Consider the following 61,041-nt stretch of genomic DNA (forward strand, 5'->3'; position numbering starts at 1 on the left):
TGTCTTGGACCATAGAAATCTTACCAAAGCTCAAAGAGTTCTCTATGAACTTGATGCACATGCTTGTTGTTTTCTAACGAATGTATTGAGTTTTGATTTGATGAAACAAGTAAACTACAAGGGAACCGCTCGTGAGATGTGGGAATCGATCAAGCACACCTTCAGTGATTCCTCCACGTAGGATGATGGCAAATTCAATAAGGAGGATGATCACAAGGTGGAGGCACATGAGCGTGTTGAGCATGACCACAATTTGGTGATTGTGGAAGATTGCTCCACCTCATGGTCAAGTGATAATGATGATGATGCTACCACAAAATCAATTGACAAGATTGATCGTGATGCCTCAAGTGATGTACATGATGATCCTACCCCATGCACACTTGATGGTGATGATGGTTCATGCTCGGGCCATGATTGCGATGCTACTACATGCCCATCCACTACACCACATTGTTTCATGTCACAAGGTGACACCAAGGTATCAAATGCTAATGTGGTTGATCAATTTGATTCATATGATGAGCTTGTTAGTAGACTTGCTAGCATGACCATGTCTTTAGAAAATGAGAAAGCTAAAATATTGAAATTGAAAAATGAAAACTCATTTCTAAAGAACTCTTGTGAAGAACATAAGAAATTACTTGATGTTCTTAAATCTTCACATTGTGAGCTAAAATTGAATCATGAGACACTAATTGCATCTCATGAAGAATTATTAGAACAACATGCTTCTATCATTAAAGTGTTTACAAAGAAACTTAAAAATAATGAGAGCTCATCACATGGATCAAATGATAAATTACAAAATGTTGCTAACCCTTGTGATGTAGGCAAGAAGCATGTATCCACCTCTTGTGATGATTTATTAGATATGCCATGCTCTTCACATATGGATGCTTGTTCTACTTCTATGTCTTGTGAGACTAACCTTTTGAAGGAGAACAATGAGCTCAAAAATGAAGTGAAGAATTTGAGCAGCAAGTTAGAGAGGTGCTACAACTCAAAAGTCACCTTTGAGCACATGTTAAAGACTCAAAGAAACTATGGTGACAAGTGTGGCCTTGGCTTCAAGAAGAAGATGACAAAGGGCGAAAGAAAGATAGAAAGAAAGATGAAGAAGCTACAACAAAGAAAGCTCTCTCATACCATGTGCTACCGGTGTCATGAAGCGGGACACCTTGCAAATGGTTGCCCTAACATTGAGAAGCTCAAGAAGATAAAAGAAGAAGAGAGGCTCAAGCATGTGAAGTGCTTCAAGTGCCGTACTTGGGGTCATCTTACCTCAATGTGCCCAACCAAGCAATTGGTGGAGCAACTAGAAGAGCCTCAACCAAAGCCACAAGTTGAGCAAGAGAAGACACCCCAAGAGCAAGTCAAGATCTATCATGAAGATGGTGGTGACTTGATGACGAAGAGGAAGAAAACTAGAAGGGGTGGAAAGGCAAGGCATCCAATGCAAACTCAAGATGCCAAAATGATGAGCAAGACACAAGATGAGAAGAAAGTCTATGCTCGCATCAAGTGCTTCAAGTCTAGAAATATGGGACACTTTGACTCTAAGTGTCCTACCAAGCTTGAGAAGAAGGCTCAAGCAATCCATGAGAGGCAAGGCAATGGGAAGCACCACATGAGCAAGGAAGAGAAGGCTCAATCAAAGAGAAAGTGCTACTCATGCCGGAAAAGGGGACACATGGCACATTCATGTCCCCTAGGTAATACTCCTAAGCCTATTTCAATTAATAATGATTCTATGCTTAGGAAGGATGGTAATGGTACCTCTATGGTTGCTATTGTAAAATATCCTGCTACTCATACAAAGGCTATGCCTAAGTATGTTGCTTCTAACTTGAGAGGATCCAAACTAGTTTGGGTACCATCAAAAAGTGGATGATTGATTGTAGGTACCATTGGCATTGGAGACTTGATTCAATTGATTTCATATTGATCATCATATGTTGAGTCAAGATATGAAGCCTAGTGCACATCCAAACCTAATGCCAAGTGAAAATTGAGTGAAGTCCAAGTGCTATCAACATATAAGTGTCATATTCAAGTTGTGGTGATTTATTGAAATATTTGATGGCTTGCAAAATTATTTGAGTTGAAGCTTGCTAGTTGGATGATCATGAGCTAACCAAGGTATATCTCTTGTTGATCATTTCATTTGGGTGCATATGAGTTGATTGAAATTGGATAAATATGCAATGTTGTTTGCAATAAGATGTTTGAATGGATAAATTGATTAGTAGTCAAGTTTGGATTGATTTGTGTTGGATAAATTCATGAGATGACTTTTAGTGAGTGGTTGAATGGATTTATGTCCTATGAAATTATTCAAACAAGTTAGTTTCAAGTTTGATTCATACTTGATGAAGTATAGCTCTATAGTTGAAATCTGTCTCTATTGCAAAATCTGAGCTAGCTGTGATCTTAGCCATGTATGAGTGATCAAAACTTATTGGATTGGCATAAAAATTTGTGTACATACTCTAGACTTATGGTATAAGATTCTGTACAAATTTCATGAGAATTGTATAAGATATGCTTTGGTTTTGGAGTGGATCTTGTCAGCTATAGTGCAGCAGTTTTCAGCATGTAACAGTGGTGGAAGAATTGAAATTTGGTAGCAATCTAAAGATAAATTAAGCTCAAATTTTTACAGACGCTAGATAACTTAGTGATGCACATATCCACCAAATTTCGTGATATTTGGATTTGTACTTTGGGAGATATGCATTTTTCTTTGAAGAGTACAAAATCTGCCAGAAAAGTGACAAATGTTGGATTGATCTAGAGTCACTTTTATTGAAAGGTCCTCAAGTTGGAAACATGTTTATAAGTAATTGAGGCACCTAAGTTTGGTTTTAAGATGATCTAAAAGCATGACAAGCAAAGAATACAAGGCCATCTGATTGTGGAGTGTACTTTATACATATTTGGTACTTAAATTGGAAGATCAAGATCAAACTCAAGATGAAGATGAAGTTTAAGTTCTAGTGACTATTGGAAATCATTTGGTGGAAAGAAAAGGACTCAAACAAGTAGAAAGAAAAGGACTTAAAGAAGGAATCAAGGTTACTCATCAAGTTAAGTCCGTCACCTAGACCAATCAATCAAGTTATTTTAAGTGAGTGTCAAGAATGGTTCTTTGAAGAGAGGTCACTTCTCCCTAGTGTAGGGGCTTGCTGCCTATGTGTAGGTAAACTAAGTATGGTACTTAGAAGGTTAACATGGAAGTGGTGATCCGAGGGATATTTGAGATGCTTAGTTGAAGCAATCAAAAGGGTTGATCAAGAAAAGCAAGCAACACCCAAAAGAGAGCTAGTCATGATATTTCAAGTGATATTCGAAATAGTTCTGTCATGCAAGCATTGATCAAATGATGAAACAAGCTAACCACAACTAGATAGTGCACTTAATCATATTAGTGGTTCTTAAATCATATGAGTGAAGAATGGATTTCATTATTCATGATTGGTCTTCACCAAGCTTATAATTGGACTTCACATTGCTATTGGAGTAATGGATTGGAATCTATGTGACTATCCTCTACTCCAAGATAGCAAAGGTATCATTGTAATGTGCATGATCATTTCATCCCTTACTAGTATGCGATTAGTGCATATAGTACATGCCTCATAGGATCATGCATAACAAATGAAATGTTTAAATTCATAGCCTACCACTATTGCTTGAATGATTAGTTGATCTAGTGGTTGGTATATGAATTCGTTCATGAACTAGTGAACCCAAGTAATTTGGATTGCTAACAAGTGACAAGTACAATATTGGCAAGATAACCCTTGTAAGAGGTGTGAAGAAGCTTGCCATTGGTTCAAACCGGACTTGGAAGCTTAGGCAAATCAATTTAGTCAAGTCAAAATTAGAAGCTCATGATAGTGATAAGAGTACAAGCACAAGACAACAATGCAAATGGATATCTAGTTTGTTTGTTTCAAGTGGCATCTAGACTCAAGTATTTCATCAAGAATTCACAAGTGATGTCTAGATCAACTCACAAGTGATATCCTATAAGTAGTACTCATGAATATAGCAAAGGTTCAAGAAATGGTTTTTATTGATAAATCCAACAAGTGGTTCCATACTAGAAAATTCTTTCAAGTGGTATCACATCTACAAGTGGTATCAATATGCAAGACGATGGTTCCACAAGTGATCCTCAACTTTAAGTGATCATCAAATGAAGAATGCTTCCCTCACCTATAAGAGCTCAAGTTTATCAAATGGATGACCCATGCTATGACATAGGGGGAGGTTTCCCACATATTGGTATCAAGGTCAAAGATCCTATGTGTGGTATCTCAAGGACTACAAGTGGTGTTATTCCAACAATCAAGTGATGTCCATAAAACATGCAAGATTTAAGCCTCAACCATCTACCCCAAATGCAAACCTTTGCATCAATGAGAAGCACACCTTTTATAGAAATTGATGACAAAGGGGGAGAGATTGTACAAAGATATGAAAGCTTTGGGAGAGTTTGATACAAAGAAGTAGAGGTTGGACATGGACAAAGAGGGAGTAACATTGAAGAAAAGAGATGGATCATTCTTGGACAAGAGAAGCACAGAAATAGGGGGAGTAGGCTCATGAACTTTGATTGGTTGCATTTGTTATGTGCATAGTCATGTGCTTTCTTGCATTGCATAAGCTTTTAAATTCAATATGCATGCTTGTATGGTGTATGCTAGTTGAAGAATTTGATTGATGAAATGAAAACTAGCATGCATAGGATGATAGCTAGACACTTGGTATGCTTTTCAAGTAATGCTAGTGCCTTGCTTTTAATGTTGATCTCACAAGGTATCTAGTCATTTTATTTCGAAGTGATATCTAGCTAACCATGGTGCTAAGGATGAACTTAAAGGTGTAACTCCGATTGGTATCACGCTTCAAAGGTTTACTCTATACACCTTAGCATCATTTGGTAGTAATCAATCTCCCACAATTCCAATCTATGCATATGTGCGAGCTTCAAACCAAAACACTCTAGCACATATGTAGGGGGAGATAATACTACCATTTTGGGTTTGTGGTACTTGTTGAAAATCCTTTACACATAGTAAAATTGCTTGGGCAAGCAACATGAATCCAAAAGAGCTAAATTTCCATATCTTTGTAGAGTTGTCATCAATTACCAAAAAGGGAGAGATTAAAAGGTCCCTGTGTGGTTTTGGTAATTGAGTGACAACCTAGGTGGACTAATTGTGTTTATGCGAGATACACAGGCGATTAGTCCATAGGTACATGTGTGTGACCAACATATGCCATGAAGGTGGAAATGGCTCAGAGATGTTGCAAAGCTCACTCATGTGACGATGAAGGAGCTCATTGCACATGAGACATGACATTGAGTCATGTGATCAAGGTGGAGAAGATCAAGACAAGACTTGGCCTGATGGACCGGTTGCAAGAGTGAAGGGCAAGTCGGAGGCTTTGGAGAGATGGACCGTGTGGCGGTGAAGCTTAAGCAAGACTTGGCGCTGATGGACGAAGGCGACAGTGAAAAGCAAGTGAAGTCAAGATCGATGAACCAATATGGTAACATGATGATATGAAGTTGATCATATCATTTGGTGACTGGTTGGTGCATGTGTTGCGTCAAAATGAAGGAGATGGAATGGAATGCGCAAGGCAAAGGTATAACCTAGGGCATTTCATTTCACCGGTCATAGGTGTGTAGAGAAGTTGATGACCGGGTTTAGGATAGATGGCCGTACTATCAAGAGTGGCAAATTTGTTTGCATATTGGTCATCTAGTGCCACTCGAGTGATCTAACTTTGCATCATTGCTAGGATCGAGTGGCGCGACAAGTTGAGTGGTTAAATCCTTGAAAAATGTTTGTGAAAAGCTAACACACATGCACAAAGTGTTATACACTTGGTGGTGTTGGCACATTTGCAAAGGAGAAAGAAGTTGGAGTTAATGTGGATCAACTCGGTGTAGAAAAGGAGGCGAAACAGGTCACTGGAAGTGACCGGACTCTGCGCAGCTCAGCAACCGGACACTGGCTGGCGAGTCCGGTCATGTGTTCCTAAGAAGGCATGGTCGCAGTCAAGTGATCGGACGCTGGCCTCGGTAGGACCAGCGCGTTCGGTTAGTGGCAGCAGAGAGTGTGCAGGCGTCGGTCTTCGACCGGACGCTGCACGGTAAGAGTGACCAGATGCGCAGGGTCTGCGTCCGGTCGTGTGTGACATTTGATGATGTAGGCAGTGCTGGAGTTGGCACGTGGGCCCAGTGCTGATCGAACACTGGCCAACATCCGATCATGGTGGACCGGACGTGTCTGGTCGCAAAACAGAGGCTCAGGGAGCTCCCTAGAAATGACCGGACTCAGGCGTAGTAGCGTCCAGTCATCCTAGCAGTGCGTTCAGTTGTAACTTAACCGTTGAGATTAGGCGCTCAACATTTGAAGCTAGGGATGACATGGCATCCATCTATTGACCGGACGCTGGCAGGGTGCGTCCGGTCGGTCTGACCGACGCATCCGGTCAGCCCAAAAAATGCATAGTGAAGGGGTAACGGCTATTTTAACCTATGGGGCTATAAATAGAAGTGTTGGTCAGCCTTTGGTTGGTAGCTTGGTAGAGTTGAGCACATTAGAGCCTTGGTGGCTTATGTGGTAGTGCTTGGGAGTCCTCTAACTCACTCTAGCTTGATAGAGTTCATCCGATTGAGTGAGTTTTTCTAGTGCGATTGCATCATGAGGTTGCATCGAGTGGCACTAGGTGGTCGTCTTGCAAGCCAGTGGTGCTTGTTACTCTTGGAGGTTGCCACCTCCTAGATGGCTTGGTGGTGGTCTCCATCGAAGCCCGCAAGAAGCTTGTGCGGTGCTCCGATGAAGAGCTTTGTGAGGGGCATTGTGCTCGCCCCATAGGAGCCACAAAGAGCAACTCTAGTTAAGCGTGTCATTGAGCTACCCTCACTTTTAGGGTAGGTTCTTACGGTGCCCGACATGCGGGCTTGGTGAGTGATGCCAATTAGCCACCGAACCACCAAGTGAGCGGTTGACACAATAGGGACGTAGCGTGTTGGCAAGCATGTGAACCTCAGGAGAAAATCACCGTGTCAACATTGTTCTTCCCATTGGTTTGCAATCCCCTTACACAAGCTTGTAATTACTTTCATATACATTGTGCTTGTGTAGTTGCTCTTGTAATTAGTTAGCTTGTGTAGCTCACTAGTTACCTTCTTGCTTGTGTAGCATAGAAGTAGCTCCCTTGGGTGGCTAATTTGGTTTGTGTAACCTTATTAGTCACATTGCTTAGTTTGTGTAGCTAAGTATTTGCGCTCTCTAATTTGGCATTGGTTGCCTTGTTATTGAGCATTGCTAGTGAGCTTAGCAGCTTTGTGCTTTTGCTTACAAGAATTGTGTAGGAGCTCTCCGGTGTGTAAAATACTAGTGGCATAGGTTTGTGTGACCTTGCTCCTAGAATGGGATAGGTGAGCTCTCGCTTGCTCGACACCTTTGTTGCCTAATTAGGATATTTATAAGGTGCTTGTGAACTTCGATAGAGGGGTGTAGTTTGGCTTGACCAATTGTTTTAATTTTGCATTTGTTTTGGTTAGCCGACGCGATTAAATTTAGAAAGGACTATTCACCCCCTCGAGTCTGTCATCTCGACCTTATAGTATGGTGGGGTAGGGTCCTCGATATTGCGGTTGAGTTGAGCACCTTACCTTATTTGCTCTGCCTGCTCCTTAGGCCCACACTAAGCTGGCATCCCCGGTCGGTCGTTCCCAGTCATCTCCGACCGTGTTAGTCAAGAAAGAGCAATGAGCAGAGGTCTGACATATCCTTGGTTGGAGAAAGGGGTTGGGTGAGGCAGAGCCCGTGACCCAGAGGTCAGGCGAGGCGGGGCCTACCCCCAAAGGTTGGAGGTGCCGGTCGGGGATCAGATCATGGTCTTGGCCTGTTAGTGTGTATCTGGGCTGGCCCAGGCATGTGTTGTCATTGCGCCGCTTGTTGGGATGAGTTTTGTAGGGAAGCAGGTCCATTGGGGCCCCTAGATTTATGAACCCGATAGGAGCCTATGGGGGTATTAACCCCTATACCCTTACGGCTAAGCTTGGGTTGGCCTGGATTGATGGGTTCGGCCCATCCGAAAGACGACGTGCGGCCCAGTTAACCTGATCGGAGTCCCGCACAAGGAATCAAGACAGATTTGGCGAACAAGCAGGATCCTGGTCGATTAGAATAGGAATCCTTATCCGGCCAGATATGGCAATTGTAACTGACTAGGATTAGTTTCTAGATCTGTAACCCTGCCCCCTGGACTATATAAGGCGGGCAGGGGACCCCTCTAAAAAACATCTCTCATTGACATACAGCAATACAAATCAGACGTAGGACGTAGGTATTACGCCTTCTTAGCGGCCAAACCTGGATAAAACCTCGTGTCTGTCTTGCGTCACCATCTTGTTTGGGGCTTGCGTATCTATCTGTCGATAATCTACTACCTTGGGCATACCCCTAGGTAGACTGCCGACCATATTTCGTCGACAGTGGCGCGCCAGGTAGGGGGTGTGCGTACTGCTCTCCAGGCAAACAAGACGGTCATCATCTTCGGCTCCATGGCTACGCCCAACGGCCTCACGTTCACCGTCGGCCAGATCACCTGGACTACCGGCGCCGACGACTCCATCGCCAAGGCCACGGAGGAGGCGTGGATCCAACCTGCGCCGACGACTACTTCACCTGCATCGGTTATGGCTCCGACCACGGTGAACACGGCTCCGACCATGGTGAACGCGCCTCCGACCATGGTGAACACGGCTCCGACCACGATGAATCTGGCTCCGACCACGGAACATCTGGCTCCGACCACGCCTACAGCCACGCCGACAACCCGTCATCCGCTTCCCCGCTACAGAGGAAAGCAGATCGACAACACCGACCTGCTCGACTCCATCGATCGGGTCGGCATCAAACTCGCTGAAACCCTAGCTCTGGTAAGTACGGTTCAAAGCCAACCTAATAAGCAGGAAACAACTCCCCACAACAGATCTATCCGACCAGCTTGGACCAGTCGTCCTACGTGACTTGGAACAGATCTCGTGGTCATATCTACTCCTGAGGGCCGCTTCGCTCGTCGCCGGCCAGCCTTCGCGACGAATCTTCAACTCTGCGAGTACGAAGTCCCGATGGAGAACCACCAGGTCCAGCCCTACGGCCTGCAAAACGCTGCCTCCAGCTACGCGTACAATCTACGACACCGCTCGGATCTGTGTCCTGTACACCGATCTCAGCCGAAGCCATGCCACATCGTCAATATGGTCCGGATTGAAGATTATCAAGAAGGATCCGTCCACACGGTCCGAGAGGGCGACTCCAGCTCCTCATCCGACATCGCATCCAACGCATCAGTCCACACCGAGCTTCAGCGTCACGAAGATGAAGGCGTCAAATACGATCTGGACCTACCAGACCACGCCCCGGGTTTCCCCCAATTTCCGTCTTTCCCGCCAAGACGGGGGGATTTGATCCATGTTGTCAGCAATGATGAGCCGCCAGCAGTCGGCAAAACAGAACAAGAAAAGACTGCACGCGAAGCACGCAATATTGACCGGTTTAATCGCCGGCAAATTGAAGCTGAAGCAGACCAGGAGGCACGACGCATAAGGGTCCAACCACGTGACCTCAACAATGCTTTCGACAGGGTGGGGGACAAACAAGTCTTCAAGACCCCAAGCGCCAACGTAGCCGTCGCCATGGCGACAATGCAACGGCTGCCCAACACTCCCGAGACCCAAGCAGTCCGTGATGACATACAAGCTTATCTGACGGCTGCTATGGCTCAGACCGCAGAGATGAATCAAGCCCGGGCTCCATCCGTTTCAGTTGAATCAAGCCACAACCGCCAATACTCAAGTCGCTCACAGCCGCACAACCGATGCGGCTCGCATAACAACGACCCGTCGGACAACCGTCAAGGCGGAAACGGTGGTCATGATGGCGGTCGGGACGAAAACCGCCACCGGGAGGATAACCGCCACGACGTTCGAGGTGACAACCGCCGAGATAACCGCGACGATCGTCGTGATAACCACGATCACAGGGCTAATCCAGATGGCAATCGAGATCGCCACGATGGCAATAACGATCTCCACCATTACCTCGGTGGACGTGATCTGCGTGCTCGCATCAACCAGAGAGCCAACGATCGTGCATCCCATGAAAGCTATCGCCGTATGGAGTATGACACCGTCCACGGTCCGCCGGGTCTGAAGCAGTTCACTCCACACCTTCGCCAAGTCATATGGCCCAAGAATTTTAAGCTCGAGAAACTTCAGAAGTACGACGGCAAGGAAAACCCCGAATTATGGGTCATGCTCTACGAAACTGCGTGCCGATCAGCCATGGCTGACGAGCACGTCATGTCTAACTACTTCCCAGTCGCTGTTGGTCATGCAGGTCACCAATGGCTGGTTAGCTTGCCGCCAAACTATTTTGACTCTTGGCAGGAGCTCAAGCAGGCCTTCATCGACAATTTCATCGCTACTTGTGAACAACCTGGCAACAAGTACGATCTGCAACGGATCCGAGATCGGAAAGACGAACCACTGTGCGAGTACGTTCGGCGTTTCTCGGAGATGCGCATCAAGGTCCCGTCAATCTCCGACAACGAAGCAATCGAGGCTTTCGTCACCGGCCTTCGCTTCCACGACGCCCTAAGAGACAAGCTCCTCCGGAAGAGACCTGAATCAGTCATAGCGCTTTTGGCCACCGCTAAGAAATACGCGGACGCTGACGACGCTAAAAAGATAATCGTTGAAGAAGCAGCAAGGGTTCCACGCTCCGACCACCCTCCAAACCGCGACGATTACCGCGGCAATCGTGGTCGGAACGACAATTTTGACCGCCGCAACCAGCGCAACGACTCCCGCGACCACCGTGACCAACGTAATCAGCGACGCAACCGCCGTGACGATTACAGGAGCAAGCGTGCTCGGGAAGACGACGGCGAGGTCAATACCGTGAAAAAGGGCGGCGGACGTCGTAACTACGAGGACGACTATGCCAAAGCATTGAAGGGGCCCTGCCAGCTCCATCCTAAGTCGAACCACACCATGGAGAATTACCACGTCCTCAAGACTATCTACACACGTCAACAGGCTCCGGATACGTCCGACATGCCTAACGACGCGGGGGAACGGCGCAACGAGGACAACGACGACGACGATGCAGACCCTCGTCATAAATACATCAAGCCGACTAATCGCGTGCACACCATCATCGGCGGCAAGGTGTCCATTGAGACCAAACGAGAACGCAAGCTGCTCGCCCGCGCTTGCTTGAACGTGGCAAACACCGACAACCTTCTCACCGATCCGCGGCTCCCTCCGTGGTCTCACCGTGAAATCTACTTCAGCAGGAAGGACCAATGGGCCACCATACCCGAGCCAGGGCGTTTTCCCCTGGTCCTCGATCCTTGTATCAACAAGGTTCAGTTCGACAGGGTACTGATCGACGGCGGCAGCTCCATTGACATACTGTTCAAGAACAGCCTGCCCGCTCTGAAAATAGCCTAGGCGGACCTGAAGCCGTACGAGGCACAGTTCTGGGGCGTTCTCCCCGGACAGAGCTCCATACCTCTCGGGCAGATCACGCTACCTGCGCAATTTGGGACTCCGGACCACTTCCGCACCGACTACGTCAACTTCGTGGTCGCTGACTTCGACGGCACCTACCATGCTATTCTTGGTCGACCGTCGCTCACCAAGTTCATGGCCATACCTCATTACAGGTATCTGGTGCTCAAGATGCCTACTGAGAAAGGAGTTTTAACCCTCAGGGGCAACGTATACGCAGCTTATACCTGCGAGGACGACAACTTCAAAATAGCAGAGGCCCACGACCTCTCCATTCGCATGGCCAAGACCATGCTCGACGCTAAGAAGACCTCGGCCGACCACCTGGAGATCCCAGAGCTCAAGGCTCCGCGCAAGAACATCAGGTCCAAGGAGCACAAGACGATCCAGCTGGTCGATGGCGATCCCAGCAAAACAGCCCTCATCGGGGCCAACCTGGATCCCAAATAGGAAGACGCGCTCGTCAGGTTCTTGAGGGGCAACGTACATGTGTTTGCATGGAAACCTTCCGACATGCCCGGCGTACCTCGGAACTTGATTGAGCACTCCTTAAATGTCAACAGCAAGGCCAAACCAATCAAGCAGAAGCTACGATGGTTCGCTCGCGACAAAAAGGAGGCGATTAGGGTAGAAGTTACACGGCTTTTGGCAGCCGGATTTATCAAAGAAGTGTATCATCCGGAATGGTTAGCCAACCCGGTTCTTGTACGCAAAAAGAATAATGAATGGAGAATGTGCGTTGATTACACTGATCTCAACAAACACTGCCCTAAGGACCCCTTCGGCTTACCTCGCATAGATGAGGTCATAGATTCAACCGCCGGTTGCGAGCTGCTGTCCTTTCTCGATTGCTACTCTGGTTATCACCAGATCACTCTCAAAAAGGATGACCAGATCAAGACATCTTTCATCACGCCTTTTGGCGCCTACTACTACACGACTATGTCATTCGGGCTCAAAAACGCCGGGGCTACCTTCCAACGAGCTATACAGGCTTGCCTCAACGACGAGATAAAAGACGGCCTCGTCGAGGCTTATGTGGACGATGTAGTTGTCAAAACCAAGGAAGCACGTACCCTTGTTGACAACCTGGAACGCACCTTTGCAGCCCTCAATACGTTCCAATGGAAATTAAACCCAAAGAAGTGTATCTTTGGCGTTCCTTCTGGCATACTGCTCGGCAACGTCGTCAGTTACGACGGCATACGCCCCAACCCGGAGAAAGTCAAAGCTGTCTTAGACATGAAGCCCCCCAAAAAGGTGAAAGATGTCTAGAAGCTTACCGGATGCATGGCCGCTCTAAGCCGTTTCATATCAAGATTAGGAGAAAAAGGGCTACCGTTCTTCAAACTGCTAAAAGCATCCGAGAAGTTTGAGTGGTCGGAGGAAGCAGACGCTGCTTTCACGCAGCTAAAAGAATACCTCACATCACCCCCGGTACTTACTGCTCCCAGAGAAGACGAAACTCTCCTACTTTACATTGCGGCAACCGATCGGGTGGTTTCCACTACAATGGTGGTCGAGCGCGATGAGCCGGGCCACGCCTACAAGGTACAGCGGCCAATTTATTTCGTTAGTGAGGTACTCAACGAATCCAAGACCAGGTACCCACAGATTCAGAAACTGATCTACGCCATACTGATAACATCCCGAAAGTTGAGACATTACTTCGACGGATATCGGGTGGTGGTCATGACCGAGTATCCTTTGGGGGACATCATTCGCAATAAGGATGCGAACGGACGCATCGTCAAATGGGCAATGGAGTTATGCCCCTTTTCCTTGGAATTTGCAAGCCGTACTACAATCAAGTCTCAGGCACTCATCGATTTCATTGTCGAGTGGACAGACTTAAGCACGCCTGCTTCTCCGGGGTCCGACGAATATTGGACGATGTACTTCGACGGTTCTCTCAACATTGACGGTGCGGGAGCAGGAGTTCTTTTCGTGTCACCATCCAAGGAGCAGCTACGGTATGTCCTCAGGATTCATTTCCCAGCATCTAATAACGCCGCCGAGTATGAAGCATGCCTGCATGGTCTACGCATTGCGGTTGAGCTTGGTGTTAAACGTCTCTATGTCTACGGAGATTCGGCTCTGGTCATCAACCAACTCAACAAGGACTGGGACACGACCAGTGAAAAGATGGACGCATACTGCAAATCGATAAGAAAGCTGGAAGGCAGGTTCTATGGCATCGAGTACATACACGTGGTCCGGGACAAGAACCAGGCAGCGGATGCGTTGTCAAAGTTAGGATCATCCCGAGCTAAAATCCCACATGGCGTGTTCGTCCAAGACCTGCTCACGCCTTCCATTACAGACGAAGATTCAACGAACGACAAAGCTTCAGACCAGCAATTAGTGGCTACGGTTCCGGCAACAAGCATAACTGAGCCGCTTCCGACCACTCATGAGCCAGACTGGAGGACACCTTTCATCAAGTACTTAACAGATGGTAGCAGTTACACTGATCGAACAAAAAATGAACGACTGATGCGTCACAGTAAGCAGTATCTGCTCGTCGATGGCAAGTTATGGCACAAAAACGCAAAGGAGGAAATCTTGATGAAGTGTATAACCTAGGAGGAAGGTGATCATCTCCTGGATCAAATCCACTCTGGCTCCTGTGGCAACCACGCGGCCTCAAGAACACTGGTCGGTAAGGCTTTCTGAGCAGGGTTCTATTGGCCGTCAGCAGTAGCCGATGCAGAGAAGCTAGTCCGTCGCTGTGAGGGTTGTCAGTTCTTCACCAAGAGAATCCATGTACTAGCACATGAGATCCAGATGATTCCAGCCTCTTGGCCCTTCGCGTGCTGGGGACTAGACATGATCGGGCCTTTCAAACCAGCTCCTGGGAAGTTCACATGCGTCTTCGTGCTAATTGACAAATTCTCTAAGTGGATAGAATACATGCCTCTGGTACAAGCATCCTCAGAGAAGGTTGTCACGTTCCTCGACCAGGTCATCCACCGTTTCGGTGTACCAAATAGCATCATTACTGATCTGGGTACTCAGTTCACCGGGAACGCCTTTTGGGACTTCTGCGATGAAAGGAGCATAGTAGTAAAATACGTCTCGGTGGCGCATCCTAGGGCTAATGGACAAGTCGAGCGAGCAAATGGCATGATCTTGGACGCACTAAAGAAAAGGATATACAGAGAAAATGACAAAGCTCCCGGAAGATGGCTCAAGGAGTTACCAGCCGTGGTCTGGGGCCTCCGAACTCAGCCCAGTCGTAACACCGGCGTCTCACCATACTTTATGGTTTACGGCGCTGAGGCAGTCCTCCCACCAGATATAGCTTTCAGATCAGCACGGGTAGAGAACTTCGACAAAGGCAAGGTCAATGAAGTATGGGAGCTAGAAGTCAACAGCGCAGAGGAGAAAAGGCTTGATTCTTGCGTACGCACGGCCAAATACCTTGCTGTTTTGCGCAGGTACTACAACAAGAACGTTAAAGAGCGTTTCTTCGTGGTCGGGGACTTAGTCCTGAAGTGGAAGATGAACCAGGCTGGTGTCCACAAACTCGCAACCCCATGGGAGGGACCCTTCATGATCAAGGAGGTCACACGTCCAACGTCTTACAGGTTAGCTCGCCTGGATGGCACGGACGTACCAAACTCGTGGCACATCGACAAGCTTAGACGTTTCTATGCTTAACTACTGAGATATGTACTCTACTTGTATTTTCGATTTACAAGTAGATTTACAAGCCAGGATGAATCCTTTTCTGGCACGGCTGAATTCGTCGGCTGATGAAGTTGCCGACCACGCTCGGGCCATCAAGCCTTCCCCACGGGATCATCCCGAGCAGTTCGGCGATCTGCTCCAAGTTCTTGGGCTTCTTCGACCAGCTATTTTTCTTCTCTGGAATTAGCCCCACGTCGCACAGAGTGATGGTGTTCGGCTCTTCACGGATGTAGAACCACTTCTTGTACCACTCGTCCAATGAGGTGTTCCATGGGCAGTGCAGGTATTGGGCCTTCATGCCGTCACGCAGGTTCAGGTAGACGCCTCCGGCGATCTTCGAGCCACCGCTCCCTTTTTTTCGAAGACAGAACAGGTGGCGAAAGAGGTCGAAATGGGGCTGGAAGCCACCATACGCCTCGCAGAGATGGATGAAGGTGGAGACAAGAAGAATCGACTTGGGATGCAGATTGCAAATCCCAATCTCGTAGTACAAGCAGAGACCCTGAAGGAAAGGGTGCACTAGAATCCCAAAACCCCGTTTGAAGAAATCTTCGAAAACCACAATCTCACCTGGTTGTGGATCGGGGAAGCTTTCTCCTTCCGGTGCGCGCCACCCAGCGAGTGCCTTGTTGTGGAGCACCCCCATGGCGACGAGGTCTTCGATGGTCTATTCGTTGCTCCGTGACTTCCACCACTCCTTCGCCATGATTCCGCCTTTCTTCTGGGCGTCTCTCCTCGCCATTAATCTGTCCTTTCTAGGGGGTGGATGCGGTGGCAAGGGGATTTGGCAATGTTTATCGGAGGAATAGGGTTTGGCAAGAGGAAGACGAAGGTGGCGGCGGCAAATGACAATGGGGAACGATGACAGTAGCTTGCTAGATCTACATTATAAATAGCGAAGAGTTCCGTCGTTTCGTCCGCCCGAGTTTCTTGGGAGACGTGCGCACGCGCAGCGGACGGTTGTTCACACCACCTCGAGATCTATGCCAATAAACATGCCCCTTCGTTTACAGTGTACGCGCCTCTTCACTGATAAAGTCAGAGGGCCCACACTGACACACCTCAATACAGGTGTCAACCGACTATTTGCCAGGAAAAAAAATAATAAGAAGAAGATAGAATGACGTACTATACCTATTTGCTTTTTTGACCAGACGTGTCAGATTGGACTTGGCAGAGAATAGAGAAAAATAAATACACCAAATAATAGTACAAGCAGCGCACGTGATCGTGGATTTGCCCTGACCACTACTGTGCTCGGGAACTGCCCAGACCACTACTGTGCTCGGGCACTGCCCAGACCACTATTGTGCTCGGGGACTGCCCAGGCCACTCTCGCGCTCGGGAACAACTCCGACCACGGTGACTGCCGAGACCACGGCCGTGGCCGTGCTCGGGGACTGCTCCGACCATTGCCATACTCAGGAACTGCTATGACCACCACTGTGCTCGGGGACTCTCCCGACCAATTCTTGGAGTTTTGCTCTCCTCGGCTACATGTGATTTGTACTCACATACAGTTGAGAGACATTTATTTAGACCTTGCTACAAGGCTCATACTTCGCCTTCCAGCAAGCTCGGGACTACGTCGGAGCGATGCACCTGCCGGTGTATCTTGTTTTAACTGTACGGCAATTGGATTCTTAACTTCAGCGGAATTCCTTTCTAGACCCTGGCACCACGTGACTACGTCACCTACTACCAGGCTCGGGGACTAAGTGGGCACACTTCACCTTGCGGTGAATGTGTTTGTTTAGATCGACCCTTGTGCTTTGAATGATTGTAAGGATTATTAATATGCTCGGGGACTGCCCCGACCATTGCTTGAATAATGGTTCTCCTTGGCTACATGTGATTTGTACTCACATACAGTTAAGAGATACTTCTTTATACCTTGCTACAAGGCTCATACTTCGCATTCCAGCAAGCTCGGGGACTACGTCGGTACGATGCACCTGCCGGTGCATCACGTTTTGCCTGTACGGCAATTCAGTTTTCGACTAAACTATGAACTCTTTTTAGACCCTGGCACCACGTGCCTACGTCACCTACTACCAGGCTCGGGGACTAAGTGGGCACACTTCACCTTGCGGTGAATGTGTTTGTTTTTTGACCCCTACGCTTCAAGACCACTTACATTTCTTTTCAGAAATAAAAGTGGGCACACTTCTCAGGGACAGAAATCTTTTTCTTTTTTCTTAAGAGCACCATACATTCTTCGGACAACCTATTTCTCCGGTGATGACGGTCATCGGAGGCGTCAAGGATTCAAGCCTCACTTGTCGGAGAAGGTTAAAATGGCGTGTCGCAGCATAATACATGATGCTCGGGGACTAGCTGTGGGGGTATTAACCCCTATACCCTTACGGCTAAGCTTGGGCTGGCCCAGATCGATGGGTTCGGCCCACCCGAAAGACGACGTGCGGCCCAGTTAACCTGATCGGAGTCCCGCACAAGGAATCAAGACGGATTTGGCGACCAAGCAGGATCCTGGTCGGTTAGAATAGGAATCCTTATCCGGCTAGATATGGCAATTGTAACTGACTAGGATTAGTTTCTAGATCTGTAACCCTGCCCCCCGGACTATATAAGGCGGGCAGGGGACCCCTCTAAAAAACATCTCTCATTGACATACAGCAATACAAATCAGACGCAGGACGTAGGTATTACGCCTTCTTGGCGGCCGAACCTGGATAAAAACCTCGTGTCTGTCTTGCATCACCGTCTTGTTTGGGGCTTGCGTATCTGTCTGCCGATAATCTACTACCTTGGGCATACCCCTAGGTAGACTGCCGACCATATTTCGTCGACAGAGCCCTGAGCCCCTTTGGGACTTCTGTGAAGTCGTGAAGGGGTTGTTATTGGAACTTCGGTGTTTTCCCCCTTGTCCATTCCGACCAAAACCTATGTGGACTCTTGCGTCTCTTCTGATCGGGGTGTTTGCCCTTGTCCATTCTGACCGCAACCTGTGCGGTCGGCTGGACTCTCGAGTCGGGGTCAGATGGCCTGAGCCCTCGTGCCCCATTGGGCTCGGTAGGGGTCGGTCGAGTTTTGTGTGTCACCCCATCCATGGTTTCCGCAACTGGAGGGGTTGAGCTAACGTCACTTGCCTCGATGGCTCGAGTGACGCACTCGGTGAGCTCACTAACGGGTATGTCCGAGTGGAATCCGGGTCTATCATTCGTAACGGGGTCGACATAGACCTCATGTGGCATTCCACTACTCCTTAACCCGCCTCCCAGCAGATGCTCGAGCCATTCTAGAGACCGACTCAGGTGGCCTACTGGCCTCCCCTTGATGGAGATTCTGTGGGCATGGCTTGAGGTCAGGATTGAACGAGAAGATCGAGATGACCCTGTCCACTTTTGAGCAGATCGAGCAAAGGCCGTTGGGGCTCATCTGTGTTTTCTCCCCTAGCTCTGTTTGACGCGAGGTGGCCTCGAGCCCTTCGTGGGCCGGCCTTCAAACCCTGGTCGGTCACCGCTCATATCGAATAAGACGACTACCACTTCATGACGCGATGCAAAGCGTTGTGATGCAACAATTGCATATGCAATGCTTGGATGTATGGGATGAATGTATGGATGAATGTATGGATGCATGCATGAGAATGGATGAATGTATGAAAGCATGCTTGAGAATGGATGAATGAATGATCATGCACTGGAAAAGTACAATGGGGGTTGGTAAAGTTACCTTGATGGCTCGAGTGACGGGTTCGGGGAGCTCCTATCGGATATGTTCGGGTGGAATTTAGGCCCATCGTTCGTGACGGAGTTGGCATAACCCGCATGGGGCATCCCACTACTCCTTACCTATCTCTCGGTAGCCGCCTGAGCCATCCAATTGACTCGGGCGACCCGCTGGCCTCTCCTCGATGGAGATTCCATCGGTGGGCTAGAGACGGTCAAAGCGGCTATCGGTCGGAGCATGGAAGCGCTAGCCCAGTCCCTTGAGGATAGACGCGCTCTCGATGGAGAGCTTGACTAGCTTCGCAACGTTGTGAGGTGGTGGTCTCTGAGGTGCTCGGGTCTGGTCCAAGCACCAGTACGCCTGCCATCCAGCTAGCGGAGGTCCCGAATGAAGTTCGGGTGCTCATCTCTAATGGCATGTTCTACGGGACGTCAGGGGTGCTGACCTCGGTGGTGACACACCACCCTGATCTGGACTTCACGGCCATAGGTGGTCGTTGAGCAGGTCACCGCGCAGTGGGTGATGGAGGCTTGCCGTTCGACCGTGGCCGCAAGTGTGCACCGGGAAGACGTTGTCCAGCCTGCGGAGGCAGTGGAGGCTAGGTCAGAGGCGAGCGTCGTCCTGCCCCCAACCGAGCTGAACATCATTCCTACCACAGCCGAGCCGAGCACCGTCGTCCCCGCCAATCGCATCGTCAGCCAACGCAGCCGGGGGCCATAATGGAATTAGAGTAGAAATAGTCAGTTTATGTAAAAGATGAACTCATGGGGGAGCCCCCGTGTGAATAGTTTTACATTCGTGAATATTTTAAGTTCATTTTGTGATGAAATCACTCATGAGAGGAAGCTTGTCCCGTTCGCCCTTGTTTTTACCCTTGCGTAGCTTTGTTTTTTGTCCTTTCTTTTTTCGTACCTACCTATTGACCCATAGGTTGCAACCCTAGGAACCCGGGTGTGGCCCACGAGGATCAGTTGCTCATAACCATAGATCATGGTGGGGTGTGATCGGTCAGGAGGTTAAAGCGCAAGTTACGTAGGGTAATCAAAGGAACAGAATGCCCTTTCATTTGGGCGATGCCCTTTCGTTTGGGCAAAAAGTATTACTACATGATAGTAAAAAAGGAGGGTGGTATTGCACCCCCGTGGAGCCCCCAAGCGACCTAGGCCGAGAGTGCTTAGGCTAGGGCGTTGTAGGAGCAAATGTTGAATGGAAATAAGCGGTAAGACTGAGCTTTAGGGAAAGAAACGACGTAACTGTTCGATGTTCCATGTGTTGGTGAGAACATTGCCGTTGTCGTCCTTTAGCCGGTAGGTGCCTGTTTGGATCACCTCGGCCACCGCGTATGGTCCTTCCCATGGTGGAGAGAGCTTATGATTGTCCTTGGTGGACTAGGTCCTCCTGAGTACGAGATCACCGACCTTGAGGATCCACCCCTAATTTTTCTTTCATGGTACCTGTGGAGAGTTTGCTAATAACGAGCGGAGTGGATGATGGTCGTCTCACGAGCCTCCTCAAGCAGGTCAACCATGTCCTGCTGAGCCTCTATGGCTCGATCTCGGTCGAAGGCCTTTACTATTGGGGCGCCGTCATCGAGGTCGGATGGCAACACTGCTTCGGCTCCGTATGCCAGGAAGAAAGGGGTGAATCCCGTGGACCGGTTTGGGGTCATTCTTAAGCTCTAGAGGATCGCTGGGACCTCTACAACCCATCGCCCGACATACTTTTTAAGTCGATCAAAAATGCGGGGCTTGAGTCCTTGGAGGACCATGCCATTGGCCTGCTCGACCTAACTATTAGTACGTGGGTGTCCGATCGAGGCCCAATCGATCTGGATGCCGTATCCATCACAGAAGTCCAAGAACTTCTTCATAGTGAAGTTTGTTCCGTGGTCGGTGATGATACAGTTAGGGACACCAAACTGATAAATGATGTCGAGGAATAACTTGACCACCTCTTCCGAGCTGATATTGGTGATGGGCTTTGCCTCTATCCACTTGGTGAACTTGTCCACTACTACGCATAGGTGTGTGAAGCCACCTGCGGCCTTTTTGAGGGGTCCAACCATGTCGAGGCCCTAGACAGCGAATGGCCAGGTGATGTGGATGGTCTGAAGCTCCTACGCCGGTAGGTGAGTTTGCTAAGCGTAGAACTAGCATCCTTCACACCTGTGGACCACCTCCTCTATGTCTTGGAGTGCAGTGGGCCAGTAGAAACTTTAGCGAAAGGCTTTCCCGACCAGCGACCTTGGGGCCATGTGAAGTCCACAGATTCCAGTGTGGACCTCGAGGAGGAGCTGTTTCCCCTAGTCGGTTGGGATGCACTTCATGAGTACTCCCAATGGACTCTGTTTGTAAAGCTCATCACCGATGGTGATGAACGTCTTGGCGCGTCGAGCAATTCATCGTGCTTCAGTCCTTTCTGGTGGGAGAACCTCCTCGGGGAGGTAGGCGAGCAGTGGTTCTCTCTAGTCAGTCGGATAGAGTGCCATCACAGCGATGTTGCCATGGAGGCACCAAGGTCAGAGCCCCCGAGCACTTGGTCAAGGTCGGGGCACGTCGGGGGGTCAGAGCCCCCGAGTGCCAGATTGGTGTTGGAGTGCATTTAGGTTGGATCCTCGAAAACGTGGGTAGACGGCTTGTGGAGATCGTTGATGAAGACCCCATCTGGAGACGGAACCCGCCTGGCAGCCAATTTCATGAGGAAGTCGGCGGCATCCACTATACCACAACACCAAGATTAGCGATGGACGGTCTAACGCTAAAAGCGGCTACATCGACAGACAATCTGACACTAAAAACTTATAGCGTCAGACTTCTGCAGACGCTGTAAGTCCTGTCGCTAAAAATCTTTAGCGTCAGACAGTACTTTTAGCGTCCGATAGTCTGCTGCCCTAAATATTTATAGCGACAGATAGTCCATTGCTACTTTTTAGCGACAAACTGTGCGATGGTACATATGGTTTTAGCGACAGACAGTCCAACGAAACAATTTTAAATGGTTAAAAAAATAAAAATTAATCCATCAACAATTGTCCACAATAATACAAATGTCACTGCACAACTAAGAACAAACATACACTAGTGAATGGCGCGCGCCATCGCGCGCCTACACATATATATGTATATTACACATGTTGATGTTTCCAAAGAGCTTATGCATATTTATATTACACATGGTACTGATGGTACTACTTATTTTACTTGTAGCTAAAGTAATACAGTTTAGAGTACTGATGCTGCGGATATTGTCCTTGGAGGTTTAGGGAGGAGAGGTGACCTGTTCTCAAGTGGCAAATTGTGTATATAACCTCTTTTCCGGGCACCAGGACAGAAGTACTTCGAGTCCACAAACTCCGGCTGAATATCATACAAGAATCTTGATATGATAGTCCAGACACCTTTTGGAGCAAGAGCAACATTCTCGTAGTAGAAGTATGGTGGACCCATAGCTTGTGAAGGTAGATCTCTGTTCACTGGTCTTGGCCACTGATCTGGCAAGCTAAATCCAACCATTGGATTTGGGAGCGGCATGGGTTCATCAGCGCTACCATCTAATGGGCCTCTACTTCCCTGTGCTTGACCTCCATATCTCTTTCTCTTTTTTTGTTCCCATCCATGAACCTTCCCTTGTTTACCCTCCATAGGAATTATCCTGCAGTATTGCAAACACAGTTCCATTATCAGACCATTAAATTAGAACTAAATCTTATTGCAGACTTGTATGGACAGTTCACCTAAGACGAACCTCATAGTCAGACAAATTGCCACAGTAACCATCTCCTGCCGTCTGTGAAGCATATATTGAATCCACCAGAACAGAAATAGATGCATCTAGCCCTGAGTAATTTTAAACCACAGACGACAGTGCATGATCAGTGAACAGGGGCATTTGGAGCATACTTTGACAAGTTCAAATAATAAAACTCTGAAGATAAGTTAAAATAAAACAGGGACAAGGACATAATCTGAGTGGTACAAGTTGCATGAAAATGCAAAAACAGTTTTATTTGACAGCAAGAATCAACCATTCCAAGTTATTTGAACTAAGTCACTATTTGAACTAAGTCAACATTTAGTCAGTCTTAGTCTTCCCGATGGCAAATCCTGTGAAGAAAGCACAGAAAAGCACTGAGAATACAGTTGACAAGCTACATAAACTAGCATTGCAATTACCTTCTCCAAAGGACAAAACCAACAATTCTTGTAATGTGTTAAAAAATGGGAAGTATCATAACTATGGACTGCATATGCAAAAGAACATACTGCTACCAACAAAGAAGCCAATTCAATGCAAAACCGGGACAAGCAACATTAGCATAAACTCAACATTAGCATAAACTGAAAACCATATAAGGATAGCTCAAACAACATATAGGAAGAGAAAAGTCTCAGCAATGAAGGACAAAGTAACAAAACTCAAAGCGGCAGTTATAGCTTATCATGACAGTGGGGTTGTATAACTTCACCTAAAGTTTAGCTAGCTAGTGAGACGTTACGAGGAGGAGGAGGAGGAAAGGAAACAGCAGCAGGCCATCGTCTCACAATTGTGCAGGTGCAGGTGTGGCATCAAGTCTAACAAAAATGCAAGAAATCTATGGTCAGCCATGTGTTAGACCTGATGGCCAAAGTTTCTGATTGCCAAAGTTTGCAATCCATCAGGTTTCATTCAAGTGTAAGAAAAATTAACATACAGATTCATAGATTGGCATTCTGGATCTTAAATGCACAGAATATACTCGAATATAAGAAACCACTTTGTCAGATATATCAGTGAAAGGTCTAAGGAAAACATCGATTCATCAATTGAGGGCAATAAGTTGCAGGGCAGATAACAAGGTAGAAACAATAAGTTGCAGGGCAGATAAACAACAACAAAGCTTCTTAGACCCAAGCAAAGTTAGGGGCAGATCAACAAAAAATATTAAAAAGAAATCCTACAAGTACTGTATAATTCTTACTCTGGAGGACTAAGATAGTAAACATGGACAGCATTTGGAGTAGATTATCCAATAGATTGAATTGGTTCTTTGTTTTCATACAAATAGCTCTATGTAACAGGTGACTGACTGACTGAAAAACAAGGAAAAGCTGCCACAATCCATCAATGTTCTGGAATGATTAGACCTTACCTCAACTTTCCAACATATGAACTGGTTCTTGGGTGCAGATCATCATAGTCATAAGAGATGATATATTCTGTATGTGCTCCTTGTCTGAACCTTCGAGCAGCCAAAAGAAACTTACCTTTATCCGTTAGCGCTGCCAAGAGAGCAAAATAAATTAAATATCACATGAAATTGCAGTCAAGAATTCTAGACGAAGTGTAACTTCATTGCTACAATCTCTAGAACAAGCTTATTCAGATCGATATGGCAGGGAATAAGAGATCAACTGGACTATTGTGGATTCAAGTTCCCAAGCCATAATGCCTCTACATACCATACTTGTGAGAAACTGTAACCTTATTTATACAGTGAAATAGCGAATCATACACTTGACAGGACCCAGTATTTCAACATTTTCTTGCTTTCGCAGATCATAAGTTGAACTGATTATGTGAGTGGAAATGGATCATGCAGAGTTTCCAAAACTCCATTAGCATTGCAAAATCATCTACTTCACAAGCTCTACTATGAGGCTGCTTGGTTTTTTGGTCAGGTACCGTTTGACCTTGCTGAGCAAGGATATAGAACAATCTTGCTTGTTTGGTTATCTTGCCTAACTACCTCGAAGTTTGTGTAGGCAAGGTTTGCCTTGCCATCTGAGAGAGTCAAATTGGCTCTCCTGGCTAGGCAAAGTTGTCTTACCTCGTGCTAGCCAGGTGAGGCCAGGCTAGGCAAGCCATCTAGTGAAACCAAGCACGTCCTATATATTATTATGCCAGCAAGGTAGATCTCCAAAATTTATATTATGCCAGCAAGGTAAATAGAAAAAATTATAAAGACAATAAAGCAAAATTCAGCCCACTAATAATGTTCAATACAGTTCACATGGAAGCTATATAGCTAAGGAAATGAACGATAACTAATTAACTAGCTAATGAAAGCTATATAGTTAACATGTGGAAAAATAAACCCAAGAGCAACATTGCAGTTAAAACAACCAAACTAATGACTAAACAAAATGCAAACACAAGCTCTCTTGCACTATTGGCCAGCACACTAAGTAAAAAAATTGCTTGAATGGAAACTGAAGTGAGCTGCAGCTCCTGTCAACATGCAAAGGACAGGAAAGCAATGGTCTTACCAAAAAAACAATGTTGAGTTGCTGTCGCTCTACTGCTGACCTGCTAATTTGAAGATCAAAGATGACTGCATGAGGTCATCATATATGTAGGATTGAAAGCACAACAGCTGTCTCAAACTGGTGCTGAAACTTATTCCAAATAGCCTGTAATTGCACAAATTAAACTAGTAAGCTTTCATCACCAGATTTATTTGTCATAGATATATCATGCTTAAATCCCTGAAGAAAGTGTAGATGGAAAAGTAGATGGCTAAAAGCAGGAAGTAGAGTACATTTGCCATCAATTTACTAGAAGTACAAGCCATCCATCACAACTATCAGTCGGAGCTAATTATCTGGACACAAAATCAAGGCTGAATTTTTGCTACAAATTCATACAACAAATACATATACTACTTATCTGCCAATCGATATGCAATCCCAACTCTTGCTTATCCCCAAGCTTAGGTTTACATATTTAGTGTAGTCTTGTCAGTTCCATTTAGTTTCTGCAATTTTTATTGTGTTTTTAGTAACTTATTATATATCCAGTGCACTCTTGATGGCTTAATGTAATCGATATGCAATCCCAACTCTTGCTTATCCCCAAGCTAGTCAGTTAACCTTCAAACGCATCACTGGATTCACCAAAAATAACTGCAAACTGACATGCATAAGTACAATAAAAACAAAAAGAACTATAATTTGACAAGGATCGTTGGTAATAAAAGCAATGCTTCCATCCCTCTTCATAGTTCACAGATCCTACAACCAAATCGCAATATCGAATACTGCATAATAAGTATATTAAGTAATAGACCAATACATTCTAATTCTTACTGACATCTACAAGCTACATTCTAAGGCTACCTAAATTCATGGTTTGGGTTCATACAAATGTGTGGTCCTGAGATGCAAGAGTATTGTGCTACCGGTTGTAGTCTGTAAGCATGGTACAATGGCAAGTGATATGAAGCTAATAATGGTGGTACAGAGCTAATAATGAAATGTATGTGCACCTTAAGACATGTAAAGAGATAATCTAGTTCCTCTGTCTACCAAAAGCATCATCTTCCAAGGATGTGATCAGGTCCCAAAAAAGTGACCAGATCAAAGGATGCAAATGGCTAAGTAGATATCACTGAGTTTCTGTGAAATGTAAAGTGCAGACTCAGAACCTTCAGTTCTTCACTACTAGTCTGGACAACATGGATTCTCAAATATGTAACAGAGTAAAAACATATTAAAAATCATATTAACAGCCAAATGTGATGCAGAGTAAAAACAGAGAATATGTAACAGAGGCTGCAATAAGACAATCATCAATACTAACTAGTATTGAGTGTGTACCTGGAATGGTTAAATTTGTTGGGTGCAAGCAGTTAGAGGACGACGTTGATGCAGCTGGTCTGCACCTTGTTGTGCTGTTAATGAACCGGCTTTGTTATGATCATTGATGAGATTTGCCCTTCTTGTTGTTAGCTTATCCAAGGCCTCGACAGGGGACTGAACTGAACACACCTGAGAAAAGTTTCAATATTGAACAAAAGCATCAGGGACTCATAACAAACGGAAACTGTTGAAATTTCTACTTTAGCCAAAAAAAAGCAAGACCTTGTCATGCCATATCTCAAACTTGAATATAATTAATCACATCAAAAATATATATTTTTTTGTTTAAATTTGGCTGCCTTCATTCACCACAATCCAACAGTTTTTATATGCAGTTTCAGTGTGAACAAAAACGAAAATTGCTAGCTTCAGTGCCCACATGAATCACAGCAGCAGCAATAGATCTACTGTCGACCACATGTATGACAGCAGCAAGCAGACAACGAAAATTGCAAGAACAATATATACCACACTAGAAATTTGATAAGCGATGATTACTCTACTGTCGACCACGGTGAAGAAACCAGAAACGCTCATAGAAATAGAACAGAGTATCACAGAACGGAACCTTAAAATATTCTCGACACCAGAAATAGACTAACGGAACAAGCTGCACGATTCGCGCGAGTAAATCTGGAGATGAACTTACCAACGGAACCCGACGAACTCAGCGCCTCCTTGGGAGAAAGCGCAACCGCCCTCGCCAGACGCGGGCACGGGCCAGGCGTACTTGGCCGCATTGCTACCCACTCCACGACCTCTCCCCGCACCCGGCGCCCGCGCCCATGCGATGCCTCCATGGCCACTGCCGGACCCGTACGCCTGGCCGCCGCCCGTGCCAGGGCCACGCTTTCTGCCTCCGCCGAGGGGCCTCCTCCACGCCGCCCTCGGCCAGATCGATGTCGTGCCAGCGAGGAGGGTCATGCCACCGTCAGGACCGCGTTGCACGCGCGGAGGGATGCGGGGAGGTCTTGCCGACGCCCCGAGCCCTGGTGCATCTCTGGTTCGCCCGCGGGGAGGGCCGCGCCGCCACCAGGTCGCTCTGCCTGCTGCTTGTGAGGGAGACAGGAGGGGATGAGAAAATAGAATTTAGGGTTTGGAGGAGACCGACTGTACTGGTTTTCACCAGCTGAGGAATGATGTGGATCGTCTGATCCGATCGGACGGCCATGGGACGTCCAGTGGCCTAGCAGGCCGTCCAGGCCAGCGGAAGATTGGGCAGCCCAGCAAAAAATAAAATGATATAGTGCGAGCTAGGTGTGGGGTCCATTTTTTTAGCAACAGACAGATCTACCGTGTATCTCTTTTTAGCGACAGACGGATTAACGGTAAATATGAATATCTATAGCGACAGACAATCAATCAGTAAATGAGGATTTAGCGTCAGATGGTCTCTGAGTTATCTTTAGCGTCAGATCATCTATCGCCAAATATATTTTTTAGCGTCAGATGTCGGACGGTGAAGCGGTGTTGTGGTGTAGTGATCATTGTCCTTTCGGGGGACATGATGCAATTTGATCCCTCGAAACTTGTCCTCGAGCTTGCGAACCTCCTGGCAGTATGCTGCCACGAGAGGGCTCTTGCAGGAGGACTCCTTCATGACTTGGTCGATGACCAAATTTGAGTTGCCGTGGACATACAGCCGCATAGCGCCGAGCTCGACGACGATGCGTAGTCCATTGATGAGGGCTTCGTACTCCGTGGCATTGTTCGAGGCTAAAAAATAGAGACAGATCACGTAGCGGAGCCTGCTCTCATCTAGGGAGATCAGAACCACTCTAGCCCTCGAGCCAGGTGCCATGACCGACCCGTCGAAGTACATCATCCAGTACTCATGGGTGACGTCCGGGGTCAAGAGCTGGACTTTCGTCCATTTGGCGATGAAGTCGGCGAGAGCCTGAGACTTAATAGCAGTGCAAGGGATATACCTGATGTCGTGGCCCATGAGCTAAAGAGCCCATTTGGAGATTCATCCCGCGGCTTCACAGTTGCAGACGATGTCTCCCAGTGGTTACGAAGTGACGACGATGACTTCGTGATCGGTGAAGTAGTGCAGGAGCTTCTGTGTCACCATCAAAACGGCGTATAGAAGCTTCTAGACCTAGGGGTAGTGAACCTTGGAGTCAGCGAGTGCCTCACCGACAAAGTACACCGTTCGTTGGACCTTCAGGGGGTGTCTTGGCTCCTCCCTCTCGACGATGAGGGCGGCACTCATAACATGGTTGCTTGCCGCGATGTAGAGGAGGAGAGATTCTCCCCGTTCAGGAGCGACGAGGATTGGTGCCGACGTTAGTGATGCTTTGAGGCTTTCTAAAGCCTGTTGTGCCTCCTCTGTCCAGACGAATGCGTCTATCTTCTTGAGAAGTTTATAGAGAGGCATCCCTTGTTCACCTAGTCGGGATATGAACCGGCTCAGGGCGGCCAGATAGCCATTGAGCCTTTGTATGCCCTTGATGTTACATATAGGGCCCATGTTGCAAATGGACATGAACTGGCTCAGGGTTGGCTTCGATGTTGTGCTCGAACATGATGTATCCGAGCAGCTTCCCCTTCGGAACCCCAAAAACACATTTTTCGAGATTCAATTTAATGCTGAACCTTTGAAGGTTCACAAATGTGGCGGCCAAGTTTGCGATCAGGTCACTAGCTTGAGCTGTTTTCACCATTATGTCATCAACATAAATGGCGATCGTTGGTTTTGGCCATTCGACTTGGTCAGGTTGGTTGGGCGGATCGATTTGGTCGGCGAAGCATCGCTGCATGCACCATTGATAGGTGGTGCCAGCGCTCTTTAGACCGAAAGGCATGGTTTTGTAATAGTATGAACCATACGGGGTGATGAAAGAAGTCTCGATCTGATTGGACTCTTTCATCGTGATCTGGTGGTAGCTTGAATAGGCATCCAGAAAAGAGAGGATTTCACATCCTAAGGTGGAGTCGACTATCTGGTCTATGCGTGGCAAAGGAAAATGGTCCTTCGGACATGCTTTGTTGAGGCTAGTATAATCAACACACATTCTCTATTTCCCATTCTTCTTTTTCATAAGAACAGGATTAGCTAGCTAGTCGGAGTGGTATACCTCTTTGATGAATCCGACTGCCAGAAGTTTGGTGATTTCCTCGCCTATGGCCCTACGCCTCTCATCGTCAAAGCGACGCAGGTGTTGCTTGGTGGGCTTTGAGCCCGGGACAACGCGTAGTGTGTGCTTGGTGACCTCTCTCGGTATGCCCAGTATGTCGGAAGGCTTCCATGCGAAGACATCACGATTTGCGCGTAGGAAGTTGGCGAGCTCGCTTTCCTATTTGGCCAGGAGCTTGGTCCCGACCCGAACCATCTTGGTCGGGTCGGTGGGGTCGATCTCCAGTGCCTTGGTTTCCTCGGTTGGATGGAAGGCACTTGAGGAGGTTGGCTCACTGCAGTCGGGGACTACTGGAGTCGCCAAATTCCCGAGCTCCGGGAGCTCGGTAGAGTTGATGACGGCAATGGCGAACTCATAATGCTCGCAATCACACGTGTAGGCGTGCGAAAAGGTGCTACCCACGGTGATGATGTCGTTCGGTCCCGACATCTTTAGCTTGAGGTAGGTGTAGTTGGGGATCGCCATGAACTTGGCGTAACATGGCCGCCCCAAGATGGCATGGTAGGATCCCGAAAAGTCCACCACCTCGAAGGTTAGGATGTAACACCCTAAAAATTTATTATAATTTAGTAATTAAATTTGAGCATTTAATTATTTTTTATTCATTTTAAACTAGGTTAAATAATAATTTTTGGCAAATTAAAATTTACTATAAGATTTAGTAACATGATTGTTGCATTCATGCCGAGGCATTTTGGTTTTTGTCTGAGTGTAGTGTTAGAGTTGAGTGGCTTTGAATTCAAATCTAGTTTGAATTTGGAGCAAGTTTGTAAAAACTAGAAAATGAAAAAAGTTTCTATTTTCTTTTCTTTACCCGCACCCCATTCTGGCCCAGGGCCATTGGTGGACCAGCCCCGCGCCTCCCTTCCCACCTCCTAATTCGCCACGTGGCCTGGCAGCGCGGCCTGCTCGGCGGCCCGCTCTAGCGCCATCTCTTCACCGCATGTGCGCACGCGCACTGCATCCTAGCTCGGCGCATCATCGGCCCAGGCAAAGGCCTGCTCCGAGCCCGCATCCGTGCACTTGCCGGTCCCCCTCTCCACTCAATGCATCATGGGACCGGCACGTCAGTCCCTCCCGTCCCCTTCCTTCTTCACTGTCTGATGATGGCGCTTGCCATCCATGGCCGCCCACCGCACCCCCGAGCCAGCCAAGGCAGGCGTTCAAATCCCGCATTGATGTCGAGCAATTGATGCCGCGCCTGTTTCCCCATCTACCGTGCCCCCACTTGCCTATAAGACCCACTGTAGAGCCCCTCCCTCTCTTTCCACTCACCACCCGAGCTCGCACCACCACCCTGTAATTCGCTGCTCCGATGCTCGCTCATCGACGAGGTCATACTCAGGAGTTTCATCGTGCCCCGTCGCGACCATAGGTACCTTCTTCTTCATGATTTAGTCATGGTTTGGCATTCCCGAGCTCCCCGGTAGCGGTTTCTCTCTCCAGCTCACCGTCATCGTCGATCAGACCCTTCGAAGCCTTCTTGGATGCCACGAACATCTTCCTCGGACCCGCGGTGAGCCCCTCGACCTCCCCGTCATATCGGCCTTGAGATTAGTGCCTTGGAGTGCCGCTTAGGGGAGCTCCCGTTCATCCTGGCCATGGTGCCACCGTGGGAGCCGTCGTCTCGATGTGCTAGCCATCCTTGTTTTGTACCCTGCTGAGTTTGCATGGTCCCGCTCTTCATTTCTATGCATTCGGTTTGGATCGAGGTGGCTGGAACCACAACCCCAGCATCCGCCGCCATGGTTGGCTCGTCGGCGTCAATGGTGCCACCGTCGCTGGAATAGTACGGCCAGGGGAAAGTTCCCCATTTCCTCTGTGTCATCCATTCCTTGATCAGCGACCAAGATCGCGTACCCCTTCGGGGTTTATAACTGGTCCATAGCGCTAGCACACTATGCCCACCGCACACGTGGTGCACCAAGCCAACCAGCGCACGCCACATCGCGCCCAGCCAGCGGCAACACGGTCAACCCTCGATCAGCCAAGCGCATTTTGCAGTTTAGCCCCTGCATTTTCCAAAAATGAACCCACAGTCCAACCATAGTTCAAAATCATTTCTTTTCAGTCCCTATGGTTTGGGATGCATTTTGGATAGATGCTGCAATGCTCAACATAAAATAATTGTTAAACGTGACTAAATGGATTATGCAATAGAGTCTGCTGGACTCGAGCTGGTGCACATGGATCTCTGTGGCCCGATCACGCCAATCACACCTAGAGGCAAGTCCTATTTCATGATCGTGGTTGATGATCACAGCCGCTATATGTGGCTGGAATTGCTGGCGGGAAAAGATGAAGCGCTGGCATGTTTCAAAAGGTTCAGGGCAGCGGCTGAATTGGAGTCAGGCCGTCACCTAAAGGCGCTCAGAACGGACCGCGGTGGCGAGTTCAACTCCGGGGCGTTTGTGGTGTTCTGCACACAACTACGCCCTATACTCCGCAACAGAATGGTGTTGTGGAACGGAGGAATCAGACGATAGTGGAGATGGCGAGGTGTTTACTGAAGAGTATGGGAGTACCACCTCGGTTCTAGGGGGAGGCTGTGAAAACAGCAGTATATATTCTCAATCGCTCTCCGACTAAGAGTTTGAGCGGTATGACTCCTTATGAGGCTTGGTTTGGCAGAAAACCCGGGATCAAGCACTTGAGGACGTTTGGCTGTGTTGCTTATGCAAAGAAGGCCGGCCCGGGAATAAGCAAGTTAACTGACAGATCAACACCAGGTGTGTTCTTTGGCTATGAGCCGGGGACAAAAGGTTATCGTATTTATGATCCAGTGAAGGACAAGCTCATGGTGGCTTGTGATGTGATCTTTGATGAGAAAAAGCCATGGAATTGGGAAGGCGAAACAGGCAGCGGAGACAACTGATATGTTTCAGGTTCAGTGGGATGACACTGACACTGTTCCCGGTCTGGCAACGGGATCTGAGGAAGCTGCGGTGCCCGATTTCGAGTCGGTTTCGCCTGCTGCGTCAATTCCATCAGCAGGGGGTGCATCAAACACACCACCTGGGACTCCTAACTCCAATTCGGGTACACCATTGATACAGTGGGCCACGCCACCCACTAGTCAGTCCGTGGATTCAGAAGGTGATCCACTCCGGTACAAAACGATCGCTGATCTGCTAGATGATACTGAAGAAATTCAGGATTTTGAATATAGTGGACTCTGCCTTGTTGCTGCTGAGGAACCAAGATCAGTACAAGAGGCAATGTCGGAGGAGTGCTGGAGGCAAGCCATGCGGGCAGAAATGCAAGCGATTGAGGCTAACCGAACTTGGGATGTCAGTGTGTTGCCACCCAAACACAAAGCGATTGGCCTGAAATGGGTTTTTAAGGTCAAGAAAGATCCTGAGGGGAATGTGGTCAAGTATAAAGCACATCTAGTTGCTAAAGGCTATGCTCAGCGTTTTGGAGTGGATTTTGATGAGGTTTTCGCTCCGGTGGCCAGAATTGAAACTGTACGGGTGTTGTTGGCACTTGCAGCTCAAGGTGGATGGGAGGTTCATCATATGGACGTAAAATCAGCTTTTTTGAATGGTGATCTCTCTGAAACCGTGTACGTGCAACAGCCTCCAGGTTTTGTAGTCGACAATGGAGATAAGGTGCTCAAGTTGAAAAAGGCACTCTAAGGTTTGAAGCAGGCACCACGGGCGTGGAATGTAAAACTTGACCGTGAACTCGTGGCTCTTGGTTTTGTCAGGAGCAAGTTGGATCATGCTGTTTATAGAAGAAACAGCAAGAACTCTTTTCTGCTTGTGGGAGTTTATGTCGATGATTTGATCATCTCTGGACCAGATGTGAAAGACATCAAGAATTTCAAGTCTGAGATGAAGAAGAAGTTTAGCATGAGTGACTTGGGGCTCTTAAGCTATTACCTGGGCATAGAGGTTAAGCAGGATGCAAATGGCATCACTCTGTGTCAGAGTTCCTATGCAGCAAAGATACTAGAAGTGGCTGGAATGGGGAACTGCAACTCATGTGATACTCCAATGGAATGTCGATTGAAACTGAGCAAGCTGAAGAATGGAGAGGCAATGGATCCTACGGGATACAGGAGTATAATCGGCAGCCTGAGGTATATTGTTAACACTCGACCTGATTTGGCATTTTCAGTTGGTGTTGTGAGCAGATACATGGAGGCACCGGGCAAAGAACATTGGGCCGCTGTAAAACACATTCTGAGGTATCTCAAGGGTACCATGGGGTACGGCTGCAAGTATGAGAGGGGAGCTGAGCTGAAACCAATTCTAATTGGGTACAGTGACAGTGACTTTGCTGGAGACATCGAGGATAGGAAGAGCACTACGGGTGTTGGCTATTTCCTCGGGAGCAGTCTTGTTACCTGGGCGTCACAGAAGCAAAGGATCGTTGCCTTGTCTTCCTGTGAAGCGGAGTATGTGGCAGCGGCGGCAGTAGCTTGTCAAGGCGTATGGCTTAGCCGGCTGATTGCAGATATGCTGGGAACGAGGGAGACGACGGTGAAGCTGCACATGGATAATATGTCTGCGATAGCACTCAGCAGGAATCCGGTGCATCATGATCGAAGCAAGCACATTGATACTAAGTATCATTTTCTTCGTCAGTGCATCGAGGAAGGCAAGGTGGAGGTTGAACACGTCGGGACAGGAGATCAGGTCGCCGACATCTTCACCAAGTCGCTGGGACGAGTGAAGTTCGTGGAGTTCAGGAGTGCATTAGGTGTCGTCAGTGTGCATCAAGTTTAGGGGGTGATTTGTTAGCTAAATTGATGCACAAATAAATGTAATCTCGTATCAGTTGGAGTCTGTAATGGTCGAGTAGGGGATGGGCGTGATCTTAGGCGTGCATGATCACGGTCCAGCCCGTTGTCGGTCAGTCACCGCGCTGTGGCGTGCCGGGCGCACGTAGCACGCACCGCTCGAACGGTGTTGCGTTCTTTGCACGACATGGCGCGGGAGGGCGTCACGGTTGTTAAGATCGTGAGACTTGTGTATAAATAACAAGGAACAAAGACCGGGAAAGCTGCGAAGTTGGTAGCGCCACATCCTCTTGTCTGTTACATCTGCTAGGTTAGACTCGCCGTGATCACCATCGTTTCGCCGGCGCGATCCGAGCTCTGGAGTGCGTTCTGCTCCAACAGGCAAGAGCGCGACGTCCGCCGCCTTGGAATTATCCCGGCAAGTAATCGAGGGTCCACCACTAGCCAACCTCAACCTACAAATGGAACTTGGCAACCCCAATCCGAAGCTATCGACGAGCCTACTCCGATCACCCCAACTCCACACGGACAACGAGATCGAGCACTAGCTCGGACGGTTGGTTCGCTGGCTGCTGCTGTATGAACCACTGTACCGGACGCGAGTTCAATCCCTAGATCGACTCTCGCGTTTCTCGACACAGAAAACATAACCCCTCTTAAAGGATAATAACCTTGTAAACATGTGTGTTTGTGTTGTCACGGTAACAACCCAGGTGATAAGATCACGAGATATTCGAGCTAGGTGAATTGACCAAACCTGCATACACGACAGAGCTAGTTGAATGGACCAAATCTGCCGTGATTCTCCTAAAGGGTTGTTAGGCGTCTCTATTGGTGAAGTGCCACATAAATGGAGCTTTTCCGTCTAAGAATAGATTAACACGCATAACACGGTTTTGCGCCTGGTGCTTCCCTATCGTGCGCCTCTGATTGTTTGTTGGTGGAGGGTGAACTAAAATATAGGGGGGCTAATTTGTCCAATGCTAACTGTTACTACACTAATGCTACAGTAATTCATTTTATTTTAAGAAATAAAAAATAAATAATGCGTAGAACGTTAGCGGCCACTAGCCAGCTAACGAGGGCCGTATTCTAGCTTGTTTTAAAAACAAGGAGTATACTGGTTGCTTCATGGGCCAGTTAGCTAATACTCATCATACTGGTTGCTTCATGGGCCTTCAGTTTTTTGATGCAGGCAAGGGGCCGGGAGCCCAGTTTCTCCTCCATTGGGCTCCGCTCCTGCACACTAGTTCATCAACCCATCCTCCCGCATGGGCTAACATGGAGATACTTAGGCAATAAAAACCCTATTTATTTAATACATAGTAACTAATAAAAATTACTTCATATAATCAAGTTTTATTTATTTGAATCTTGATTTACACGTATGTGCAAAATTGTCATTAGCATGACTGAGAGAGATGGTAATGGCTGATAACGTAACATTAATTTGATAATAATGTAACATTTTGTAACATTAATTTGATTCAACGGTTGTGTGTTTTCTTTTTCTTCCTTTGTTTTGTGTTCCAGTACGGCTGACTTTGTCTAATATATGGGCGTTTTGGATGTCCCTATTTATTAATTGAACCATGTGGACATATAATAAATTAGAAGGCTAATTCACGTACAAATTTAAATTGCCCTCTAACCCGAGCTCTCGCACGGGACAGAATCTTTGTGGACGTAAGCATTAGTCATTGTTTAATATCTCAAGCAAATAAAAAATACTTATATTAAATTACACAGTTTATACATTGTTCATTTTCTAACACAAGAGAAGCAATAGATACTTTGTACTCTCTATCTAGTTGTGATAACCATATGTTTAGTCATCCATATCCGTAGTTTGTTCCTTTTCAAGGCACCTCTAAAATGTTTATTTTTAATACGCATTTATTTGAAATATTAGATTAAAGTTTGGTGGATGTTGTTGCAACTCATATCTTATGACGCCATGAATCTAAGTGTTCATTTTTGAATTATAGTCTTATTAATTGCTACTTATTTATGTTCTCAAGATAAATCGGAACTCTTGTGCTTATTGTATATTTTATTAACTCTCATTTGTACTTTTTAAATAAGGATATGTTTGGCCATAAACTATACTATAAAGGATTATGATGGCATGAATAACATTTAAAGTCGGCACTAGGTCAATTAAGATCGATGGTAGAGCTTGATCTGAGATCATGGATGACGTAGAGGTTCCAACCTGGCGAGGACATTAATATCCAAAACATATTCTGATTGTTTACTTTAAAGGGATCCTAGTAAGATCAATGTTTTCCTAAATGGTAGACGGTCTTTACACGGTCGCCCTTCGTTTAGCGTTTAGGCCGTTTACACGGTGTTTAAACGAAGTTAAACGGTCTAAACGGTTTTGTACTTTAAAAAAATACATATAATTATATATGTGCATATAAAAAATCTAGTATTCTAGCATTTATACATATTTATCCGAGTAAAAATTAATTATTTTGGTATGTATATATATTTATGCATGTGAAAAGAACCAAATATAGATATTTATGCATGTAACATATGAAGTGTACACATTTATAAATATAATAAACTTAAGTATACAAATTTATCCATACAAAACTGAACTAGATTTATCTCGTATTCACCTAAACAACTGTTTAGCCTATTTAATACAGTTTATCTCCGTTCCATTTAGGTCGTTTAGACAATTTCCGTTTACCCCCTAAACAAAATAGTTTACCACCGTTTACTGTTCAGTGGCCGTTTAATCGACCGTTTAGGCGAACACTGAGTAAGATACAACTACATGTGTTATGCTCTAATCTCTCCACTTCTCAAAATGTTTAAATTATTTCAACAAATTATATGTGCAATAATGCTTACATAATCAATGTAGATATATCAAACATTTTAGTTAGAATGTATAAATATGTATACATATTTATCTGGTCTACATGAGGGAATGCATCATTGACTTTTAACTTAAAATATATCTATAGTACCTTAGGAATATTGGTCGACATTTCATAATATACTTATTTATTAATTACATGAGGATTTGAGATATATTTTTATTTATTTTTATATAATGGGTTGAGGTTGATATTTAATTTATGTCACCTTTCATAATGGCATATATGATAATTTGAATGCAAACTTACTAGGTATTTTTTATTATCTTTTGTTATGGTAAATATGAGTAATATATAAAAATATTAGGATATTTTAAATTATCTTTTATGATGGCTAAGATGGATGATTTAGGTATAAATTTAGAGCGTTACTTTCAATTATCATTCATAATTATAGACTTGGTTTATTTAGATGCAAATTTGAGGATTATGTTGGATTATCCTTAATCGATAAACAATGAAAGTACTGGAAAAATGCCAAACAAATAGTTTATTGTTTTGGTACGGTTGACAAAAAATGTATTTATTTTAGACTGCCAGTTGTCACACCTATTTTACGGGTAGTCTAGCACAAGTGTGTCTATTTTGTTGAGTTTGGTAGATTATATCCTACGTTTTATTAATAGACTAACTTTATTTCTATTTGATTTTTTATTAAAAGATTAACTGACCACGGTGCTAAGCATCGACGGTGGCGGGATACGTGGGCTGATCCCAACGGTCATTCTCGCCTCCCTCAAGAAAGCCTCCAGTTGAGCCACCCCCGCCCTACGTACCTTTGGCATGTGAGAACAACTAGTACCGTTTCCAATTATGTGAGAGAAACTTCAATAGCTTGCCTATTCTTATTGTAGAGGCTATTTCAGAATTTATATCGAAAAAAGTAGGCTCTAACAGATATTCTTTCTGACTTTTTGTAAAATAGAAAGTTGGCTATCACTTGATTTTCCATGGCCATAGATAGCCAACCATGGGCGCTCACTATCTGACTTTGTAAAATAGCAAGGCTATTGTGGACCTCTTCTTTTTTGAGGAGTTTTTTTTCTTTCTATTTTACAAAATAGCTAAACAAATGAATTTAGCTACTAATTTTAGCCAAGCTGTTGGAGCTATATTCAGGAAGAGGACAGGCCAGATGCCCGGATAGCGGACTACTCTCTGTCTCTAAATGTTTGTCGCCATGATTTACGTGCTGAGAACTTTGATTCGATTTATAGAAAATATATGCAACTTTTCTAACTTTGATTCGATTTATAGAAAATATATGCAACTTTTCTATCTCCAAATAAATTTATTAAAAAGGTAGATTCAAATATCTATCCAATGATACTAATTATGTATCATAAATATTAATATTTTTTAATATATATTTAGTTAAAATTATTTCTCCGAAAGCGAAAATGACAGACATTTACGGACGGACGGAGTAGTTCGATGTCGTCACGGGGACGGGGACCACCACGGGCGGGCTGATCGCGGCCATGCTGACAACGCGAGACGAGATGGGGACGAGACACTCAAAATTGGCCGCCGAGATCGAGGCGTACTACCGCACAAACGGGGCTAGATTGTCCTATATACTAGTACTAGTACTGTAGTCATCGTCTACTTAATTCGGTCTCCTGCCTGCTTTCCTCGACATACACACACTGACACACAGGGGCCCAATATATGGGGCCGGCTGCACTCCATGAGAAGCTTCTTCTATGGGCCCTCTGCATGAGGTCACGCGTGACACCCTCCCAACGTCGTGGTGCCGGCGTTCGACGTCAGGAAGATGAATACTGTCGACTTCTCCTCCTTCAAGCGTCTCGACGGCGGCAGAGAGAAGCAGATACATCTCCTTTCGGACGTCTGCATAGGTTGATCAGAGATGCTTCTCACTGGACGATACGACCAAGAATAACATGGACAAGCTGGTCGACATCGGCAAACATGGCCTATACGCCTCAACAATGAGGCTGCGGTTGCCCAGGCCATGTTGGGCCAGACAACGAGATCGAGCACTAGCTCGGGTGGTTGGTTCGCTGGCTGCTGCTGTGCAAACCACCGGACGCGAGTTCCATCCCTAGATCGACTCTCGCGTTTCTCGACACAGAGAACATAACCCATGTTAAACGATAACGTTGCAAACGTGTGTGTTCGTGTTGTCACAGGTAACAACCCAGGTGATTCGCTGCAGCGCCTGATAGGAACATAATCTGTTAGGAATAGGTTTACATAGTTACGGTTCATTTACATTACCATCTAAATAATTACATAACATAAAACCTGAATGTTTCTTCTTTTTTTGCGATTTGAGAACCCTTTGAAAAGACATTCAAGGGATTCTCAAAATTTTGAGATAGATCTAATTAGAATTTTTTACTTTTTTTCTGAATTTTTTGTTTTTCCACTCGGGAATATAGAGTGGACTGGTTTAAAAAAGAAAATCTTATTTAGTATAATAATTGGATAATAGGACCTCTACCCTATCAACGGATAGAGAGAGAACAAAATCTGGATAGGTGGCTAATATGTTAAATTTATAACCAAGGTGTTCCTACAGCCCAATTTTGACAAGAAGGCTAATATGTTACATTTATAACCAAGGTGTTCCTATAGCCCAATTTTGACAAGAAACAGAGAACATAACGTTAGCGGATGTCTACTATCTGCGACACGGCAGAAGCTATTGTTGAGTGTAATCCTTGTGTGCAAGTTTAGTGTTTGCTGTATTTGGTTAGTAGCTGATTTAGGCGCATGATCACCGATTGATAGTGATTGTATCGGTCTGATTGAAGACCATGATTTGTTTCCTTGTAATCACTAACTTACTTAAGCAATGCAATACAACCTGGAAACGCTACCAAGTTGGCAGCACCAAAACGAGATCGTGTCCATTGTGTTCGCGTGAATTTTGTCTTGGCCGTGACCTTGCCGGTGACGTGTTCATCGTCGTATCTCCAGCAAGTTCCAACAAGTGGCATGAGAGACAGTTTTGTTGACGCCTGGACTCGATGGGTGACTAGAAGAAGCCAGCCGATGACTCCAAGGAGAGCATCATGATCGACCGGGTGGTTCGTGAGGTAGGCAGCGAGAGTAGCTACCCCGTCCTCACCAATACCAATTACTCCGATTGAGCGCTCCTGATGAAGATGAAGCTGAAGGCGAGGGTGCTCTGTAACATCATCGAGGATGGGGTGCCGATGAGCATGAAGAAATGATGGCAATCAATGTCCTCTACAGTGCAGGTGCCACCAGAGCTGGTGTCAGCACTCACTGATAAAAAGATGACAAAGAAGGCCTACATAGCCATCATGAAGATGTGGGTCAGGAACGACCGAGTGAAGAAGTCCAGCCCATGGTGCAGCTCTGGTGGAAGTTCAACTTGGCGACGTTCAACGGCGATGAGACCGTCGAAGACTATGCATTGTGCCTCCAAGGTATGGTGTGGTGACCCTTGCCACACGGGGCGAGGTGGTGGGCAAGTTCAAGATCGTGGAGAAGTTCATCCGCGGCGTGCTAGCGTGGTTCAAGCAGATCATTCTCGCAATCATGACTTTGCTCGATGTGTCAACCATGTCCCTAGCGGATCTGACGGCAGCGGCTGAAGGCGGCGGAGGACTTGTTTGAGGAACTGCCACTGTCATTGCAGTGCCGCTGTCATTGCAGCATGATGGGAGCCTATACCTCACAAAGGTGGAGTGGGACGTGTGGTGAAAGCAGCGCGAGGTGGAGGGGGATGAGGACACGGATGTGGGTGCAGGCATGAGGCCCATTGACGAATGGGCCACACTCAGAATAGTAAGCTCAATGGTGATGAATGCAGGAAGTGTAGGAAAATGGGCGACTGGGTCATGAGTGCCGCTCCAAGGCCAAGAAGGAGTAGGCCCATGTCGCACAAGAAGAGGATGAGGCCTCACTGCTACTCATGAGGGCCTCATCCACACCCACAGACACCTTGCCACCACCGCCTTCCCCATCTTTGTAGGCGGTGAGAGCCCCAGTCTAGTTGAGGGAGCAGAAGGTGTTGGCCCATGTCTAAGAAGAAGGGGATCATGACGCCAAGAGATGGAGCCTGGATACCGGGGCCACCAACCATTTGTCTGGGTGTCGATTTGCATTCACGGATCTCAACAAGGAGATGCTGGGGATAGTGCGGTTTGGCAACAACTCAGTGGCGCAGATCGAGGGCCGGGGAACGGTCGCGTTTGTGTGCATGGCTGGCAAAATCTATTCATTTACCGGGGTCTATTATATTGCCTAGTTGATGACAAACATCATGAGCATTGGGCAACGCGATGAGGTTGGGTACAGGGTCAACATTGACGATGGAGTCATGCGCATCTGGGAGCAGGGCCGTTGCCTGCTGGCGAAGGTGACACGCTAAAAGCCCTAAGTTTGGTTTTGTAACTGAGACATCTAGTGGACTATCCTCTACTCCAGTGTTGTGATTGAGATATGTTAGGTCCACAATCAAGGTTGAGAAAGGATGGCACTATGGAGGTGATGATGGTGTCAAATAGTGAGCAATTGCTCAACTCTTGGGAAAGAAGAAAGAGAAAACAAACTATAAGGGCTCAAGGCAAAGATATATGCTAGGCCCTTTTGTTTTGTCAACCAAGACACAATAAAGTGTGTTATCCGATTTATGATAGATGGTTATAGCATTAAGAGGGAGCTCTAATTTTGGATTCGGTCATCTAGTGCCACTACGTGTTGGAAATACATGCATGTGCATTTAGGCCTACTGACACATCGGAGAGCAAGCGAAAATGTTTGTGAAAAACACTTTGGAGATTGCTAACTCTGAACTTGCATGTTTGGTAAAAACATTTGAATGTTGGCACGCTTGGGAGGAGACGAGGTCGTGCTCTTGGTGCTATTGTTTAGCATGCATCGAACGTGTTCGGTGTGCCACCGGACGTGGCACCAGACGCGTCAGCCTGTACACAAACGGAGCCCTATGGTTTTTAGCCGAGCACGTACGAGTCCAGTGTGCATGGGACGTGCATGATCGGACAGGTCCGGTGCTCACGCGATTGGATTCCTGAGAGCTGAATAGAAAGGGAAGGGCGAACCTAGTGTGCTCGTCGACGGTGGGCAGAGTCAGGAGCGGGGCGCCGAGGGCATGCCACCGCCGTTAATGAGGGGTGGACAGCAGCTGGGGCTCCTCCTCCCTTCTTCCTCCTCCCTTCTCCTCTCCACCTCCCTTCTCCTTCTTCCTCCTCCCTTCTCCTCTCCTCCCTCCCTTCTTCCTTCTTCCTTCTTCCTCCTCCCTTCTCCCTTCTTCCTCCTCTTCTCCCCTTCCCTTCTCTCCCTCCTCCCCTGCTCCTCCAACCTCCCCTGCTCCTATGGGCGGCGCGGCCAGGGAAGGGACGGCAGGGACACGGCCACCGCTGCCGGAAATGGCCGGCCAGCACCAGCCAGCCACCTCTGGGCGGCCGAGGCGAGGGCAGTCGGGCCACGGGGAGCTACCGAGGCCGTGGCACGGCCGGCGATGGGGGTGGGCGCGACGGGCGTGGCCGGCGACGGGCACGATCATGGGCGCGGCCGGCGGACGGCGCGGGCGCAGGGAGCTACCGGGGCAGGGCGCGGTCGACGGCTGGGGGCGGGGCGTAGCCGGTGACGCGGGTGGGCAAGGTCGGCGGAGGGCGTGGGCGCGGGGAACTGCCGAGGAGGGGTGTGGCCGGTGGCTGGGGGTGGGGCGCGGCCGGAGATGGGGGTGGGCACGGCGGGCAGGCGCGGGGAGCTGCCAGGGAGGGGCGCGGCCGGCGGCTGGGGGCGGGGCGCGGTCGGAGACAGGGGTGGGCACGGCGGGCGAGGCCGGTGGAAGGCGTGGGAGCGGGGAGCTGCCGAGGCGGGGCGCGGCCGGTGACGGGGGTGGGCGCGGCGGGCAGGCGCAGGGAGCTGCCGGGGAGGGGCGCGACCGGCGGCTGGGGGCGGGGCGCGGCCGGAGACGGGGGTGGGCGTGGCGGGCACGGTCGCCAGCGAGGCCGGCGGATGGCGCGGGCGCGGTCGCGGCGGGCGGTGGGCGCGTGGAGCTGTTGGGGAGGGGCGCGGCCGGCGGCTGGGGGCAAGGTACGGCCGGTGACGCGGGTGGGCGCGGCGGGCGCGGTCGCGGGCGAGGCCGGGGAGGGCGCGGGCGTGGGCGCGGCCGGCGGCGGGCACAGGGAACTGCCGGGGAGGGGCGTGGCTGGTGGCTGGGGGCGGGGAGCTGCCGGGGAGGGGCGTGGCTGGTGGCTGGGGGCGGGGCACGACCGGAGATGGGGGTGGGCAAGGCGGGCGGGCGCGGGGAGCTGCCAGGGAGGGGGCGCGGCCGACGGCTGGGGGCGGGGCGCGGTCGGAGACGGGGGAGGGCACGGCGGGCGCGGCCGGTGACGGGCGCGGTCGCGGGCGAGGCCGGTGGAAGGCACGGGAGCGGGGAGCTGCCAGGGCGGGGCGCGGCCGGAGACGGGGGCGGGCGCGGCGGGCGGGCGCGGGGAGCTGCCGGGGAGGGGCACGGCCGGCGGCTGGGGCGGGGCGCGGCCAGAGACGGGGGTGGGCGTAGCGGGCACGGTCGCGGGTGAGGCCGGCGGATGGCGCGGGGAGCTGCTGGGGAGGGGCGCGGTCGGCTGCTGGGGGCGGGGCGCGGTCGGATGGGGGTGGGTGCGGCGGGCGGGGCGCGGTGGAGCTGCCGTGGAGGGTCGTGGCCGGCGGCTAGGGGGCGGGGCGTGGCCGGAGAAGGGGGTGGGCGCGATGGGCGCGGTCGTTGGCGAGGCCGGCGGATGGCGCGGGCTAGCTGGCGGCGGGCACGGGGAGCTACCGGGCGGGGCGCGGCTGGCGGCTGGGGGCGGGGCGCTGCCGGAGACGGGGGTGGGCGGCGGCAGGCGGGCGCGGGGAGCTGCTGGGGAGGGCGCGACAGGTGGCTGGGGGCGGGGGCGCGGCTAGACACGGCGGTGGGCGCAGGCGGGCGGCGCGGGGAGCTGCCGGGGAGGGGGGCGCGGCCGGAGTCGGGGTGGACGCGGCGGGCGCGGTCCGCGGGTGAGGCTGGCGGATGGCGCGGGCGCGCCGGCGGCGGGGCCGTTGGGATGCTGCCCAGGGGAGGGTGTCGCGGCCGTGCGGCTGGGGGCTGTGGCAACGTCGTGGTGGGCTCGGTGAGGCTGCCGGGGGAAGGGGCACGGCCGGTGCTAGGGGCAGGGCGCCACTCAGAGAAGGGTGTGGGCCGCGACGGGCCTCGGTCGCGAGTGAGGCCGTCTGATAGGCGCGGGCGCGGGCGCGGGGAGCTGCCGGGCGGGGGCGGCCGCGCCGGTGCTGGGGGCGGGGGCGCGGCCGGAGACGCGGGTTGCGCGCGGCGGCGGGCGTCGGGGAGCTGCCCGGGGGTGGGCGCGGCTGGGGGGCGAGGGCGCGGCGGAGACTGGTGGTGGGCGCGGCGGGCGCTGCCACCGAGCGGGCCGCGGTCGCGGGCGAGGCCGGTGGATGGCGCGGGCAAGCGGCGGTGGTGGGTGCGGCGGCGGCTGGGTGGCGCGGCGGCGGCGGCTGGGGTGGGCGCGGGGGAGCGGGCGGGTGGCTGGGGGCGCGGGGGTTGGGCCGGTGGGGTTTTACTGTTTTTTTATTTCAACTTTGCCGAGTGCCCCCACATGGCATTCGGCAAAATATTTTTTTTTGATTTTGGGCCCAAATTTTTTTCTGGGGCCTTGTGACAGTATTTCAAACTCTATTTTAAAATTTGGGGCAATTTTCATTTTTATATATTTTATTAGTTTATTTCGTTTCATCGAATTTTTCGAGATGTTTCAAATTTGAACTGCAGGTACATGGAATAATGGACTTTGGTCATCCAAAAATTGATACTCATGATATTTAGGGTATGTTTAGGCCGTATCCAGGAACTCACATGAAATCTCGAGCATCACGTTGACGTAACATGTCGAGGTACTTGCCAGAAATGTGATTTTAAATTATATAAAATGCAAACGAAGTCCTAAAATCACAAAACTTGTCGAGGCGTCGTGTTATCGCATGTGGAGGCTGTGGCAAAAAATTGAGAAGGTTTTGGGCAAGTTGTGACGTCGGATGCCAAAAACCCAAACATCTCCACAGATTGCCCGAAAAAAATCTGATCACATGTGGAGATGTCTGGGTTTTTGGCAACCGATGTCACAACTTGCCCGAAACCTTCTCAATTTTTTACCACAGCTTCCACATGCGATAACATGATGCCTCGACAAGTTTCGTGATTTTTGAACTTTGTTTGCATTTTATATAATTTAAAATCACATTTTCGACAAGTACCTCGACATGTTACGTCAACGAGATGCTCGAGATTTCATGTGAGTTCCTGGATACGACCTAAACATACTCTAAATATCATGAGTATCAATTTTTGGATGACCAAAGTCCATTATTCCATGTACCTGCAGTTCAAATTTGAAATATCACGAAATATTCGATGAAACGAAATAAACTAATGAACTATATAAAAAAAGTCAAAATTGCCCCAAATTTTAAAATAGAGTTTGAAATACTGTCACAAGGCGCTAGAAAAACATTTGGGCCCAAAATCAAAAAAAAATTTGCCGAGTGCCATGCGGGGCACTCGGCAAAATATGTTTTTAAAAAATAAAAAAAATTTGCCGAGTGCCTAGGCCGGGCACTCGACAAAATAAGTTTTTAAAAATAAAAAAAATTGCCGAGTGCCTGGCACTCAGCAAAATAAGTTTTTAAAAATAAAAAAAATATTGCCGAGTGCCAGCCGTTAGGCACTCGGCAAAATCTGACGGCAGGTGGCCGCCGTCACGAGCCGGCCACCTTTTGCCGAGTAGGATCTTTGCCGGGTGCCGCGCCACTCGGCAAAGCCCAGTTTTGCCGAGAGCCAGGCTTTACCGAGTGCCTAGCACTCGGCAAATCCACCTTTACCGAGTGCTTTATTTTGCCGAGTGCGGCACTTTGCCGAGTGCCCCGATAAAAAGCACTCGGCAAAGTCTCAGTCACTCGGCAAAGTCCAGTTTTCCAGTAGTGTTAGGGGTGTCACATGAGGGTGTCACATAGAAGTGTTTTGATAGTAATCATAAAACAAATTACAGATGTCCTCAGAAATCCACGAGACGATTTTATTAAGCCTAATTAATCCGTCATTATCACATGTTTACTGTAGCTTTATTGTAGCACCGCATTATCAAATCATGGCCTAATTAGGCTTAAAAATGCGTCTCGTAAATTAATCGCAATCTGTGTAATTATTTTTTAGTCTATATTTAATACTCCGTGCATATATAAACATTCGATGAACAATGCCGAGCAAGAACCGGCAAGCACCTGTTGCCTATCTGAGCACCCGGTGCAAACATAAACAGCTGCAGTGTGTCAGCACGTTGCCCAATGCGAAGGACAAGCGAGGTGGGGAAAGTTCTGACGACACCTTTTTTTTTTGTTCTAGGCTCAAACTTAGCAAGTGCTAGACGTTTTACACGTTGGAGACATAATTTTGCTAGTAAAGCGCCCTTTGACGTGTAAGAGGATTGCACCTTGGCCAAGACTGTACAGGAGCCCCCTTGATCCTATATAGAAGCATGCTTACTTTGTTCAAAATATCAGTGTATAGGAACGCCATTGAGGTGTGGGCCCACAGCAAGAAAAAAGAATGCCACATTTCCGGTTACAGTTCCAAAGTCTGAGGGGAGTAGACATGATTGGTAGAGAGAATAATATTTTTTATTTTATTTGATGGGAGCTGGTTCTTTGTTTTGGAGTATAGGAGCGACGTGCGCAATGTATGGGACCGGGTGATCCTGTTATAGAAGCATGCCACATACTTGCTTACTGTAAATTTCCAGTTATTAAAATAAAGCCTTATATTACGTTTTTGCCACCTACCTGGTTTGTGCTCACATACATAGTTCGGTGTAAACTATGGGCATCCAGCTATCTATCCAGTTGTCTCTTAGAAACAAGGAGAAGAATAGACAATTAGTAGCATCGAGAAGAGGCAGACTTGTGCTGTCGTAGATAGTTCGGTGTAAACTATGGGCATCCGGCTGTCTATCCAGCTGTCTCTTAGGAACACGGAGAAGAATAGACAATTTGTGGTACCGAGAAGAGGCTGACTTGTGCTGTCGTACATAGTTCAGTGTAAACTATGGGCATTCAACTGCCTCTTTTGGAACAAGGAGAAGAATAGACAATTAGTGGCACCGAGAAGAGGCAGATTGTGTGCATTGTTATGGTCGACAAAACGCTTACATTGTTTACATCGAGGAGAGGCAAGCTACTATACAAATGTCAGTGTATATATATACACGCATATAGCAAGATAGAGCACGCATCATCGCCATAGGCTACTGCGTTCTTCTTCTTTGGAGGTTGTCATGTATTTCTTTGTTAGTTATTACTTTAAAAAATGTTCCTTTTAACATTTTAGTAGACTGTTTGCTGCTCGGTTAGTATATGGCCTGGAGCAATCCATTAAGACATCTGTTTAGTATGAAAGTAGGATGTCTATCACAGTATCAAGTTTATTCTTGCCAAATTAAAGATGAGCATTAGTTCGAAACAACATGTTTTTTGACGCCATTCAAAACAACATGTTATGTTAATTTCTATTGATTATGTCAATGTTGCTCGATTATTGATTTTTATTGGTATTATAACAGTTTCAAAATAGAGAAAAGCTAAGGGTAGTACGTGATCATGGCTGCCCCTACTCCGGCTGGGCAACAGTGGTCCGATCTGGTTGGCAAAACTAACATGGAAGACGTAGTTGACACTATCTGTGGAGATCGGCCAGATGTAACGCAAGTATGCGAAGTACTCCCGGGCCAGGCATTGTCTTCTGGAGAATGTACACATGTCGGAGACGCCGGAGCCCCGACTGTACGTGTTATTATCACCTACATCAACGTCGACGGTGGAGGAAAGCTGGTTACTACCCCGGCTCCGTATATTGGCTAGTTTGCATAGTAAAGGCTATCTTCCTACTTTTTATGCCTTGACATGCATCAATTGAATAATGCGAACGAGTATGACGTTTGAACTTGCTTTCATGGTTGATTTTATATATGTTGTGTCTCTGATGAATCTATTGAGTAGTGTCCTACTCAATATATGTAATAATAAACAATGAGATGTCTTGTGTTGATGAGTAATGTATGTCCGGTGAAGCATTTATATATAGTCCTTTTAGGCGCAATTATGTCATTGTGGATCAAGCATTCCTATCATGGATTGTCGCCGCAGCTTTTGATCCAATTCTCCTAGTGATGGACATCATTTCTAAGACATGAGTAATAAAAAATGAACGAGATGCATGCATATAACATATATGAAGCAATAGTTATAACCATTACTTATGGGTATCATTGCTTGGTGCCTACATACATGCCCTCCACTTCTAATACGGAGCATAAGTCACGCATATATACTAGACATCTCCAAGAATTACTTCAAACCACTCGTAAAATTAATTTTTGTCCAAAGTGTCGAAAATCATACTCCAATAGTTTTGTATCCTTGCATGGCAGCACACTGGCGCTCCAACTCATCCTTGTAAGTCACTAGGTATCGGTATGGCCATACGTCCAGCGGCTGCGAGCCTGGCACAAAGGTGATGATGTGGTCATGGGTGCGAGGAGGCGGCAGGCCATGTGGCTGAGTGAAGATGGTGGAGAACTCACACTACGTCAGAATACCCCATCACTGCCGGATTGTGCAATGGAAAATACTCCATCTTTTTCCAATACCTCGGCTAAGATGAATTTTGTTAGCTCTGATTGCAGTGCGACGATCTCCATGTCTAACAGCCTTTCGTGGTTATATTTCTTGCGTTGTCGTTCAAAGAAGATGATATCCAAAGAGGAATAGTAAATCATTTTGTTGAATTATTAACAGACATAAATGAAATGGGGATTATACACACCAACTTATCGGCTTCTTCCGATTTCCCACCGATGTAGCGAAGCATTGCCCACATTACATAAAACCCGCATTCATTGTTTCCCGCCGGCTGTGATAGGTACTTCCCCTCCATTTCGACAACCTTGAATGGGACCTACATCCCACCGATATGTCTTCTTCGGACACTGAGCAACATTAAAAGGAGAAACATTAGAAAGCAGTATGTGTGATTAGAAAATAATACGTTACTAGGATCGCTTACTAATTCAGCAATGCAACCGGTGCATCGAGATGATGAAATGGTTTTTTCTTCGAGTCCCACACCTCGATCAGATTTTTAGCAAGATTGACACAAATGAAGATGAAATGGTTGCTGCAATCACAGAATCCTAATTATCGAATAATCTTAACGAAAAAAGAAGCATAAAATTAAAAGTCGAGAACACATACTCGCAGTTGTAGGCTAGAAGTATGTGGGTTTTGTTCTTCATCGTGAATTCGTCGAAAACAACAATCAATCTCTGTTTCAGGTCTTCCACGTCATATCCATGGAGGCCTAAACATGTTATCTCATTGACTCGCAAGGGGTCCAAGAAGCCTATGTAATCCCATTTGCTTTTTAGAATGCAAAATTTTGCTATACACCTACATAAAATCATGAGAAGTGCTTAAAAGTTAACAATTTGTGTCTCGATAGAGTAGTTAATTGTAATATCGTGCGTGTAGGGTACTTACATAGTCCATAGCGTCAACATTTGAACATCGAGAGAGCGTTTCTGATCGCGGCCATGCTGACAACGCGAGACAAGACGCCCAAAATTTTCCGCCGAGATCGAGGCGTACTACCACACAAACAGCCCTAGAATCTTCTTCCCTAGGTTCTAGTTTGTCCTATATACTAGTACTAGTACTGTAGTCATCATCTACTTAATGTTTGTCGTCTTGATTTGTGTGCCGAGAACTTTGACTCGATTTATAGAAAATGAGTGCAACTTTTCTATCTCTAAATAAATTTATTAAAAAAACTAGATTTAAATATCTGTCAAATGATACTAATTATATATCATAAATATTAATATTTTTTAATATACATTTAGTCGAAGTTATTACTCGAGAAGCGAAACCGACGTACGTGTGGCGACGGAGGGAGTACTTCGATGTCATCAGGGCACCAGCACGGGCGGGCTGATCGCGGCCATGCTGACAACGCGAGACGAGACGGGGACGAGACACCCAAAATTGGCCGCCGAGATCGAGGCGTACTACCGCACAAACGGGGCTAGAATCTTCTCTCCTGGTTGTAGTTTGTCCTTTATACTAGTGCTAGTACTGTAGTCATCGTCTACTTAATTCGGTCTCCTGCCCGCTTTGCTTGACATACACACACTGACACACAGGGGCCCAATATGGGGCCGGCTGCACTCCATGAGAAGCTTCTTCTGTGGGCCCAGGTACGGCCAAGAATAACATGGACAAGCTGGTCGACATCGGCAAGGGCCTGCTGGGGAGGCAGGTGTAGCCTACTGGGGAGACAGGTGTATAGGATGCACGAGCTAACGGGGAATAACCAGGATGACCGTCGGACGAGGAGAACAAACAGGGACGAGCTCAAGACCTACGCCAACAAAATTCTTGATAGACGATAGAAATCGTGTATATATATTCAATCATAAGTCGTGTACATTAATATTAAAAGAATTGCATAATGTAGAAACTTTTTTATGTTAAAACTCTAGTGCTTATTGTATATTTATTCAAATTTTAGGTTTTTTATTAAAAGATTAACTGACCACGGTGCTAAGCATCGACGGTGGCGGGATACGTGGGCTGATCCCAACGGTCATTCTCGCCTCCCTCAAGAAAGCCTCCAGTTTAGCCACCCCCGCCCTACGTACCTTTGGCATGTGAGAACAACTAGTACCGTTTCCAATTATGTGAGAGAAACTTCAATAGCTTGCCTATTCTTATTGTAGAGGCTATTTCAGAATTTATATCGAAAAAAGTAGGCTCTAACAGATATTCTTTCTGACTTTTTGTAAAATAGAAAGTTGGCTATCACTTGATTTTCCATGGCCATAGATAGCCAACCATGGGCGCTCACTATCTGACTTTGTAAAATAGCAAGGCTATTGTGGACCTCTTCTTTTTTGAGGAGTTTTTTTTCTTTCTATTTTACAAAATAGCTAAACAAATGAATTTAGCTACTAATTTTAGCCAAGCTGTTGGAGCTATATTCAGGAAGAGGACAGGCCAGATGCCCGGATAGCGGACTACTCTCTGTCTCTAAATGTTTGTCGCCATGATTTACGTGTTGAGAACTTTGATTCGATTTATAGAAAATATATGCAACTTTTCTAACTTTGATTCGATTTATAGAAAATATATGCAACTTTTCTATCTCCAAATAAATTTATTAAAAAGGTAGATTCAAATATCTATCCAATGATACTAATTATGTATCATAAATATTAATATTTTTTAATATATGTTTAGTTAAAATTATTTCTCCGAAAGCGAAAATGACAGACATTTATGGACGGACGGAGTAGTTCGATGTCGTCACGGGGACGGGGACCACCACGGGCGGGCTGATCGCGGCCATGCTGACAACGCGAGACGAGATGGGGACGAGACACTCAAAATTGGCCGCCGAGATCGAGGCGTACTACCGCACAAACGGGGCTAGATTGTCCTATATACTAGTACTAGTACTGTAGTCATCGTCTACTTAATTCGGTCTCCTGCCTGCTTTCCTCGACATACACACACTGACACACAGGGGCCCAATATATGGGGCCGGCTGCACTCCATGAGAAGCTTCTTCTATGGGCCCTCTGCATGAGGTCACGCGTGACACCCTCCCAACGTCGTGGTGCCGGCGTTCGACGTCAGGAAGATGAATACTGTCGACTTCTCCTCCTTCAAGCGTCTCGACGGCGGCAGAGAGAAGCAGATACATCTCCTTTCGGACGTCTGCATAGGTTGATCAGAGATGCTTCTCACTGGACGATACGACCAAGAATAACATGGACAAGCTGGTCGACATCGGCAAACATGGCCTATACGCCTCAACAATGAGGCTGCGGTTGCCCAGGCCATGTTGGGCCAGACAACGAGATCGAGCACTAGCTCGGGTGGTTGGTTCGCTGGCTGCTGCTGTGCAAACCACCGGACGCGAGTTCCATCCCTAGATCGACTCTCGCGTTTCTCGACACAGAGAACATAACCCATGTTAAACGATAACGTTGCAAACGTGTGTGTTCGTGTTGTCACAGGTAACAACCCAGGTGATTCGCTGCAGCGCCTGATAGGAACATAATCTGTTAGGAATAGGTTTACATAGTTACGGTTCATTTACATTACCATCTAAATAATTACATAACATAAAACCTGAATGTTTCTTCTTTTTTTGCGATTTGAGAACCCTTTGAAAAGACATTCAAGGGATTCTCAAAATTTTGAGATAGATCTAATTAGAATTTTTTACTTTTTTTCTGAATTTTTTGTTTTTCCACTCGGGAATATAGAGTGGACTGGTTTAAAAAAGAAAATCTTATTTAGTATAATAATTGGATAATAGGACCTCTACCCTATCAACGGATAGAGAGAGAACAAAATCTGGATAGGTGGCTAATATGTTAAATTTATAACCAAGGTGTTCCTACAGCCCAATTTTGACAAGAAGGCTAATATGTTACATTTATAACCAAGGTGTTCCTATAGCCCAATTTTGACAAGAAACAGAGAACATAACGTTAGCGGATGTCTACTATCTGCGACACGGCAGAAGCTATTGTTGAGTGTAATCCTTGTGTGCAAGTTTAGTGTTTGCTGTATTTGGTTAGTAGCTGATTTAGGCGCATGATCACCGATTGATAGTGATTGTATCGGTCTGATTGAAGACCATGATTTGTTTCCTTGTAATCACTAACTTACTTAAGCAATGCAATACAACCTGGAAACGCTACCAAGTTGGCAGCACCAAAACGAGATCGTGTCCATTGTGTTCGCGTGAATTTTGTCTTGGCCGTGACCTTGCCGGTGACGTGTTCATCGTCGTATCTCCAGCAAGTTCCAACAAGTGGCATGAGAGACAGTTTTGTTGAGGCCTGGACTCGATGGGTGACTAGAAGAAGCCAGCCGATGACTCCAAGGAGAGCATCATGATCGACCGGGTGGTTCGTGAGGTAGGCAGCGAGAGTAGCTACCCCGTCCTCACCAATACCAATTACTCCGATTGAGCGCTCCTGATGAAGATGAAGCTGAAGGCGAGGGTGCTCTGTAACATCATCGAGGATGGGGTGCCGATGAGCATGAAGAAATGATGGCAATCAATGTCCTCTGCAGTGCGGTGCCACCAGAGCTGGTGTCAGCACTCACTGATAAAAAGATGACAAAGAAGGCCTACATAGCCATCATGAAGATGTGGGTCAGGAACGACCGAGTGAAGAAGTCCGCCCATGGTGCAGCTCTGGTGGAAGTTCAACTTGGCGACGTTCAACGGCGATGAGACCGTCGAAGACTATGCATTGTGCCTCCAAGGTATGGTGTGGTGACCCTTGCCACACGGGGCGAGGTGGTGGGCAAGTTCAAGATCGTGGAGAAGTTCATCCGCGGCGTGCTAGCGTGGTTCAAGCAGATCATTCTCGCAATCATGACTTTGCTCGATGTGTCAACCATGTCCCTAGCGGATCTGACGGCACGGCTGAAGGCGGCGGAGGACTTGTTTGAGGAACTGCCACTGTCATTGCAGTGCCGCTGTCATTGCAGCATGATGGGAGCCTATACCTCACAAAGGTGGAGTGGGACGTGTGGTGAAAGCAGCGCGAGGTGGAGGGGGATGAGGACACGGATGTGGGTGCAGGCATGGAGGCCCATTGACGAATGGGCCACACTCAGAATAGTAAGCTCAATGGTGATGAATGCAGGAAGTGTAGGAAAATGGGCGACTGGGTCATGAGTGCCGCTCCAAGGCCAAGAAGGAGTAGGCCCATGTCGCACAAGTAGAGGATGAGGCCTCACTGCTACTCATGAGGGCCTCATCCACACCCACAGACACCTTGCCACCACCGCCTTCCCCATCTTTGTAGGCGGTGAGAGCCCCAGTCTAGTTGAGGGAGCAGAAGGTGTTGGCCCATGTCTAAGAAGAAGGGGATCATGACGCCAAGAGATGGAGCCTGGATACCGGGGCCACCAACCATTTGTCTGGGTGTCGATTTGCATTCACGGATCTCAACAAGGAGATGCTGGGGATAGTGCGGTTTGGCAACAACTCAGTGGCGCAGATCGAGGGCCGGGGAACGGTCGCGTTTGTGTGCATGGCTGGCAAAATCTATTCATTTACCGGGGTCTATTATATTGCCTAGTTGATGACAAACATCATGAGCATTGGGCAACGCGATGAGGTTGGGTACAGGGTCAACATTGACGATGGAGTCATGCGCATCTGGGAGCAGGGCCGTTGCCTGCTGGCGAAGGTGACACGCTAAAAGCCCTAAGTTTGGTTTTGTAACTGAGACATCTAGTGGACTATCCTCTACTCCAGTGTTGTGATTGAGATATGTTAGGTCCACAATCAAGGTTGAGAAAGGATGGCACTATGGAGGTGATGATGGTGTCAAATAGTGAGCAATTGCTCAACTCTTGGGAAAGAAGAAAGAGAAAACAAACTATAAGGGCTCAAGGCAAAGATATATGCTAGGCCCTTTTGTTTTGTCAACCAAGACACAATAAAGTGTGTTATCCGATTTATGATAGATGGTTATAGCATTAAGAGGGAGCTCTAATTTTGGATTCGGTCATCTAGTGCCACTACATGTTGGAAATACATGCATGTGCATTTAGGCCTACTGACACATCGGAGAGCAAGCGAAAATGTTTGTGAAAAACACTTTGGAGATTGCTAACTCTGAACTTGCATGTTTGGTAAAAACATTTGAATGTTGGCACGCTTGGGAGGAGACGAGGTCGTGCTCTTGGTGCTATTGTTTAGCATGCATCGAACGTGTTCGGTGTGCCACCGGACGTGGCACCAGACGCGTCAGCCTGTACACAAATGGAGCCCTATGGTTTTTAGCCGAGCACGTACGAGTCCAGTGTGCATGGGACGTGCATGATCGGACAGGTCCGGTGCTCACGCGATTGGATTCCTGAGAGCTGAATAGAAAGGGAAGGGCGAACCTAGTGTGCTCGTCGACGGTGGGCAGAGTCAGGAGCGGGGCACCGAGGGCATGCCACCGCCGTTAACGAGGGGTGGACAGCGGCCGGGGCTCCTCCTCCCTTCTCCTCTCCACCTCCCTTCTCCTCTCCACCTCCCTTCTCCTTCTTCCTCCTCCCTTCTCCTCTCCTCCCTCCCTTCTTCCTTCTTCCTTCTTCCTCCTCCCTTCTCCCTTCTTCCTCCTCTTCTCTTCCTCCTCTTCTCCCCTTCCCTTCTCTCCCTCCTCCCCTGCTCCTCCAACCTCCCCTGCTCCTACGGGCGGCGCGGCCAGGGAAGGGACGGCCGGGACACGGCCGCCGCTGCCGGAAATGGCCAGCCAGCACTAGCCAGCCACCTCTGGGCGGCCGAGGCGAGGGCGGTCGGGCCACGGGGAGCTACCGAGGCCGGGGCGCGGCCGGCGATGGGGGGTGGGCGCGGCGGGCGTGGCCGGCGACGGGCACGGTTGTGGGCGAGGCCGGCGGACGGCGCGGGCGCGGGGAGCTGCCGGGGCGGGGCGCGGCCGACGGCTGGGGGCGGGGTGCAGTCGGTGACGCGGGTGGGCGAGGCCGGCGGAGGGCGCGGGGAACTGCCGGGGAGGGGCGTGGCCGGTGGCTGGGGGCGGGGCGCAGCCAGAGATGGGGTGGGCACGGCGGGCGGGCGCGGGGAGCTGCCGGGGAGGGGCGTGGTCGGCGGCTGGGGGCGGGGCGCGGTCGGAGACGGGGGTGGGCACGGCGGGCGAGGCCGGTGGAAGGCGCGGGAGCGGGGAGCTGCCGGGGTGGGGCGTGGCTGGAGACAGGGGTGGGCGCGGCGGGCGGGCGCGGGGAGCTACCGGGGAGGGGCGCGGCCGGCGGTTGGGGGCGGGGCGCGGCCGGAGACGGGGGTGGGCGTGGCGGGCACGGTCGCCAGCGAGGCTGGCGGATGGCGCCGGTGCGGTCGCGGCGGGCGGTGGGCGCGTGGAGCTGCTGGGGAGGGGCGCGGCCGGCGGCTGGGGGCAAGGCAACGGCCGGTGACGCGGGTGGGCGCGGCGGGCGCGGTCGCGGGCGAGGCCGGTGGAGGGCGCGGGCGTGGGTGCGGCCGGCGGCGGGCACAGGGAACTACCGGGGAGGGGCGTGGCTGGTGGCTGGGGGCGGGGCACGACCGGAGATGGGGGTGGGCAAGGCGGGCGGGCGCGGGGAGCTGCCGGGGAGGGGGCGCGGCCGACGGCTGGGGGCGGGGCGCGGTCGGAGACGGGGGAGGGAACGGCGGGCGCGGCCGGTGACGGGCGCGGTCGCGGGCGAGGCCGGTGGAAGGCGCGGGAGCGGGGAGCTGCCAGGGCGGGGCGCGGCCGGAGACGGGGGCGGGCGCGGGGAGCTGCCGGGGAGGGGCACGGCCGGCGGCTGGGGGCGGGGCGGCGGCCAGAGACGGGGGTGGGCGTAGCGGGCACGGTCGCGGGTGAGGCCGGCGGATGGCGCGGGGAGCTGCTGGGGAGGGGCGCGGTCGGCGGCTGGGGGCGGGGCGCGGTCGGAGATGGGGGGTGGGTGCGGCGGGCGGGCGCGGTGAGCTGCCGGGGAGGGGCGTGGCCGCGGCTAGGGGCGGGGCGCGGCCGGAGAAGGGGTGGTGGGCGCGACGGGCGCGGTCATGGGCGAGGCCGGCGGATGGCGCGGGCTAGCTGCGGCGGGCACGGGGAGCTACCACCTGGGCGGGGCCGGCGGCTGCGGCTGGGGGCGGGGCGCGCCGGAGACGGGGGTGGGCGCGGCAGGGCGGGCACGTGGAGCTGCTGGGGAGGGCGCGACAGGTGCTGGGGGCGGGGCGCGCCAGACACGGCGGTGGGCGCAGCGGGCGGGCGCGGGGAGCTGCCGGGGAGGGGCGCGTCCGGGAGTCGGGGGTGGACGCGGCGGTCGCGGTCGCGGGCGAGAGCTATGGCGGATGGCGCGGGCAGCGGCCGGCGGCGGGCGTGGGAAAGCTGTCGGGGAGGGGCGCGGCCGGCGGCTGGGGGGCGGGGCACGGCGGTCGGGCGCGGTGAGCTGTCCGGGGAGGGGCACGGCCGGTGGCTAGGGGCAGGCGCCACAGAGAAGGGTGTGCGCGACGGAGCAGGTCGCGATTGAGGGCCGCGGATGTCCGCGTGCGCGGGCGCGGGGAGCTGCCAGGGGCGGGGCGCAGCCGGTGGCTGGGGGCGGGGTGCGCCGGACGAGACCATCGTGTCTTGGCGCGGCGGGCTGCGCGGGAGCTGCCGGGGGTGGCAGCGGCTGGGGACGGGCCGCGGCCGGAGACGGGGTGGGCGCGGCGGGCCGCGGCCACCCGTGCCTTTGTCTTTCGCTGTCTATTCCGGTGGATGGCGCTGTCAGTGTCTGCGTGGTTGGCGTCGGCGCGGCTTGTGTGGGCGCGGCGTCGGCTTGGGTGGGCGCGGGGAGCGGGCGGGTGGCTTGGGCGCGGGGGTTGGGGCCGGTGGGGTTTTACTGTTTTTTTTTATTTCAACTTTGCCGAGTGCCCCCGCATGGCTTCGGCAAAATATTTTTTTTTTGATTTGGGCCCAATTTTTTTTCTGGGGCCTTGTGACAGTATTTCAAACTGTATTTTAAAATTTGGGGCAATTTTCATTTTTATATATTTCATTAGTTTATTTCGTTTCATCGAATTTTTCGAGATGTTTCAAATTTGAACTGCAGGTACATGGAATAATGGACTTTGGTCATCCAAAAATTGATACTCATGATATTTAGGGTATGTTTAGGCCGTATCCAGGAACTCACATGAAATCTCGAGCATCACGTTGACGTAACATGTCGAGGTACTTGCCAGAAATGTGATTTTAAATTATATAAAATGCAAACGAAGTCCTAAAATCACAAACTTGTCGAGGCCGTCGTGTTATCGCATGTGGAGGCTGTGGCAAAAAATTGAGAAGGTTTTGGGCAAGTTGTGACGTCGGATGCCAAAAACCCAAACATCTCCACAGATTGCCCGAAAAAAATCTGATCACATGTGGAGATGTCTGGGTTTTTGGCAACCGATGTCACAACTTGCCCGAAACCTTCTCAATTTTTTACCACACCTTCCACATGCGATAACATGATGCCTCGACAAGTTTCGTGATTTTTGAACTTTGTTTGCATTTTATATAATTTAAAATCACATTTTCGACAAGTACCTCGACATGTTACGTCAACGAGATGCTCGAGATTTCATGTGAGTTCCTGGATACGACCTAAACATACTCTAAATATCATGAGTATCAATTTTTGGGATGACCAAAGTCCATTATTCCATGTACCTGCAGTTCAAATTGAAATATCACGAAATATTCGATGAAACGAAATAAACTAATGAACTATATAAAAAAAAGTCAAAATTGCCTCAAATTTTAAAATAGAGTTTGAAATACTGTCACAAGGCGCTAGAAAAAACATTTGGGCCCAAAATCAAAAAAAATTTGCCGAGTGCCATGCGGGGCACTCGGCAAAATATGTTTTTAAAAAATAAAAAAAATTTGCCGAGTGCCTAGGCCGGGCACTCGACAAAATAAGTTTTTAAAAATAAAAAAAATTGCCGAGTGCCTGGCACTCAGCAAAATAAGTTTTTAAAAATAAAAAAAATATTGCCGAGTGCCAGCCGTTAGGCACTCGGCAAAAATCTGACGGCAGGTGGCCGCCGTCACGAGCCGGCCACCTTTTGCCGAGTAGGATCTTTGCCGAGTGCCGCGCCACTCGGCAAAGCCCAGTTTTGCCGAGAGCCAGGCTTTACCGAGTGCCTAGCACTCGGCAAATCCACCTTTACCGAGTGCTTTATTTTGCCGAGTGCGGCACTTTGCCGAGTGCCCCGATAAAAAGCACTCGGCAAAGTCTCAGTCACTCGGCAAAGTCCAGTTTTCCAGTAGTGTTAGGGGTGTCACATGAGGGTGTCACATAGAAGTGTTTTGATAGTAATCATAAAACAAATTACAGATGTCCTCAGAAATCCACGAGACGATTTTATTAAGCCTAATTAATCCGTCATTATCACATGTTTACTGTAGCTTTATTGTAGCACCGCATTATCAAATCATGGTCTAATTAGGCTTAAAAATGCGTCTCGTAAATTAATCGCAATCTGTGTAATTATTTTTTAGTCTATATTAATACTCCGTGCATATATAAACATTCGATGAACAATGCCCGAGCAAGAACCGGGCAAGCACCTGTTGCCTATCTGAGCACCCGGTGCAAACATAAACAGGCTGCAGTGTGTCAGCACGTTGCCCAATGCGAAGGACAAGCGAGGTGGGGAAAGTTCTGACGACACCTTTTTTTTTGTTCTAGGCTCAAACTTAGCGCAAGTGCTAGACGTTTAGGGCACTCCCAATGCAGAAACCACTATAGTTTCTATGGGCATTAATTGTACTGCCACCTAAGCATTTTGCTGATGTGGCAATGTAGTTATTGAAGAGAGAGAACAAAAATCATAGAAACCGGTCTAAAAGTTCAGAAAACCATGTCCTACACGAGAAACCAAACACGAAGGGATGTGATTGGTAGCGAATGGAGAGAGAGTGTATGTGATTGGATAAAAAGTTGTTCTGTAGAAACTATCCATTGGAACCATGGTTTCTATACATAGTGTCTATGAAAATTAATAGGTATAGAAACTATACATAGTTTCTAGCATCGGGACTGCCCTTACACGTTGGAGACAAAATTTTGCTAGTAAAGCGCCCTTTGACGTGTAAGAGGATTGCACCTTGGCCAAGACTGTACAGGAGCCCCCTTGATCCTATATAGAAGCATGCTTACTTTGTTCAAAATATCAGTGTATAGGAACGCCATTGAGGTGTGGGCCCACAGCAAGAAAAAAGAATGCCACATTTCCGGTTACAGTTCCAAAGTCTGAGGGGAGTGACATGATTGGTAGAGAGAATAATATTTTTTATTTTATTTGATGGGAGCTGGTTCTTTGTTTTGGAGTATAGGAGCGACGTGCGCAATGTATGGGACCGGGTGATCCTGTTATAGAAGCATGCCACATACTTGCTTACTGTAAATTTCCAGTTATTAAAATAAAGCCTTATATTACGTTTTTGCCACCTACCTGGTTTGTGCTCACATACATAGTTCGGTGTAAACTATGGGCATCCAGCTATCTATCCAGTTGTCTCTTAGAAACAAGGAGAAGAATAGACAATTAGTAGCATCGAGAAGAGGCAGACTTGTGCTCGTAGATAGTTCGGTGTAAACTATGGGCATCCGGCTGTCTATCCAGCTGTCTCTTAGGAACACGGAGAAGAATAGACAATTTGTGGTACCGAGAAGAGGCTGACTTGTGCTGTCGTACATAGTTCGGTGTAAACTATGGGCATTCAACTGCCTCTTTTGGAACAAGGAGAAGAATAGACAATTAGTGGCACCGAGAAGAGGCAGATTGTGTGCATTGTTATGGTCGACAAAACGCTTACATTGTTTACATCGAGGAGAGGCAAGCTACTATACAAATGTCAGTGTATATATATATACACGCATATAGCAAGATAGAGCACGCATCATCGCCATAGGCTACTGCGTTCTTCTTCTTTGGAGGTTGTCATGTATTTCTTTGTTAGTTATTACTTTAAAAAATGTTCCTTTTAACATTTTAGTAGAC

The 61,041-nt window shown here is 48.5% G+C and overlaps 3 protein-coding genes and 1 long non-coding RNA gene across 6 annotated transcripts; 1 reads left to right on the forward strand and 3 right to left on the reverse strand.

Annotated features, from left to right (window-relative positions):
- Window positions 1–22,078: 22,078 nt before the first annotated feature.
- On the reverse strand, window positions 22,079–27,675 carry LOC136490121 (uncharacterized). 3 transcript variants are annotated; one of them, XR_010767528.1, is made up of 7 exons: window positions 27,269–27,675; window positions 26,578–26,748; window positions 25,249–25,392; window positions 24,132–24,261; window positions 23,469–23,574; window positions 22,748–22,839; window positions 22,079–22,654 (listed from the first exon to the last, which is right to left on the reverse strand). It is a non-coding gene; the product is annotated as an uncharacterized lncRNA (long non-coding RNA). The 3 variants fall into 3 exon arrangements; XR_010767526.1 differs by lacking the exon at window positions 23,469–23,574; XR_010767527.1 differs by having other exon boundaries at window positions 23,469–24,261.
- A 15,289-nt stretch (window positions 27,676–42,964) lies between these two features.
- On the reverse strand, window positions 42,965–46,977 carry LOC136488512 (uncharacterized). Its single transcript, XM_066485424.1, has 3 exons — window positions 46,945–46,977; window positions 44,191–44,934; window positions 42,965–44,002 (listed from the first exon to the last, which is right to left on the reverse strand). The coding sequence occupies exons 1-3, from the start codon at window positions 46,975–46,977 to the stop codon at window positions 42,965–42,967; spliced, it is 1,815 nt and encodes a 604-aa protein (XP_066341521.1).
- Window positions 46,978–55,873: 8,896 nt separating this feature from the next.
- LOC136488513 (glycine-rich cell wall structural protein-like) lies at window positions 55,874–56,710 on the forward strand. The gene has a single exon (XM_066485425.1). The coding sequence runs from the start codon at window positions 55,874–55,876 to the stop codon at window positions 56,708–56,710; it is 837 nt and encodes a 278-aa protein (XP_066341522.1).
- Window positions 56,711–57,067: 357 nt separating this feature from the next.
- Window positions 57,068–57,628, reverse strand: LOC136488514 (vegetative cell wall protein gp1-like). The gene has a single exon (XM_066485426.1). It carries the CDS (start codon window positions 57,626–57,628, stop codon window positions 57,068–57,070), a length of 561 nt encoding a protein of 186 aa, XP_066341523.1.
- Between the last annotated feature and the right edge of the window lie 3,413 nt (window positions 57,629–61,041).

This window comes from Miscanthus floridulus, chromosome 10 (genome assembly GCF_019320115.1).
Source record: "Miscanthus floridulus cultivar M001 chromosome 10, ASM1932011v1, whole genome shotgun sequence".
NCBI lineage: Eukaryota > Viridiplantae > Streptophyta > Magnoliopsida > Poales > Poaceae > Miscanthus > Miscanthus floridulus.

Bases quoted from the DNA above. Each gene is read 5' to 3' on its own strand.
- LOC136488512 (XM_066485424.1), bottom strand. From the start codon at position 46,977: ATGGCGTTCCTATACACTGATATTTTGAACAAA. The intron at 44,935-46,944 runs GTAAGCATGCTT...CCGCGCCCCCAG, and splicing joins ACACTGATATTTTGAACAAA to CCACCCGCCCGCTCCCCCGC. The intron at 44,003-44,190 runs GTAGCTCCCCGT...CCCCGCCCCCAG, and splicing joins CGCCAGCCGCGCCCCGCCCG to CAGCCGACCGCGCCCCTCCC.
- LOC136488513 (XM_066485425.1), top strand. From the start codon at position 55,874: ATGGGGGGTGGGCGCGGCGGGCGTGGCCGGCGACGGGCACGGTTGTGG.
- LOC136488514 (XM_066485426.1), bottom strand. From the start codon at position 57,628: ATGGTCTCGTCCGGCGCACCCCGCCCCCAGCCACCGGCTGCGCCCCGC.